The 59,790-nt window shown below is 32.7% G+C and overlaps 3 protein-coding genes and 1 long non-coding RNA gene across 5 annotated transcripts; 2 read left to right on the forward strand and 2 right to left on the reverse strand.

The window, feature by feature from the left end:
• Positions 1-336: 336 nt before the first annotated feature.
• Positions 337-16,134, reverse strand: LOC129224543 (transmembrane protein 248-like). Of its 2 annotated transcripts, none has more exons than XM_054859018.1 (7): positions 15,903-16,134; positions 14,116-14,269; positions 9,818-10,157; positions 6,616-6,757; positions 4,202-4,364; positions 1,116-1,250; positions 337-397 (listed from the first exon to the last, which is right to left on the reverse strand). In XM_054859018.1, exons 2-7 carry the CDS (start codon positions 14,260-14,262, stop codon positions 380-382), a joined length of 945 nt encoding a protein of 314 aa, XP_054714993.1. In that variant the 5' UTR covers positions 14,263-14,269; positions 15,903-16,134; the 3' UTR covers positions 337-379. The 2 variants fall into 2 exon arrangements, with proteins under 2 accessions (XP_054714993.1, XP_054714994.1); XM_054859019.1 differs by having other exon boundaries at positions 16,001-16,117.
• Positions 16,135-16,391: 257 nt separating this feature from the next.
• Positions 16,392-37,325, forward strand: LOC129224597 (p21-activated protein kinase-interacting protein 1-like). Its single transcript, XM_054859082.1, has 10 exons — positions 16,392-16,626; positions 22,141-22,303; positions 24,167-24,284; positions 25,316-25,443; positions 25,782-25,864; positions 27,067-27,129; positions 32,237-32,334; positions 32,502-32,601; positions 34,963-35,086; positions 37,245-37,325. The coding sequence occupies exons 1-9, from the start codon at positions 16,540-16,542 to the stop codon at positions 35,047-35,049; spliced, it is 927 nt and encodes a 308-aa protein (XP_054715057.1). The 5' UTR covers positions 16,392-16,539; the 3' UTR covers positions 35,050-35,086; positions 37,245-37,325.
• Positions 37,326-42,142: 4,817 nt separating this feature from the next.
• On the reverse strand, positions 42,143-46,120 carry LOC129224225 (RNA-binding protein 5-A-like). The gene has a single exon (XM_054858647.1). The coding sequence runs from the start codon at positions 45,684-45,686 to the stop codon at positions 43,092-43,094; it is 2,595 nt and encodes an 864-aa protein (XP_054714622.1). The 5' UTR covers positions 45,687-46,120; the 3' UTR covers positions 42,143-43,091.
• A 2,139-nt stretch (positions 46,121-48,259) lies between these two features.
• Positions 48,260-59,547, forward strand: LOC129224226 (uncharacterized). Its single transcript, XR_008580679.1, has 3 exons — positions 48,260-48,551; positions 56,720-56,772; positions 59,486-59,547. It is a non-coding gene; the product is annotated as an uncharacterized LOC129224226 (long non-coding RNA).
• Positions 59,548-59,790: the final 243 nt, after the last annotated feature.

The following is a 59,790-nucleotide window of genomic DNA, read 5'->3' on the forward strand; positions in this document are numbered from 1 at the left end:
ATTTAAAAGCGAATAATAAAAACCATGGACCAGCTAGGAAAGTACTAGGGACTGAATAAGGTTTAACGTCACCAAAATTCGCTTGAAACCAATTCAAGTCGGTTCTTCACAGGGCCAAAGTTATCGACTCCATTAGGTAGAGTAAGGAAAGAAGTATGGATTCCATCGCTTGCAGTCTATAAAGAAAAATTAAAATGACTACATATGCAATAAGGAGGGCAATTTAAATTTAGGGTCCCACACAATAATCTGGAATGATGATTGATATGTGAAACTTACAACATGTATTTTTTAAAAAATCAGGAATCTTTTTTTCACAAACTTTATTTATACAGATCAAAATAAATAAATATGTATGTACAATGTTTACAGCATTCTGTCATGCATCCAGCGGTAACTGAAATAAAATGAAAAAAGAAATAATGAGTTCAATATCATTCTTTGAAAATAGAACTTTTACAGTTATACATTTGATGCGAAAAAGGAGTATTAATAATCTGCCTTTTAAAAGTAGCCCTTGATTCAAAAAAAAAAAGACATTTCTGAAAAAATTAACTATTTAGCTGTGATTGTTTTTTGTATTGAAAAATGTTTGCGTCTGGAATAATTTGATTTAATTCATAGAATATTCATTTATATTTAATTTTACATGCAAACCACCTTTAAGAAATCAATTTTTTTATAAAAACTCTACTAAAATTTTGGCTCTTTGATAAGACAAATTTGTACCTCAGAGGTCACAAATCACATTATGGTAATTTAATAAGAGAGGAAAAACCTTTTCATTGGGCATGCAAAAGATAGGACACGCGCGCCTTTAATTCTGGTAAAAAATTGAAAAGGATTTTTTAAAAGAATTATGTTCACATGGCTCGATGCGGAATAAGTTTCTACATTAAATGGAAAATTGCAATTTTTGGACTTATGCAGTCTACCTCTGAGGTACAGAAATGGTGATTACTTGTGGAACCTCTGTCAAGGTTCCAGGGAATTCTAGGGTTCTACAAAAACCCAGACTGAATAATGGGGAAAACTCTAAATGAGATGACTCCAGTGTCAAACTAATGAACTATACAAATCATTAATTGAAAAATGTATCGAAAAAGAATACATACTTTTTCATGTGAAAGTGAATGCTTTGGATGTCTATATCTTCCCTTTATAAGTGAGTAACATATCAGGGTCATTACCATCACAAACATGAAGTAGCTCGTATGCATCAAATGCAAGTTGACAATGGATCTATCATGCTGGAAGGAAAATTAATAAGGCTGATATATATATAAATTGTATTTGAAGTGCTTTGGGTTTTACGAATAAAAATTCAAATAATTTCAATTTTTCTTTTTTTGAACAACATGAATGAAAATAAAAGGAAGTCCCACTTTATGCTAGTTTTGTTTATAGTTTAGGGAAAGGTAGCTAGTTGAAAAACTAAACTCCTAAACTTTTACAAATACTGAGGAAACTCCCGGTATCAGGCAATTATTTTACCAACGAAGCTCATTCAGTCAGCGGCAGGCCGCGGAGCACCCTGTTTCTATTTGAAATAATTCTAGTTAGCTTTATTTACCTTTAAGAAGTAAAATAGTAATGATACTAAAAATAATGTTATTTAGTGTGATTAATTTCTAAGTTATCTTTCTTTAGCTTTTATTTGAATAGAAAATTTATTTCTGCAAACAATATGAGTTAAAACTTTATCTACTTGATTCATAAGATGTTTTTATTTTACACCATTAAAATCCACTATTATTCAGGGCAGCAAGATTAAAGGGTTCCCAAACTTCTTAATCTGTTCCTGATCGAAAGTGTGTTTCAACTCTTATCAAATTATCTAAAAATGTCGCAATTTATCAGATCTTGACTTTTGGGAATCTTTCCGTATTTTGAAGAATAGTTAATGATCCTCTAGCTGTTCCATATTTTTCTAAGGTCTAGCTTCCATATTTATATTTTTATCCTTCCCCTATTCCAGTTTAATCTATTTGGCATATTTTTACTCTTTCCATTCATTTTTATCTATCTTGCTTTGTTTATTTTTAACTTGTTTTCGTTTTTGTAATGAGGGCAACATTTTCTTTTTTTCTTCTTTTTTCTTTTTCCGAAAGTTTTGTTGCTGATTTGTTTTATTTCCTCTTGGTTTTTTTCTCTTTCTTTTGATTTTTCTTTTCCCGTGGTTCATGGTTATTGACATTGTCTCTTTTTTACAACAATTTTTTTGCTTTCTTTATTTGTTTGAAAGAATCGAATTCTTTCTTTCTCTTGTGGTGAACCTGTAAGAAAGCTATTGCTCATCATTTGCATTCCTATTGGTTCTTTACTGGTTTACAATTTTCTCATTGGTGTTTAGGTAATCCGCTATTTCTAATTTTTAAGCTGCTTGCTTATCTGGCTCTTGACTTCTGTCAGATGTCTTTTCCCTCATAAGCTCATTTCTTTTGCACTGAAAAAGATATTCCTTGTAACACTGAAACACGTGTCTGCAGTAATCTGCCATTTGTGCTCTTTGAAGTTGTTATTTCTTATTTTACTTGTTATGCACAAAGGCATTTATTTAACTTATAGTAGTCCTTTTTTTTTAGTATTTAAACTTTAAGACATTTCTTTTTTTACCAGACTGTGCGTGTGCGACGCAAAGGAGGGTAATGTTTTATAAGTCTATGTATGTATGTCTGTTCCTATGTGGTGTTCTGCAGACTGAACGCCTTGGTCAATTTTGGTAATTCTTACATCAATCGATTTGTCTTAACCTTGGGAGTGTCACTAAACACATGACAGTAATCAAAGTTCAACATATCAACAACCAGTTGCCATATTTTGTCAGTTTGGGATCGGCGCATGTTGGGTGTTGCACACTGTGTCGCACGCTACCTACGTGCGACAAATGCAGGTAGTTTTCGCTGCCTGAATTTTTTTGCTTACTAAGTCTACTAATTGGGGTCTCATTGACCGAGTGGTCTAAGCGATTGCTTCTCCCACTTGAGGCGGTGGGTCAAGACACCCTCGCTTCGGATGTACTTTCCCCTCTTTCAGATGTAAATTCTTTCATGTGTTCTTTATATGTATTCTGTACTGTAATAAAAATATATTATGCGTAACGAAGGCAAGACACTGAGATTGTAGTCCTCATCAAAATAAACCCGTGCAATAAGAACCAAAAGAGAGTCTACTAATTCGATTTTCATCTCTAACATGTTGCATTTGTTTTTGCCTTGATTCAAGGGACTGAGTTTCGTGACGTGTACTTTCTTGAGAGGCTTTTTTTAGTTTTGCGAGAAAGATTTGACTGACGACGTTTCCGATTTTGCGTCATCGTGAGTTATACAGGCTGTTTATATAGCTGTGCTGTGGTTGACTTAAGTTTGCGCATTTTTGCCGAAGGTGAAACACATATAGCTTTAAGCTGAGTTAGGTCCCTAGAGGGACTAATTATCAGTAGTTTAGACCACCGCAAGTTACTTAATAAACTACATGATACAAAATCTCCCAATGAAATTACAAGGTTGCGAAATGTACCGTCCTATAATCATAATAACTTAGTCAATGAAAATTAACTAAAAAGTGTAAAATAAAAAATTATTGAATAAAAACAAAAACCGACTGCGTAAAAACCAAAAAAACTAAAAAGAAAAATCTATAAGCCCAGTAGTTTAGAATGTTATTAAGTACTACTGAATAACTACGCCGTTGAAATAGTTTTATAACCGTACACAGATAAGACAAATCATGAATTCAAAAGCAGAATAGAAGGATCAACAGTTGGCGGCCCATTCCTTTCTGGTTCAAAGAACCCCATAAAATTTGAATGGGCCCCGACTGTTGATCCTTCTACTCTGCTTTTGAATTTATGATTTGTCTTATCTGTGTACTGTTATAAAACTATTTCAACGGTGTAGTTATTTAGTAATACTTAATAACATTCTAAACTACTGGGCTTATACATTTTTCTTTTTAGTTTTTTTGGTTTTTACACAGTCGGGTTTTTTGTTTTTATTTAATAATTTTTTATTTTAATTGTAATAAAATCTGCCGCTTTGTAGAATCAAATTCTTTCAGAAAGTATGTGATTTTAACAAATGGTGGGAACTGTAATAACATTGGTTTTCTCGTTACAGCAGACATTTTCAATAATTTCTTTTTCTTTCTTGCACAAAAGGAAGGGTATTAAAATAAGAGCTTGATAAAAATATTTGCTTACCACACTTAACATTTCTGTCAATTTAGTATCTGGTGTATAATCCAAATCAATGCACATGTCTGAAGAAATAGCAAAATCTACAGTATGGTTATCAATGCAGTATGATGTTGATGGATGTGTGTCAGGATTGGAATAATGAACAACTTTACATTTTTCCGGGCTTCTGAAATAAACAGTTTTCAGTTAGTACAAAACAACATACACCTTTTTTAAAAAATCGACATCATCTTAACTTAAAATACTTTTGCTTTTATGATAAAGGAATTTCTACAAAACATTGATACAGTCAAACATTTTCATTCAGCCAAAGCAAAGGGAAGAATGTAACGATGAAAAATTAAAAATGCTTCCATCTACTACAACTGACCCTACATCTCTTTGCTTTTTACTGCCTCATGTGTTTTATCAATATCTTGTTAACAGTACATTCTTTTTAATCATCAACACCACCGCAATAACAAGCTTTGGTCATAAAACACTTCTAAAAACATTTAATAATACAATACGTTTTTCCAGTAATACATTTTTCAACATTAATCTAACTTCCGATTGAAGTTGTTGAAGAAACCGGTACACATGAAAAAAAAGGGGATATGTACGAGGGTAAGGTGAAACATTCTCGGCCTGATAACGAAAGACTGCGATTTTCAGTAAAGAAATGATTTTATGTCTCTACATAATCTCCCTTGACTTCAACACACTTGGTTTAGCGTATCTCCAACATTAGTATTCCGCTCTGGAAGTGAGAGTCTGGAAGGCTGTGAAAATATTCATCTCTTGCCTTCAGAAGTGATATTTGTTTCCAGATGCAAATGTCAAGTTTGGGAACAGATAGACGTTTGAGAGTGCCAGGAGAATAGGGGGGTGCCAAGCAAAGCTCACCTCAAATTCTGCAGTTTTCCCCATCACCAATGCACCCTTGTGTGCAGGGGGATTATCCTGGAGAAAAAGCTCCCCCCTCAAACCAGGCCTCTTATCGCAAATTTTGGTCTCCTGCTGATCTAGAAGACTGAATAATATTTTTTCTGTAATTGTTCTTTGCCTTTTTCAGGGAAATCAGTTAACAGGGTTCCTTTTGCACCCCAAAATAAGGTGATGATGACCTTTCCAACTTTGCTTTCTCTCTGGCTTCCACCCACTGCTTTGACTGCTGTTTCGTTTCTGCCATGTGGTGGTGGACTCATGTCTTATGCATGGTGACAACTCGCCACACAAAAAATCTTTTGCCTATTGAATCACTCTAAACAATGCAGAAAAAACTTTTGCGCATTTGCTTTTGATTGGAACTCAACAAATGCGACACCCATCTTGCACAGACCTTTCACATTCTAAATTTTTTGTGTAAGACATTTCGCATCCTTTACTCTGATGTCCCCACAACTTCAGCTATCTATCTTTTTCACTCGTTTATCGTCCAACACAAATTTATGCTGTCATTCAGCAGCCCGCCTTTTAACGGTTGACATGGAAGGGCAGAGTCCTCGAAAAGCTTTTCTCAACTTTGGATGAATAGGGGTTAATCCATCAGAAACAAAGATTTTTATGACCACACAATATTCAAGTTTATCCACTTTAAAAACACGCAAGACATCTACTGCAAAAATTTGTTTGAACAAACTGCTGGAGGAAACGAGCCAAAACTTATCATACGAACTAATGACAAGTGCACCCAAGCATAAAACATACAAAGGTACATAAATACCTTCACGCTTGAAAAATAAACTAAGAAATAACAATGTATAATAGCACAAAATTGCAGACATGTATTTCGGTGTTACAAGCAATACCTTTTTCAGTGCAAAATGAGTGAGCTTACAGATGAAAAGACACCAGACAAAAGCTATGAAGCAGATAAACCTCAAGGGATTAAACATGGTCTGACCTATGAAGGAGTAATTGTCCCTCCTTGCTCCCATTTAGTCACCAATAGGCATAATAGCATACAAATTATAAAATGTAAATCAAGTCCAACTCATCCATAAGCTAACTTATTTTGCATTGAAAAAGGGGTTCCTTCAAAACCCAAAACACGTGTCTGCAGTAATCTGCAATTTTGTGCTATTATAAGCTGTTTTTTTTTATTTTAAGAAACATACATTTTTGATGATTGAAAGGTCATCTCTGAGTTAGGCAGAGAAATTTTAACTTCACCCTAGTAAAGCAAAAAATGTGGTATGATTTTTAACTATCTTCATAAATAATCTTACTACAAGTAAATATAGTGTTTAATTAGTATTAAATTTAAATTGATGCAGATAACTCAGTTAGCACATTTTTATTCGTGAAGGCTGCGAAAAATATTTTATAACATTTATGAAATGATTAAACTATGAAACATGATTATTAAACATTTTGTGTGAATTGTGCTGTTCGGGAAAAACTATTTTAGAACAGAATAACCCATTCAAACATACTTTGTTTCTGGAAGAACTTCAGAAGGCAACCTCATGGTGATGCATACTTCCCACAGGGAATGACATTGGTCGCTACTACAAGATTTGTTTTGCAGTGACTGAAAACTGAGGGATAAATTGAAAATATGAACTGCATATTTACCTGGAAAATATTAAAGAATAATTTGGTTTAAGAATCATAAAAAATATGTTTTGAATAAAAAAATATGTATGCATGGTGTTTAATAAAAGCATTTTTTATAACAATAAGGATATTTGAAAGAACAACAGAATTTTTTTTCCTCCTCACATGAAAGTGAGTTTGAAAAAAAAAGTTGAACTCTTGAATTGAAAGAAAGAGTACAAACAGATACATGTCAGCATTAATTATAATTAAATGCATATGGTAGAATATCATTGCAAATTACGAGAGGGAATCAAAAAGTCTTTGCACCTATTTTTCATTTGCCAAAAACAGGTACATACAGGTGTTTACGAATATACGTAGTGTACTATGTACCAAATTTATGCAGCACTAAATCAGAGATCCTCCTGTGGTAGAATTCTTCTGGCTGCCTGTGGAAACACCGTCGGACCGCATTCTTGGCTTCTTTGTCACATGTGAATTTCTGTCCTGGCAGAAACTTCTTCAGTGGACTGAAAACATGAAAACCACTAGGGGCAAGATCTGGACTGTAAGGTGGGAGTTCCGGATTCTACCAGTGAAATAACATGCAAGTCTTCCCAACCTTTTTGAAACTCATGGCACCACCATTCAACGCTTCTCAAATAGAGACACTTTTCCCCATACGTGGGATGCATTTCCCTATAAACTGCTATGGGTTTTGTTCCTTGCTCCATATACAAAACGAATCACACTTCGTTGCTCATAAGCAGTGATGTCAGAAGAACAACTACCATCTGAAATGACTGATAGCAGCACCGCTCATCAGAGCAAAAGGCATATATGGCTGGTACGGTTCAAGGACATAACATTTTTTAATTAATTTTTTTAACGCTAAATATTTTTAATTGTTATGTCAAAAATATTGCTTATGCCTGACTGATAATTTTATATATCAGCAGTATGCACAACAAAAACTTTGATTTTTAATGACTTAAAACATTTTTTTTTTCTGATTTACTTGTTCAAACTAATGTCAACTAGAATTGGTTTGAATTAGGTAAGAACAAATTAGTTAGAATTAAGTATGTGAAACAAAAGTTTTACAGACCTAATTCTAACAACTTAATACAGTGAAACCTCTCAGGAGTGACCACTCTCCGTCCTTGAAAAAAGTGGTCTTTAATGGAGGTTGGTCGCTCTTAGAGGTCATTTTTTAACATGCAAAGGTAATATAGCACCTATGGAAATTATTCATATTCTTCCTGCAGGGTAATCAAAAGCAATAGAATAAGAACATTTAAACAAAGAAACTTCTTTTTTTTTTGAAATTTTTAATGTAAAATATAATTTTTACATGATTTTTACATTTAAACACTATTTAGTAGCGTTAAAAATATGTAAAGAGATTTGCCTGCTTCAGGCTTTTAGTTTCGTCTGAAACAACTTTAGATTCTAACTCAGCTTTTAGCTGTAAAAATAAATTATTAATGTCCTCATCATTAGTGCAATCTGAGTGCAACATAAGATTATCTATCTCTGTTAGAGTTTGTTTAGCTGACAGCCTTGGTCGTACAGCATCCGTCAACCCCGCGTTTTCATCACCTTCATTAAATGTATAACATCAATACGTTTCTCGAGCTTGAGATCAACTCGCTTTTTCGACATTTTTACTGCGATGTTGATCAAATGCAGATCCAATGCATCACTGAAACCAATACTTTAGCTATTCGAATGAGCTGTAGATTTTGTTCACTCTAATGACCTAGGATTGGACCGTTCCAACACCCCTCTCCCGTAGTAACCAAGAAATTCCTAGAAGCAATCCTTTAGAGAACTTCTATTCTTATCACCCTTCCTCAATGATAGGGGACGCACGCCTGACTTGACTGGTGATATACCTGTGCAACCTTTTAACTTCCCAAGGGTCCGAAAAACTACGCCCTCCTTTTTGTGACATTTTTGAGGTTTAGAACAGGAGAAGATAAGAAAGGAACGTGTTTGAAACCACAGGGACAATAGATTTTATTCTGGTTTCTTTCCACTTCTGTTAACAAGAGAAGACTGATATGTGCGTAAACTAAATGTTCTATTGCTTTTCATTTATTGTCTCTCTTTTTTGGTTTCTAACGAAAAATTCCTAGCATTTGTTACAGCTGAAGTTTTCGATATGCCGGTCGTTGTGAGAGGTTTCGATAGTCTTTCCCAGAGGTATTTTAACATTAGGTATATACGGGGGAAAATCGGTGCCATGGAAAATTGGTCGTTAATAGAGGTAGTCGCTGTATAGAGGTGGTCGCTGTATAGAGGTGGTCGCTGTATAGAGGTGGTCGTTCATAGAGGTTTCACTGTACTTGTTTTTTCTAAACTGTAATGAATTCAAAGCAATTGACAATACTGCCATGCTAAGCACAAAAGTCGTATCTACACTTTTCATCAAAATTAAGTTATTGTCATGAGGTGGTTCTTTATAACATGTTTTACCTACACACAATGTTTTTTGTCACTTTCGAATGGGAAATATTTTTTAAAAAATCTAAAATAGTGGAATTTGAATCAAATATATGGAGGCATAAAACTTTAAACAGCAGTTTCTTAGTTTGAGCTCAGCTGCAGATACAACTTTTGCGCTCAGCACAGAAGAATAGTCAAAAATCATGTGTTTTTTTTAATTAGAAGCAATAAACTTGATGTAGAACATAGTATTTTTTTTTAATTTTATGGACCGTAAATAGTTTAATCTAATTGTCTTCTGTTTTATTAAAAGTTATATTTAAGAACTTAACTGAAAAAATGTTTCATTCAACTTTTTAAGAAATTATCTTTAAATTAAATAGTGTAAGTTCATATAAGGAACTTAATTTCAAGAAACTTTCTTCTTGAACACTTTTTATTTTTATTTTTTAGAATTAATATAGTAAGAGCAAAACAAACTGAAAAGTTTAAGATTCTCTTAAAATACAAAATATAATTCAAAGCATGGATACTGCATTTCATGGAAGAATTAAGCATATTTTACGTAGGAATCTTAGTCAAAATTTCATACAAGAAATAAAATTTAGTCTTTGCTTTTTAATTAAATATCATAAAAGTAATTACCAGTAAAACCCAACAGCTTTCCTTGAACTTGACCTTTTGATTGGAAAAACGAATCTGGAGAAACTTTACCATGTAAACCAAACTTCACTGAAACAGATATATCTTGAAATGTTGAGTCATCTATTTTATTACTCTTTCCTTTTTCAACGACTTTTGAAAGTACAGCTTCCCAAATTTTCTCATCTGCATTATGAGCTGAAGAAATATTGGCCAAAAACTCTGAGTTGTGATTACCATGCTTTCCTCTGTGAGAAAAAAACTTTCCACTCATACATTGTGTATCATTCTGCATAGGGCATATCTTGAGTTCTGAAAGCTTTTTGAATAATTTATTCCAATCCTGAAACAAACATTTTACTGTGAGATGTAATAATTTAAAACAAAAATCTATACTTAGGCTAATGCAAAATCAAGATTAAAAAATAATTTTTCTATATACAGTTGGATGATATGAAATTACAGTAAACTCTCGATTATACGTGGGATAGGGTGGCATGGTAACCACGGATGAGTAAAACCCACTGATAATCTAAATAATAGGTAAAAAATGATACTACTGTATACAATAGCTAAAAATATGACTAACACTGACACATACATTTAAATTATAGCTAAAAACATTGCAACATTCCATCAACTAATATTGAATGTAAATGAGCTGATGTGTGCATCACATCACTTCCTTTTACACCAACTTAATGTTATTTCCCCATTATAGGCAATTTTAATGTGATTCAATAGTCAACTTTCTAAATATCTCCAACAGTGCCTAAATTGAAACCAGATTTTTAAAAAAATAATAATTAAAATTAAAAAAAAAATCACCAAATTTGTCACCACGTTGGCGAAAAAACTTGGCAACCAAAAACACTGTCGATATATAGCCAAGTGTCCGCCAAATTATAACACCACTTGAGTTTGCATCGAAATTAACAATGATTTCCCCCCCCCCCAAAAAAAGGGGCAAAACACCCCTTTAGAAACACCCGATTGCAACCAAAAGGGGAGGTGCACAGCTACACCCCACTAGGAGTATACGTACCAAATTTCAACTTTCTAGGACATACCGTTCTTGAGTTATGCGACATACATACGCGCACCCTCACATCCGCACATTCATACGTACATACGGATGTCACGAGAAAACTCGTTGTAATTAATTCCCGGATTGTCAAAATGGATATTTCAGGGGTCTATACCTTCTTAGGCACTTATCCACGTGTGGTCGGGTTGAAAAAAAAAACTGAACATTTATTCACAGGGGTGAGCAAAATTGAAATTAAGGCCGATTTTTGAGTGAAATTTTTTTGGTGAATACAATACTTCCTTTTTTGTAAAAGGAAGTAAAAATATACATATGTAAAAACTAAAAACGAACATTTAATTCAAAGGTTAAAAAACACATAATTTAAAAACATTTAATGACCATTTAAAAAAATAGTGAAAAGACCCGCAGATAATCCAAAACATAGAAAAACCGCCCATCAATCGGGAGTTTACTGTATATGACAAATCATACATGAGCATTTATTGCAGACAACAGAACATTAAACAAAGCATAGCGGCAATCAGGAGAATAACACAACAGCAAAATCTGGCATGCAGAAAAATATTTTTTCACTAAATTAATTTCAGGATATCTGTGGATGACTTGAGATGGAGAGGCTTCAGACGCTCTCCCCCATTAATGCTTTGTAGTTGTAGCTGTAAAAATGCAGTTTTAGTCTAGTTTTTTCAATGACTTGAGAATGGGGAGCTGTTTCAAGGGCTTTCCCTCAGTAGTTCTTTGAAGCTAAAAAAAATCCGTGTTTGGCTGTCTTAGGTGATGTTCAAAAATTAAAAGTTGGGAAGAAGTCTTTGAAGTTAGGAGAAGTATGGAGTGTGATCAGAGGTTCTATCCTAGAAGTTTTTTAAAATTAAAGCCTTAAAATTACAACTTAGCTAGCTTTGGTGACTTTGGGGCTTGGCAATCTCACTGTAAATTTTGAAATTAAACTCACAAGAAATCTTGAGATGAGCTATGGGGGGGGGGGGGGGGGGGATAAAATTTGTTGCAAAAAAGTATGACATCATTTATTGACAGCCCCTAACCAAGAAACCACACGATAGTATAATAATGAAAAAAAAAATTAAATAAGTAACAATTGAAAGAACATTTTAAATGGAACTATAAATTATTTGCCCTTGTGTCCCCGTCACTGAAATATAATGTCTCAAAGTTTAAGAAAAGTTTCAAAGTTTTTCTAATTTCAGTAAGTAATGGTAAACTTCTTTTACATGATTTGTAGATGGATGCAGACGGTGAAATAGCGTCATTAATTTTTTGCCAAGTCTTTAAATTTGGCGCTTCTTTTTTAAAAAATTCTCTAAATTTTCCGAATTTGTTGGTTTTAACAGGGGTGTCCCTCCCCCAAGTGCAATGGAACAAATCCCCCCTCCCCCCTCCAAAAAAAAATCTCAACCCTCTTTCCCTTTTTTATTTTTAGATCTCTTTTTTTTATTATTTTATTTATTTTCTGAAATAATAATTATTATTTTATTCGCAACTCCAGCGCTCGAATACGCTACCTTGCGGTGATTTACAAAACTGCCGGAAAAACTAAAACATTGCCACATTGCGTTCCACGTACGTCTGTTGACTTAAACATAGGCAGTTTGTTCTGAGTATTTATTAACGCAATCGATGTGTCTTGCATTGCTTTCAGCAACAGAAAGTGTTCGAGCTCCTCAAAATAATGTTAGTTTTCATTATTTCCCTCTAAAAAGTGATTTGATTGAGAAATGGTGAAAGCACCTTAACACCAGAAAACTCTGGATTAACAAACTTGGATAACGTTAAACCAGGTAAAAATTTTATTGTTTTGTGTGAATTTGTAAGAATATGGGTTTTTTTTTAATCTTAAATTAATTTAACAAACCATATTTTACAGCAGCATTTAGTTGGAATAGACAGTATGCAAAATTTTTTCGTGAATATATTATCGTAGAACGAAATGAAAAATGTTTAACCGAGAAAGAATTAATTTTGTTGCTTTTATTCTCAGCTGAAAGGTTTCGCCAAATTTGTTTAGGGTTTTAGTTTTAGTATTGTGCAAGCTAAGTATCCTTGGCGAGATTTCGCGTTTTTAGTTAAACTATTTTTAATTTTTATCATGAGTGGAAAAAAATGGTAGTAAGATTACAGAATTTGATAAGTAAAAAGAAATAATGGTCAATCAAACTGAAAAGAAAACTACCACCATATATCCGTGAGAATTTTGTTGATGATTCGCATAACATGACACAATTAAATCGTAGCTCAGAAATTAGAAAAATCGAAACTGAAAAATTTTGAATTAACCGATTCGGGAATTCGAGAGAAATAACTCAGCTGCAAATGCAAAACAATAAGCGCTAGCCAAGCAAGGCAAAAAAGTATCATCTTCTTTCGATAATAATTTGTAATGTTATATTGAATTTTCTAGCATTAATTGTTATTCTTGTCAGGCCACAATTATTATTTAGTTTTATCAAGAATTGATAAATATCGAATTCAACATTGCGGAAATAGCTTCTTAGAACTACGAACTACGTAGTTTGCATTAATCTTTGACGTTTAGTAATGCTTCTTGAATTCTCATTTCTTTCTACGTGGGCCAGAATATCCACAAGACTTTGAAAATTAATTTAAAAAGAATAATGCGAAAAAATCATGCATACGAACAAAATTTACTAGACTTATTACCATTTTCTTCGTTACCACATGCGTTTGTTTTAGTTTTTTCGTTCGCCATTAGTCAGTGACTGCAGTGCCCCCTATAGTTCGTTGGAGTTGCGAATTAGAAAAGTTCTGTGTTACGCTAATGACATATAAACACATGCACACACTTTCTAAATAAAGTAATGAAATAAAATGTAAACAGAAAAAAATAAAATAAATAAGTTACATTACAAATAAATCAACAAATACATTTGAATATATAAATTTAAAAAAATCCCCCCTCCCCCAATTTTGATGGTGCAACTTGTGCCAAAATCCCCCCCTGTGTGTGCCCCTGGATTTTAACATAGATATTAAAATATAATTTTATTATTTTACAATGCAATTAAAAATTGCTATGTTTAATATAAGATAAAAATGTAATAATAATAAAAGAAAAGATTTTTCCATTAGGAATTGTGATAAAATTTAATGAAATTACTATTTTCAAGGTATACAACATAGTACTGAAACTAAACTAAACTATTTGTATGAAATAGTGAAATAAGATAAATTTTGTTGAAAAAAAGAACTTGCAAAAGTAATCAATCAAACTTACCATTTGAACATCAGGGTTAGGTACATCTTTTTCTCCAATAACATATGCTAACACAACCATGGTCAAGCCAAAAGCAGTAAGGCAAATAGTGAACACAAGTAATGGAGGATGCCCTGAAATCAAACTCTGGCTGGCATTGTATCCCATATTAAATCTGAAAAAGTAAATTCGAAAGATAAAGGTGAAAGAGTATATTCAAACTCCAAACAAAACACAGATAGAAATACAAATGTGGCAACCAGCAACAGGCTCTGGGCCATTCTACACCGGTCCTAGTCGATTTATTAGTCCCTCAACGAAGATCAACGGCCCTTTTAAAGCTATCTACCCCCTTACACATTACAGCCTGTCCCGGTAAGCAGTTCCAAGTGCCCACAACTCTACAAAAGTAATAACTTTTTTCTAATTTCAGGCTAGCCTGAGACTTGAATAGCTTAAAACAATAACCTCTCGTCCTGCTTTCTGTACAAAGATCTAACCTATTAACATCTTGCATTTTGATGAATTTAAGTAACTGAATGATGTCCCCTCCAACTCTCCTTTGCTTCAGGCTATACCTATTAAGCCGTTTAAGTCTGCCATCATAATCTAAATCCGAAAGTCCCTTTATTAGTCTAGTAGTTCTTTGAATCCTTTTCAATAGAGACACATCATTTTTTAGCAGGTCCGGATCTAAAGGGTGTCCCAAAATTAACGCAAGATTTGAATTTGCTGCCATTTTTGCAATAAATGGTTGGCAACCCTGAAAAAAGAACAATTTGACAGCTGAGAGTTTAGGGTAATCAAAAATGGAGTGTCATACGATACAATAACGCGCTTTCATTATTGAACAATTGTTTCAAAAATAATGAAAGTTGAGGCTGGTCAAGCAGTTACTGTTATTGGCGCTCGGTATCGCAACACGGTAATGCACGTGTGGTTGTGGGCTTGTTGACATAGACCTTTGAATTCAAATAACCCCATAAGAAGAAATTTAAAAGTGTTGAATCACACGATCTAGGGTGCCACTTCTGATCACCGAAATGAGAGAGTACGCGACCAGGATATGCCTTATGCAGTAATTGAAATGTTTCACTCTCTCTAGCTGTATGGTACAATAACACACCATTTTTACTAACCCTAAACTCTCAACTGTCAAATTGTTCTTTTTTCATGGCTGCCAACAATTTATGGAAAAAATGGTGGCAAATTCAAATCTTGCGTTAATTTTGGGACACCCTTTATAAATTTTGGGCTCCCTGCTAAAATTCTGTAGGGCCCCTGCCCAGAGGCCAGCAATGTATATTTGTAAGGTCAATAAATCTTGGTATTAGTTTTTTTTTTTTTTTTTCAATTTCTTGGGCCCCTTTAGGACTTGCACTGTGGGGTCTGCGGGTGCGCAGATTTAGGCCTGTTCTTTAGATAAGGAGACCAAAACTACACAGCATACTCCAAATGAGGTCTTATCAAACTTCATATAACGGCAGAAGAACCTTTTTGTATTTGAACAAAATAATCTCAATAAGGAAAGCAACTCTCAATGTTTGGCCCTTCCACTAATGAGTACAGGGTTCGGTAAAACACCTGAATGGGTATTCTGATATACAAGGGCTGTTTTTTGTTCCCTTGCAACCTCCCCCCCCCCCCTTCCCCCTAAAAAAAGAAGCTCATAATAACAATTAAACAACAGAGTGATAATGCCGCTGTTTAGGATTAACACCCAAAAATTTGCATTAATCGATAAAAAGTATTTTTTAGAACTTTCTAAAAGATATCATTAAATTGTGTTAAGAATCAAATGTAAGTACCCTTAATTTATTTTGCGAAAGTGAAGTCTGCTAGTGAATTCTGAACGTAACGTGGACAAATGATAAATAATTTAAAACCAATAAGAAAAATATCGAACCATAATGAATAACATATGATATCATTCGTTTGAGAGATTATGGTACAACAGAGTTGAACATTATTTCACTGTTACGTTCATGTGTACGAAAACCAATTTTTGCAGTGTAGTCTGTTTATTTGTTTTTGTACAGTTTCGTATCCTTTGCGGAGTTTAGGGCTATGAACTTTTGCTGGGGTTTATAGTTTTTTTTTAAATTTATTCATTTTATACAAACAGTATCAGACGAAATACAGGGTAATTAATGTGATCAGAAAACATTACAATTTAAAATTCATTTTACTCACTTCGTAATCTGAGATTTATGAGGGCAAGGCAGAGCCGATTAATACAGCTACAATAAACTCAACTGATGTAATAACTACAACCGTATTGAAGAATTCACGTTTTTCATTTTTTCTGTAAACAAATGGGAAAAATCGCATATTTATCTTAGTAATTAGCAGTACTGTGTTGTTTTAGTTTTCGAGGAAAACATAAACTGATTGTAGATGAAGGATTTATAATTTTTTTTATTTTACTATTTCATTTCTTTAAATATGACTTCTGAAAACGTTCTTTTTGAAATTGTCATAGGAACGTACGAGAAATTTCTTCTTGGTTACGGTGTTGAAATACAATCTGATGTAAGTTTTAAAAATCGAAGTTTGTATTTTAAATTATGTGATAGAAACCCGTTTGCTTTTCAATACGAAAATTTTAAATGTTTGCAATCTTGCACGCCTATTAGATATTTTTTCTTTAAAAAAGGCTGTTTATTACCTTTCTTTTGTATGTAAACAAGTTATTTTAACAACTTCGGGTATTTTTTTCGCATTAATCGACTGATTTCTTTCCAGTTGTGTTTCAGCTTCTGTCTAATAATATGCATTATAGATGCATTTATAGTTATGAGCAAGAAAATCAGAAGATTGTTCATTCTTTTGATCTTTTCACTGAAATCGTTCATTTAAAAATGCCGCTGGTGATCTCTCTGCAAGGCATACCCGCTTACATTCAAAATGTTTCATTCAATCAGTAATATTCTTTTAAGGAAAACAACTAAAATTACCTTAAAGTAGGAAAATGTGCCAAGTGCCAAAATTAATCAAAAAATATTTTATTTTGGTTCAGATGTAGAAAGTTTAGCCGGGGTAGCAAATAATTTAATTTCAAAAACAGAACTCGCCTGCATATTAGGGAGTTTCAAAATTATCCCACAGTAGGGATAACAACAACAACAAAAAAGCATGAAGTTTTGAATTCAGGTAAAAAATAGACCATAATAATTCAATCAAAATTCTTCGGATACTGAATGTAAAATTGTGAGACTTATAAGTCTCCAAGCTAGTTAAAAAGAAAACCAAATTAATTTTGATGATAGTCCAAAAAAGAGATGAAGAAATTTTTAGAATTAGTCTAGGCAACAAAAAGCATCAGAAGAATTTTAACAGACCTGTTAAAATTCCACATCCTACCCCACGCACCTGTGCGTGGGGTAGGATGTGGAAAGTTCAAACATTTTGTCAGTAGCCTAAACAAGTTACAAAATATTACTAATGGATACATTGAAAAAATGCTAATGAAGTACAAAACAGGTAAAAAAAATGATTAAAGCAAAAAATAAAAAATTTTCTACATGAACATATTGAGGAAAGGGAGATTTGAGATTGATTGAAAGTTTTAAAAGTTTGAAGATGATTTTTATTGTAATTTGAAGGAAAAGAAAAAAAGGTTTTATCACCAAGTGCACCAATACAATGTTCTAAACTGTTCACTGTTCAGAAGAAAAGACATATATTTTTTTGGAGATCGTTCTGACCCATTCATTTTAAGGATTCGTTCATTTATGAACGAGACATCCCCAGTTCTAAAAGTATTTTTTCAGGATAGATATCACGGAACTATTTGATCATATGGAAGTAGCTGTCTAAAATAGTTTTATTCTTTATTTGTTTTTAAAGGAAAGAAGGTAGAGTAGCATAGCTGCTAATCTGTTAAAAGCAACTTTTCATAGGAAAAAACATTTCTCTTTAAACTTGATGAAAATTTATAAATATTTTGAAATCTAAGAAGTATTAAGCCTCATTTCAGCTGTTTTTCAATGATGTGTTTTAAATGGAAAAATGCATGACTATCCTGGAGAAAGAGTAACCAAGAATCACATTGTTTTCCATGTGTAATGTAAAAATAAGAAATAATAATGCATAATTGCTCAAAAATTGCAGAGTCATGCATACATTCCAACCGTGTTGAGCAATACTGGATTTATTCAGCTGTTGTTTTCTCATATGGCTTTGATGTTCTTTCAAGCGAAATTTCGAAGAACGACAGGTCTACATGAAATGCACCGCCAACTCAGTCCTCGGCTGGAATGACTGAGTTGGCGGTGCATTTCATATATTTCTGCTATAACCGTGGCTATAGGGCAGTAACTTACTGAAAAAAAACGACAGGTGTGTCCGATGTATCCGAGTCTGCAATTCCAATCAATTTTATAAATCCCACAACAATTAAGAGGGTGAATAGAATTTTTAAGAGATGATTCTTCTCTTCGCCTAATAGAACATCAAAGCTGTGTGAGAAAACAACAGCTAAATAAATCCAGTATTGCTCAACCAGGGCCATAACCAGAAAATAATTTCAGGGAGGGTTAAAAACTTTCATGAGGAGCTTCGCGCTATTTGTGCTAATGTTCAAGTCAACAGGTTATCTATTATGAAAGCGTTTTATGCAATTAATATACATATGAAGGACATTTGAGTTTTGGAACAATTTTTTGGAAATTTTTAAATACAAACGAACATTTAATTGTCAAACCGAACTTTGTGGGGGGGGGGGGTGAACCCCCCTTGTATACGGCCCTGTGCTCATCACTGTTGGGAGTCGAATCACTCTTTTGATTTTAACTCTTATCAAATTATCCAAAAATGCCTCAATTATGGATCTTTATTTTTGGAAATCTTTCCACATCCTGAGGAACCGGTCTAATTTAGTTGAAGATCTCACTTCACTTCCATATTTTTCTTCTATGTGGACTCCATTTTTATAATTGGTTTTGCTTTTCTATTATTTTTATGTAAATGTGTGTACATTTCTTCCTTTTATTTTTTAATTTTTCGCTTCCTTATTTCGTTTTGTGATCAACTAATTCCAATTTGTTTATCCTTCACTCTTTTTGGAACAAATCTGATATACCCCCCTCTTGGTGACTTTTTCCTGTTGGCGCCAAAAAAGCGTCGCCAAGAAAACTATGTATGACGTCATATGTCATACATCGTTCTTAGCGATGCTTTTTTAGCGCCAACAGGAAAAATTCAAATTATGTCATTAATTATTTAATGAAATTAATGCATTAATTTTTTTCCGTTGTTTCTCCGGGATACGAGCCCTCGGTCTCATAGTACTTTCGTAATGAGACCCCTGCCTCGGTCTCATTACGAAAGTACTATGAGACCTCGGGCTCGCCAGTTATCCCTCCGACTTTTAATATACATCACAGTCGGATATAAGTCACAGATCTCCTCCGTTCAGTATACAATAAAGTCACAGATTTTATGTGAAATTAACACCATTTTTGTGCTACAAAAATGCCAACCAGACCAAAATACAAACTACCAGAAACACACTAAAAACACAATAATTCAAAATATGTTCACTTACCTTTTTTACTTTTCTTTTACTTCCTCACGTGAGGCAGTGCACATATGTTCCGCTCTTAGGGAAATTATCCCATTTTTTATTATCATTACTTTACAAAAATATTTAAATTATGTTTGTTTTGACAAAAAAATTCCAAAAAAAACAACCTTATTTTACTTGTATTTTGTACTCCACCCAATTAATTTCGCGAATTATTTCCAAAAACTTTACAAACATATCCTCATTTTTGTATTCACAATTTTTTTTGTATAAATAATAAGCTAAATAAAATTTAAAATCCCCTAATCTATTATATGTTGGTAGAGTACTTTTAACGTGTCTCCATGTGGATTCAGTTGTGTTAGTGTGACATTTAGTTTCTGGATCTACAAAATTAAGTTTATGGTTGACTGTTAAATGCTCATACCCCTCCTCCCCCAATGTATCATATGCCCTCCAACAATCGGAGTGCACCGTCGTGCCTGGTAGTATCCACTGCTTAATTGCCAAAAATAGAGTTTCCCTACCCCTATCCCCAACAGCAACCAAAAAAGTTTTCCCCGAACCCCGTTCAACCCCCCCAAAAACCCATTGTCCCTCAACTGCATGTCCCTGATTATATTTTCTTTTCCCAAATTTAGATTCATCAACTTCAATAACTTTCCCAACCCCCCCTATTTGTTCGGATTTTAATTCAATGTAATTTAATATTTCTTCATTAATACAATTTCGCCAATCGGCTAAAGTTTGTGATGAAAAAAAATATTGACTTTCAATATCAGCAGTTTTGGTCCCAATTAAAATCTCATATGTTATCAAAAAAATCTCCTCTATTTTCAACTTGCTAGAACTAAACCATGACCCACTCCTGATCGTTGCTTCTTTTCCACAAACAACACCCCCAATAACCTTTCTACAAAAAAAAATTAACCCATCTGAACATTTTTTAGTTTTTTTAATTTTCATAACAGAATTACATCTAGAACATAACATTTCATTCTTAAGTAAACCAATTTCCCTTAAAAATTCTAAAAAAACCTCTTTATTTTCAATTAGTTTAAATATAAAAAATCTATTTAGGACTCCGGTACGTCCAAACGTTGGACGACCTGACGAAAAAGAAAAAGAAGATTCATTCAAAAATTTCAATTGATACTTTTGGACAACATCACAAACCGAACTCATAATTAAAATAGAAAATTCAACTAAATTAACATTAAAAAACAACAAGAAAAAGAATACTCTAAAAGCGGAACATATGAGCACCTACCTCCTACCACACAGACACGTGCAAAAAGACAGACTTCGAGAAACTACTTTCCAGCGTTCAAGTTGCAAAACGAGGGTTGCCAAGTTATCGCCTTATTGGCGATTTTCGTATCGAGCGAAAAATTAAAATCTCGCCAAGAGGGGGGCATATCAGAGGAGAGCCCTCTTTTTTTTTCTGCATTTCTCCATTTGTTACATTGCTTCGGTACATAATTTTTCTTTGGGTAAATGTATTGCTAATTTATTTGGAGTGGTTTCATTTTTAGACAATTTGCATTGTTTGTGGGATTTCTCGGAAATTTATTACTTAAGGGTTTTTTCCTGATGGAATTGCAAAATAAATATCAACTCCAGGTGTCATTTTGTCTTTTTTGTTTTGTTAAATTCCATTTTTTGGTATTTATACTGTCTCCTGTTTCACTGTGTTGCTTTCCTCGGATGGCTTTTCATCCAGAAGCTTGCACTTTGCATTAAAAAAGGGGTTCCTGTAACACCAAAACGCGTGTCTGAAGTAATTTGCAATTTTTGTGCTTCAAAACGTTGATTAATTCATTCATTTAATTTTCAGCACAATGGTATTTATCAGCTATAGGTTGTTATTATCTAAATTAGTCAAATCATTAATCAGTCATTAATGTTTCGTAAAATGTTATTTTTGTAAATTGTTAAATCAAATTTTTAGACAGAAACTTGCTTTATTATTATTATCATTTTAATTGTGAGATTTTAAACTGAAAGTTTTCTTTCGTTTTTTTTTTTTTTTTTTCAATTTTTCACGCATACATTAAAGGAAAAAATATTAAAATTTTTACCCTAAACATTTCTGCTAACTGGGATTAATAATGTACTTTAATTCTATTTTGTGTATACATTTGATCAGAAAATTTGCAACTAGTGCATTGGTGTACATGGAAATTAAGTTATCTTAGAGCTTGTGTTAACAAAGTTTAGTTAATGTTTTCAAATGGAGTACTGAGCAAAAAAGAAATATTTTAAAAAATAATAATATTCAAGTGTTAATATCATACATTTCTGAATACATAAAACTTTGTACTAGGAATTTCAAATTTTTCCTGAATAGAAATAAACTGTTTCAAAAGAAAGCAAGGGAAAAAGAAGGTGTTTTACACAAAATTTCTCTTTTCTTTTCCAGACCATTCCCAACTCTAATTCAGACATAATCTTGTTGTTTATTGTGTTTTCATAAAACTTTTTATCTCTAGTTAACTTTGACTTTTATTTTTCTCAAGGCATTCATCATGAAGCCGAGCTTTTCAGTTGAAGCTCATCATCAAACAGTGAAATGTATCGCTTCTTCAGCAAAATATCTTGCATCTGGAAGTACTGATGAGACCATACAGCTGTTTAATATGAATACTAGGAAGGAAATGGGAGCTCTTTTGCACCATAACGGTAATGAAATTCCAATGCTTTCCTCATTTTCAACCAATTGTAAATTTTATTGATAAACTAGAAAACTGCCCGTCAAGGTATGACGGGTTAAAATTGCTTCTTCATTTGAACGAAGCAATTGCCGTTTTGGTGATATTTTGTTAGTTGACATTTTAACTTGAACTCCAGTGGATTAACCTTAAACTCCAGTAGGTAGCATTGATTGTTGACCACTTTTTCGTTTCTTCATTCTCCTTAAATGACAGTCTTACCAGTAAAACAGTTAAGTTACTGGACCCAGTTCAGTCTTAATAAATAAAGCATTTCCCTGCATGTCAAACATTACCAAAACATATTATCAAATTATCATGCCTTGTTGATGATGTCAGGAGCGTTACTCGATCAGTGAATTCGCTATTATATATATATCGGGATTTTATTTGAGACTTATTGACAAGGAATTCTATGAGAAAAGAGCTTAAATTCCTTGGCTTTTTTCATGTAGAATTGTGGATTGAGAGTACTGCCTGACAGACCTAGGTAATAGAGATGAACACACTAACACTGTGCGCAGAAAATTTTTTAAAGTTGCTGACAGTTTTTACTTTTTTTTATAAAGTTATTTTTTTACTCTAGTTTTCTTTTGGTAACATTTCTTAATTTCGCTGATTGTGTGCAATAGCTTCTGTTACATGTGAATGAACTTTTAATTAATCATGACGTTTCCGTGCTAATCTTATAGTGGCACTTCATTTGCATAGAACTTAAAATTTTTGCTGTTGGGTTATATAGGACATCAAATGCAGACAGTTTTAGGGAATTCATTTGAATTTGCAGACAGTTTTGTCAAGGCCTGCTGCCTGAGTAAAAACTCCTAATAAATATTTGACTGAAGATTATGGTTGGAGCTTTTGCTGTGTAATCAGGGGCGACTCCATGGCCACACAATTCGGGCAAAAATTTTGTAAGTGGGCACAACGGGCAAAAAATTTTGCGGCCATCAGTGCCGCTGAGTTTCTAAGTACCAAGGGGGGGGGGGGGGGTTTAGTAGTTCCATAAAAAAAATAATCAATCAATAAATAAATAGAACTTTGTCCATTCTAAAAGAGGATTATTTAATTCTTATTTATTTTTTAAAAAATATGCAATTTGGAAAATGTAAGTTTAAATAAAATTTTCATTTTTATATTTTTTTCAAAAAAAAAAGTAAATAAGTGCAAAGTTGGCAAAAAACTGCATTTTAGATAAAATAGCTTTAGTACAGCCTCCAAAGCAATGGGGATAAGATAGAATTTTGCAGGTAAATTTTTACTTTTCAAGAAAGCAATTTAAGAAACCAAAAACCGTCTGATTTTTGGAACATTTTATGTTTTTTTCAACAATTTGCATTGCAATAAACATCCAATTTTGTTTTTGGTAATTTGGGCAAATAAGAGTCTTGTCTACTTTTAATTTGGTAATAAATATGAGTTATTTATTTATTTATTTATTTATTTATTTTTTGCATTACATTGGACTCTCTCTATCTTAATACTGTGAACACCCAAATATGCTAAGCATGTTTTAATGGTCCAGGCGAATTCGTATGCATTATCCAGTCTCCCGCTATAATAAACACCCCCATTGTCTGAACACTTCTGTTCGGTTCCATGAGCCTTCAGAATAGAGAGAATTTCCATAATCAAAAAATATATATTTATTTGTAATTAATGTAGTTAATACTAATGTATTACTATTTTACTTTTCACAAAGTGGGGGCCCTTCGAAAATAAATCAACCAAGGGCCCTGCAAATGCAAGGACTGCCACTGTGCATGATGTATCAAGTACCCTGTGTGCCAGCAATACAATTCTCGCCATAAAACTCAACATGTACTTATTTCAGGTTCTGTAACAAGTTTAACATTTCATGGTTCTTATCTAATAAGTTGCAGTGAAGACAACACAATATGTTTGTGGTCTACAAATAATTGGGAATGTCTAAAGACCTTACAAGGACACAAGTAAGTTTTTTGGATACTACTTTATTTAATATTAGTAGTACCCGTATGGCTTTGCCCATAGTAGAAAAATTAAAAGGTCTTTTGGTTTACCTGTATATTTACAAATAATGTATGGTGAATTTCTCACCAATTTGCTCGGTTCCACAATATGATAACTTAGTAATTTACTCGGTCATCTTATGCTCGGGAAAATGTTTTTAAAATTGGAATAGAAAAAGAACAAAATCGAATTTTCAAAAAATCGCTTCGAGTCGCAAACCCCTATGCTACAAACTAACTTTGTGCCAAATTTCATGAAAATTGGCCGAACTGTCTTGGCGCTTTGCGCATCACAGAGATCCAGACATCCTCCAGACATTCAGAGAGACTTTCAGCTTTATTGTTAGTAAAGACTACTAGTACACGCATGGCTTCGCCCGTAGTAGAAAATTAAAAGGTTTTTTGGTTTGCCTGTCTATTTACAAATAATGGGTGATGAATTGCTCGCCAATTTGTAATGTTCATTTGCTTGCGTATGTAATGGTTCCACGTTATGATAATTTGGTAATTTACTTTTCCACATTGTGATAATTTGCTCTGAAATTTATTCATAAAATTGGAACAGAAAAAGAACAAAATTGAATTTTTGAAAAAAAAATTCGAGGTGCACACCCCCATGCTACAAACTAACTTTACCAAATTTCATGAAAATCGGCCAAACGGTCTAGGCACTATGTGCGTCACAGAGATCCAGACATCCAGACAGATTTTCAGCTTTGTTATTAGTAAAGAAAATTAGAACTTTAGAAAATATGGGTCATAAAATTCCAGATGGATCTCTATGTTATCATACTTAGATTAGCTACATAATATAATGGAGGGGGGGGTGGAGCTTGGTGATCACCCTCTAATTGTATCTTTGAACCCTTGTATATGCACCGTTTTTCATTTTTTCTGCCTGTGTTAAGAGTGCATTAACTGTCAATTAATTTTTATTCGTTGTGTTCGACATTTATTTTTGATGAAGCTAATCTATGAATTTTTTTTTACAGAAGTGGTGTAAATTGCATTTCAGTTCATCCTAGTGGAAAAATGGCCCTGTCAGTTTCAAAAGATAAAACACTTAGAACATGGAATCTTATTAAAGGACGATCTGCATATGTTACTAATATTAAAAAAGGTAATGCTTTGAACTTGAGATTTTAAGCAGAATTATTATTATTATATTTATTTATTTATTTATTTATTTGTTTTTATTATTTATTTTTACTTTATTTTTGTACTTTTAGTTTTTATTTTTTTAGCTTTCAAATTTGCATTAAACCTCTGAATGTTTTTCTTAATTGATTAAAAAAATAATAAAACCCTTTCTCAGTTTGTCGTCTGTATTTTTTAAAGCATGTATGTTCTTGTTAAATTTTCTTAAAACGAAAGTACAAAAAAAAAAAAAAAAAAAGAAAGAAAAGTTTTTTTCATGTTGCTGTCTTACATTATATTGTGGTTCATTGGTATTTTTAGATGCTGAATTGGTTCAGTGGTCTCCTGATGGTTCTTTTTTTCTAATAAGCCATCGTAATATTGTTGAAATATTTTCAGTCGAAGTATGTTATTTTGCATATTAAAATATTATCTGTTATTTCTTGTCTTGTGTATATCTCAATACTTTATTCATAATTCTGGAAAATATGTACTGGCTCTAAAAAATTTGTAGTTTTTTTTTTTTTTTTGATATTTCATTAAAAAAATGTAAATGCATTTTACTCATGCTCTGAAAGACTTTTTTAAATTGTACTGAATTATTAATATATATTGCAATGAAAAACTGAGTTAAAAATGTTGTTACATTGAAATAAATGCAAACATGAAATTATTTTCTTAGTATTGTGCTAAAATATACTTTAGTTGCCATACAGAATCATTTAATCCTTGTGTCTTAGATCAATTTAAACTTCATGATCTACATGGTGAGCATTATAGAATGTTATTTTTATCATTTCAATTTATTCACTTATTTATTTATTGTGTAATTAATGTTTAATTCATTTTTTTCTTAATGATTAACAAATAGAAAAGACTAATAATGTGTAAAAAAAAAAAAAAAACTCTTAAAATTTGAATTCTTGAGTTTTTTATTTTTTTTCTAAGCTTACATAAAGTAATCAAGATGTGTGACTATTATTTCAACATACATTCAAAAGTTTCATGGTAAGATTTGTTATATTTTTAATTAAATTATTTTACGTATCTTGTTATCTATATAAACAGAGACACTAATAACTTATTATGTAATTATTTACTAATGTGTTCAAAATCAAGTTTTATTCATTCTTGGTTTAATTTTTTTTCCAGAAATGAGCACAAAATCTTTTATTTAAAAAAATAATAAATAAATAAATAAATAAATAAACCCTCTTTCCGGCAACAATGAGGAAAAAAAACTCTTATTTTTTATCACAGAAAATTAGTGTTTTAAATATTTCATAATCTATATTTGTTGCCTATACCAATATGCCTCATAGTTATAGCTTTATAATATGAAGTCTGTAATATCTCTCTCCATCCCTCAGAAAATGCAACATAATGTTTCTATATAGCAATGAAACAAAAAAAAAAAAAAAAACTTAAAAATGCCGTATGAATTTGCGCAGCCACTAAATAACTACGATGTTGAGTCTCTAGTTCCTGAAATATACTGTCTATCATTGGTTATGTTTGGTTTTATTTATAACAGTATTTAACTTGATGTACATGTATATTTTTAGTTATTTGTTTCAGTATATTAATTCTGTTCTTTCCCCTACAGAATGCTGCAGTTCTTCATACAATCGATTTTCAGCACAAGATCTGTGATATTACATTTTTAAATGTAAGTTTTTTTTTTTTTTAACACGTTAAAATGCTGTTATTCTTTAAATCAACACTTGTGCTAACAATTTGGAAGACTAATTCTTCTCAAATAAAAATTCTGCAATACAGTTCTCAGTCAAAAAGTAATAAAATGAGATTGAATATTTATATCAATGGAATCAATGTTTTTTTTTAGCTCTGATTTCTCAGATTACCACGATGGCAGTTGCTTTTAATGTTTATTTAGAGAGCGAAGTTTTTGTTGTCACAGTTAAAAATAGTCTGTCATTTGATTTTATTCATATTTTTTTAGGGCTTAACCGCTTAACTCAAGTATACTCTACATTTAAAAAAAAGAGTTTTTTGTTAAAATTACTTTTTTTCAGGAAAATGCTTTAATATAGATGAGCTTAAACAGCAAAACTTCATTCAAACACAAAATTTCCAGAATACTAATTCCCATCATTTAAGATTGATAAGAAATAAAAGTACATTATATCATAGCAGTGGCGACTCGTGGCTTAATTTGGTTGATGGGCCCGCTGATATCAGGGGCGCCCTGATGGAGGTCATTGTGGCCTCCAAAAAGTTTCTTTATTTGGCAAATTTGGCATCCATATAGCTTTTCAGGTCTAATGTATCTTCTAATTATGTTTTAGTATGTATGCATGCTTTATTTATATCATTCGGTAAAGTTCGGAGTTTCATTTTGTAAATTGAGAACTCAACCACTCTCCTCCCAAAAGGTCGGGTTGCCTCTGACGATTGTATAAAGTTTTCACAAGTAAAAGGAAAACAGATAAAATGAAGAGAACCAAGGTGTGCGTGCCAAATAATAAGGCAATGAAGACCAATAAGACCAACCCCCCTTTTCCTATACAGAATAGCAAAAATAAGATTGTGACTGGGATCATGCAGCAGCATTAACTTTCACTTTAACATGCTTCGTTATTATATGAGATAGTGAGAAGCAAAAGGATGTAAGTGGACATTTTCAAGTTTTGAGTGAAACGCGTTTAAAGATCAGATCCTAGGTGGGCTTTCATAGATTTTTTTTTTCTAAATCATGCTGTAGAGCAGCACTTACCAGGGCTACTAGTGCTATCTCTTGCCCTAAGACAGAAGAGAGGTTCACCTACCATTTGTACTGGTTATCTCCAAATTTTTAATTTTGCCACTTACATCCCTTTGCTTCTCACTGCCTCATATATATCAAATTACGAAACTAGTAAAAAAAAATTCTAGAAACACAGTTTACTTAATTACCAATATATTCTTTTTATACGAAATTTAAATTACTTTAAATTTTTATTGTGTAATAATGAGGAACGCATGCATTTTTTATATTTTTTTTAATGAAAATTTAGGCCATTTTATAACGATAGACACCAATTTCAATTCATTCAGGCGGCTAGTTATTTTTTAATTAATTCTTAAAGTCTCCCGATTAGCCCCGCCCCCTTAGTTTCCCCCATCTCTGCTGATGACGTCAAGATTCATTCCCGCTCCCCACTCCTTCTGGCACTGGACGCACGTGCGTGTATCAAGATGGCTCACGCACAAACTGCCGAACTACAAGTGCTCTACTGTATCTCATTGCAAATATTCAGCATCGTACACAACATGTTAAATATTTTTTTTTGTACCAAGAAAAGATAAAAATAGTGCAGTGCCATCAGCACTATTAAAAAAGAGAGAGAGAGAAAATTAAATTGTATTTTTCATTGTTCTGTAGCAAAAATTTTATAGAAACTAACAGAATTGTATATTAATTACAAAAAATTGTTTTGCTTTAGAAAAGCTATCCCTGATCTCTCACTCTTTTTTTTTTTTTTTTAATTCTTCGAATTGAAATTAGTTTATTTTCTTTGAGCATAGAATGTTACTTTTCATGTATTGATTTATTTCATTTTGCTCTGCTTCAAATATTGCATTTAAAACAGTTATTGAAATCAAAAGTCTCGATTTGAATTTTGAGTAATTTTTAAGATTAAAAAAAAATGAAGGGACTTTTTAAATGATTTGCATCTCTAATCTGCAAAATTCTTGAATAAGAATAATAATAAATAAATAAAAGACTTGAAGAGCAAACAATAAAAATGAGGAAAAAAACGTATTGAAAAAATATTAAATTCTCAAAAAATTTTAAATTTTAAATCATATTCCTAATATTAAAATCATACTTCAAAACATATTTTTAAAAATTACAAAATTTAAAAGTGGTTACAATAAAGATTAATATAGTTTTCATTTCTTAATTTGTATTATTTTGCTCTGCTGTAACTTCTGCGTCTAAAACCCGGGTCGTGCGAAGACGTGACGTTAATTCCCCCCCCCCCCCCACACGAACAGAGGAATGAAGGTGGTTCGTTGTAACTTCAATGAACAATAGACGAATGTCTTTGTAATTTAATTTTTAATGAACGAAACAATCTGAATTATATAGGTAGTAAATATTTAAAAACTAGTAAATGAAACTTTATTAAGTGTTCGCTTTTCACAAACAATTTTCGAAAAGAGGAATACTGTTGAAAAAACTAAATTATATTTATCTGTAACATGTCACTATACAAGATAAAAAACAAGCAATCAAAAATTAATTCAGTACACATTTAAATCAATCTGAAAAATGTCTAAGAATTTAAAAGCACAAAAATAATGAATATTAATTAACCTAACACATTACATCTTATTTTTCAGATATATAATATAAATTTTAACTGGCTAAAAGTAAAAAAAAAAGATTTTAAGAGAATAGGGTTGTGTTTCCGAAATTTAGAAACATTTTCCTGAAAGAGCCTGCGTAAAAACATAGGATTTGACCATTTTTTAATTTTTTGACAAAGTTTAATATTTTTAAAAATTATTTTAATCAATGCACAGATTCAATTTTCCTTTCTACGCTTCTGCACATGACATCACAAGTGATAAAATGCCATTCACTGATGCCATTAGCGCAGAGCGCAATATTTAATTAGCTTCTGAATTATCATAACTTGGAAACGCGCTAGACAGCAAGGATAAACATTCAGAGCGCCAGTGGCGTGCGTGCCAAAGTTCATCACTTGTGACGTCATAAAGACCACACCTTATTTGAGAAATCGGACATTTTGAAAAATTAAAAATTAAACGTTTTGAAAATAAAAGATTTTCCTGGCTCCGTGTTATTTCTTTTTCATTCTATAAGCTTCAGTGAATAAAAGTAGTACTTTTGACTGAAGGAAACAACCCCATTAGGAAAAAAAAGCACGTAAATATGATGAACAAAGGTAGAGAACGGTAAAGTTGATATCTGTTTAATGTTTTAAAGTATTAAATTAAGAAGGTTTATTCCCCCATATTCCATGCGGAGGGAGGTATCTTCCTAACTTTGGCACTAGCAATTTCTTTGATAACTTCTTAATTTATTTTTTGAGAGTTATTATTTTTCATGGCTAAAATGGAAAGTAGTCTTCATTTGCTCTGCCTCATTAATGAACACAAATACTGTTTTATGAATGTCAGCATCTTTTGCAAGCTGTGACAGTCACTCAGGCCTGATTAAGGCACAGGCCTACTAGGCCTGGGCCTGGGATCCATCTTCCTAAGGCCCCCCGAATTTTTAAAAAGCCTATGCACAGCATTAAACAATCCTGTATTTTTGTGAAAATGAAAAAAAAAAAAGAAACATGTTTTAAGTAAATAATAAACATTATTTTGCGTTGACTTAAAGTGATAGAATGGGGGGGGGGGCTTCCAAAGCATTGTAGGCCTTCGGCCTCACTTTTAGTTAGTCAGACCCTGCAGTCACTGGCACTGGTCTAGTTTGTAAAATTCTGAGTGGTATCTATAAATATAGAAATAAATCTTTCATTTTTGTTTTATTTATAAATTTTAAAATTTTACTTTAAAGTGACTTTATTTTAAACTAGTTAATGATGTACAGCTCAAAATGAATTTTTCTTGTGACGGGTTTTCAAAGGGGGGGGGGGGGTTCTCAATAAACCCTACGCCCATGAATATAGAGGCATCAATAAATGCTTTGTATTTAATTTATTGTGTAAACAATTGTACTTTAAAGTAATTTATTTGTGAATAAAATACTGATGTCCAGTTCAAAGTCAATTTTCTTGTCAGAAATTCGGGGGTTCAGGGTGGGTAATTCAGCGAGGATATACATCTCTTTCTCTTTTGAAGATCAAAATACGAGCACCTTTCATTTACAATAAACAACGGCAAACCACGTTGCACCCCTATCCCCTTCTCGGAACCGGTCCTATTGTAACCTGGAGACTGAATCTTGACGTTGAGCATGCTCCTCCTCTTTTTGTGTCACGTGAGCTTCGTTCCGTTTTTAGCTAGTTTTAAGTTGTAATTTTGAAGAATCCAGGTCATTTTTTTAAAAACTGAGTTGATTTTTGGGAGTTTTAAGTAGAAGACTATTCAAATCAATCAACATTTCGTAATTACCCGACCCATGCAGGTTCCTCATTTAGGTTTGCTCCGCGTTAGAATACTCTAGCGTAAAAAAGGCGTGACAATAAGGCCAACACGATTAAGACTTATTACTTTAACCAAATATCATAGCTTATAAGAAAATTGAAAAAAATCTCACAAAATGAAGATTATTTTAGGTGCAGCTTTTAATTTAAAAATATAAAGCTTAACTCTTATTATATTAGCATGACTCCCGCCTCCCTCTGCACCACCACCGTCGGCCGGCCGCCTCACGATGCTTCTCCTCTAGTGAAAACAGTCTCCTGGTCGCTTCCATATCCTACATACACACGCATACACACACATATATAAATACACACACCTACAGACACTCACGCCTGCACACTGACACAAACACATGCCTACACACACACACACCTGTACACAGACACAAACACACACGCCTACACACACACACACACACTCCTGATTGCAGAAAACATAATTTGAATTCAAGATGTACAAATTCAATTTTTTGTTTTTGTTTGTTTACTTACGATATAATGGTAATTTTCATTTAAAGACAAACTAATTGAGAGGGCAGAAACTCATTCTGAGTTGTTTGGCTATCATTGATGCCTTGATTCATACCTCTTTCTCTCATCGGAGTTCAATCTAATCAAGTTTTAAAACTTTTCTTTTTACATCAGGATGATGTGTTTGCAGTTGCAGGAGAACAGGACGAAGTGCATTTGTTTAGTGTGAAATCTGGGAGTTTATGTAATACCATCAAGGCAAAAACAAATAGGTTTGAAGTTTTTTTTGTATATGTTATTCATTTAAAATCAAATCAATTCTAACTGCTAAAAGTGTTATGATATTCTGCTAGAATTTATGTGTGACCATAAGCTCTTTTTTTCCCTTTCATTTTTCTTGATATTTATTAGTTTAACACTCGATCATAAATTATTCTAGAATAAAGGCTGTTAAAGCAGTGAAAGTCAATGAAGAAAGTTTTTTGGTTACTGCTTCAAGTGAAGGACACATTAAAGTCTGGCATATTGATGATTCAAAGGTTGGTTGTAATTAGTTTTCTGTTTTTTGAGCAGCCACAAATCGCTCATTATCCTCACTTGACCAAAGTTGATGTTGCTCTGATTTTTCAAATTACTATGACAACAGTTGTTTTTAATATCTATTTAGGAAGCGAAAATTTTCTTTTCATAGTTACAAATCATCTGTTTGATTTAATTCATATTTTTTTCAGGGCTTAACTCAAGCACTGTACATTTGAAAAAAAAGGTTTTTGTGTAAAATTACGTTTTATCAGGAAAAAACATGTATATAGATGAACCGAAACAGCAAAACTTCATTTAAAAACAAAATTTCCAGATTACTTATTCCCATCATTTAAGATTAATAAGAAATAAAAATACATAACGTTATAAAATGTGAATAATCTTTTCGATAAGTGTACTGGTCGATATTGGCCTTGTTTATTTTTGCTGGCGTATCCTAATCACCATTTCTTTTTTTTTATATGGATATATCTTGTATTACCACTACTAGAAAATCAAGTCATAATAAGACGGGTACAAATTTCTTGGCCATTTCCGTTCCATTCCATTTTTAGAAACAAGAAACCCAATGAGTAGTTTCCTATCTATATTCGTGATTGCGAAAAATATAATTTGAGAATTCAAGACCTCAAAATTCAAATGAATGCTGGATGCTGAATGGTTTTTTTTTTCAATTTGATTTATGTTGCTAATAATTTTTTTTTAAACAAATTGTTTATTATTAAAACACTTTAAAGACTTATTTATTCATCCATTCTTAATGGAAAACTGAAATCATTCTTTGCCACTGCTTAAGGTGATTTTCATTTTTAATATGTCAACAAATCCAGAAATTGGCTATTTTTCCCAAAAAACAAAAAAGTCTATACATTACTTAGTATCCCTCATTCTGCAATCATAAAAAATAAATAAATAAATAAATAAAATTTAAAAAAAAAAAACAGAAAAACTCAATTTCTGTTATGTTTTTAAAATATAATAAGAACATGTAAAAACAGGCAAAAACTTTGTTTTGAAGTAAGAGCTGCAAAATGAGACTATGTAGGTACATTCAATAAAGTGATAAAATAGGGAAAAAAATTCGAGTGTAACAGTCATATTGAACTGATAAAACTAATATTGACAGTTCTTTGTGATCTTTATATAACATGTGCTACGAAATCCATAGCTTTTGTGTTTAATATGGTGACTTTTTTTCTTTCTTCTAATGTTGTAGTTTTTTTTTTTTTTTTTTTGTTAATGAGAGGTTATTCAAATACAGTAAATTCCAGATTATTGGTGTTTTATCCATCGCTCAGATTATCTATGGGTCTTTTCTATTTTTTTTAACGGTCATTAAATGTTTTTTAAACTTATGATTGTGTTATTGTTCATTTTTAGTTTTTACATATGTATATTTTTTACATTCAATGTTAGTAAATGGAATATGGCAATGTTTTTAGCTATAATTTAAATGTATGTGTGAGTGTTATTCATATTTTTTAGCTATTGTGTACAGTAGTATCGTTTTTTAACTATTATTCGGATCATCCGCGTCTTTCGCGTATCCACGGTTACCATGTCACCCTCTTCTGCGCATAATCGAGAGTCTACTGTATATGTTACCTCCAGTTTTGTATAGTTGATGCTCTAATTATACATATGTGTGTGCAGGGTCGGATTTGGAAGTGTGGAGGCCCCTAATCAGGGTTCGAAAAGATCATCATATTTTCGAAAATATCCGATACTTTGATATATATCCGAATATTTTGATATATATATGTATATATCGGATATTTTTGACCCGTGAAAGTTGGATATTTTCTAAAAATTTTACGGTGGGGGCCCCTTTGTTGTGGAGGCCCCGGGGCAGTAGCCCCGCCTGCTCTCCCCTAAATCCGGCCCTGTGTGTGTGTGTAATGATTCCGCCCATCCCCTTAGAGCATGGAAAATACTTCCAAATTCTGCTTTGATTTACAAATACACTAATAATGTTCTGTATTTAATGTTCAATTATTCTTTTGAAAAGTTTTGCTTATCCGAAATTTCAATACGCAGTTATTTTCTCATTTGTTACATACATAATTTGAAAAAAATATATATTTATTTCTTAGTTTAATCTTTGATTGTACATTTATTTTCTGTTATCATTCTGTAAATATTTAACCACAATAAATGAATTGCTAAAAAATCTTTTTTTTGCATTTCTGTCTCTAAATACATTTTCATTTTCTGTATCTTCATTTTATGTTTGAGAAATAAATAGAAAATTGTTCAATAATTATATTGTTTCATTTATTACTGAAAAATAATGCTTGAATCCACATGCCTGATCACACTGAATAATTATTTTGTCAAACATTTTTAATGTCTTGTAGCCGGAATGGAAGATTCATAAAGTAGGAAAAGTGAGCACTGGTTGCAGACCTACTTGTATGACAATTATTGTAAAGACTTCAGAATAAATGCTCTTTTTGCTAAAGTCTCTGATAAAACTTGGAGGTATGCTTAATTTGGCTTGTGCATATTCTCTACTCAACGTTTATTTAATTAATTTTTTTTTTTCAGGTATGTGGTGATGGTAGGTATGATTGCTTTAAGAGTAATAAAGGATTTCACTCGAACGACACATATAGGGTGATTATAATTAAAGTTGCCACTCTAATGTTAAATCTACTGGTGAGAACAACTCTTAGGCCATGGTATTTTGTTTGACCAAGGAAAAAGACGAGTTCCAAAATGTGACATTGTCAGGGCCAACTATTGTGGAAGTATGCTACACAGATAACCTCTAAACTGCAATGGAACATCACAGGGGCATATATAAGGGGTGGACTGAGGGGGCCCGCCCCCCCCCCCCCCCAAAAAAAAAAATAAAATCATGAAAAATTTTTAAATAAAACATAATTTAGTTAACGTTTGCTGAAATAATTTCCGAGCATTTAATTCCAAAAAAAAAGGAAGGAAAAAGGGAAAAAAAAACCTGCAAGAGTAGAGAGTAGCCGAGCTAAAGGCGGCATGCAACTTTTAATCTCTTCATTAGTGGCAAAATGAAAAGAAATAGATGCTTTGTACTTCGGTTTTCTGACAGTAATTTGGGACAAGTGTCTCGGGTGGAAATATTGGAGAGCTACAAATTTAAATGCGGCTCGAAGCAAATGGATCATTGACCCTCTTGAAGAGACCGAAGAGATCGATCTGAAAATTCCACTTTTAGATCTTCAGTCATGGAAAACTCCCAAGTGAGAGCACCTGATCCCCACTCTCCTCCCCAATGTCACAAAAGATTACTAGAAATTGCATTTTTACAATTTCAATTTCCGAAAAATTCAAGAGGAGAGCTCCTTCTTCAATAATTTAGTCAATAGCCTAAAATGGCACTTAAGGATTAAAAATTCAAACAATTTCCTGCAGAAATCTCTCCCCTGCCGTCACTTGTTTCTAACGCCGTCAAAATAATTTCCAAATGTGTTTTTGGAAAGGAGAGGTCCGGAATTTCTCACCCTTTTCCCTAACATCATGTAAGATAATTTAAAATTATTTTTGAGCCTCAACACTAAAAAATTATATTTTCGGGAGCGGTCTCAAAATTTTTACCTTCCCCTAACTACCAAACATAGAGCAAAAATTCATTTTTATGCCTTTAACTTTGAAATAATTCCGTGAGAGAGAGAGAGAGAGAATGCGCACTCTCCTTTCAACAAGTCATAACATTTGCATTTTTACATTTTCAATACTATTAAATTTCTGGGGGGCAGCTCTTTAGGATTTCTTTACTTAATATCATTAAAGAGAGCCTGATATGCATTTTTAGGACATTAATTCCAAAAGAATTCCTGAGAGGGTTTCTGAACTACTACCATTTCTCTAACTTAACTACCAAAGATAGTCTGAAAGCCCCTCATATGTTTCCAGTAATGAAAATTTTAACCTGAACTAACGTTTTAAAACTGAAAAATCGTAAACCTCTCAGGGGTGGGCCGCCTGTGTCTCCGAGTCCTTCCTTTTCAGAGATGGCAAAAAATTGACTTCAATAGAAATTTAGGAAGATAACTTCAATTTTTAAAAAAGCTTCAGAGGAAGTTAAAACCTCTCCTTTCTCTCTTTTTTTTTATAACCTCGCAAAAATTGATCCACCTCCAAAAATTGTAAATCTGACACTTGAGCCTTCCAATAGTTTTAAATCATAAAAAAGTTTTAAAAAAAAAGGACTTCGAAGATTTCTAGAGAAAAAGTGTAGAAATTTTGCCAATAAATATGTTTTCTAAGCTTAGTCCAGTTACTTTTTATACAAACCCTGTAGAAATAATTTTTCATATAATACGAGTATCTTTAAAAAGTTAATACATATCTTTAAAAAGTATGGTCACTATCTTCTATTTCAAACACATGTGATGTTTGAATGATTGAATTGGAGTGGTTGAATGAATGCTTTATTACTAATATATCAAAGTAAAGAGCAAAGCTTTGGTGTACTTGTAGTTACAGTTTTGTTAATTTAAATTTATGTATGTGAATATGAAATTTTGAAAAAGGCTATAAATTTGATCCCAATTAACGAGTGTATGATAAACTAAGTTCTACTGTATATGCCTTAATAACATTGATTTTATCATTTAATGCTTTCCTAAAAGATAAATCTTTTATTTTTATGTTTCAGATTGATGGAAGGACTTCAATTACTTACCTGTAAATGACATGAAACATTTATTTGTAAATAAAGAAAAAAAAATGCTTCATATTCTTGATTCTCTTGTATTTGGTTTTTTTATGACTTAGCGCACAGATATTGTAAAAGAGAGGAATTATTCTTTCCCGACATAGTTTTTATATATAACATTTTAAAAAATACAAAATGAAATCAAATGAAACCAGAATGTACTTATTAGTTAACTAGTGGTACCCGCACAGCTTTGCCTGTAATAGAAAATTAAAAGGCCTTTTGGTTTGCCTGTATATTTACGAATAAGGTATGGTGAATTTTCTCACCAATTGGCTTGTGCCCATGTTACGGTTCCACGTTATGATAATTTCGTAATTTACTAGTCCATCTTATGATGTTTGTTCTTAAAATTGGAATAGAAAAAGAACCACGAATTTTCGAAAAATCGCTTCAAGGTGCACACCCTCATGCTACAAACTAACTTTGTCCCAAATTTCTTGAAAATCAGCCGAACGGTCTAGGCGCGTCACAGAGATCCTGACAGCCACAGAGATTTTCAGCTTTATTATTAGTAAAGACAATCAAGAAAAATGGTGGGGTACATGATGACCACATATTTTCATCATAATAAGTTCATGACTACTGAATTATTAAAGAGACTTTTATTAATGAACAGAAAACTGTGCACCTGGAAAGTCTTGAAAAATCATGAATTTCGACCATGGCCGAAATTTGTCATGCAAAGTCATGATTTCAGTACTCAAAAATCAAGGAAACTGACAATTTGTCATGGATTTTAAATTCTAAAACACATATAAGTACCAAATTTTACTGATTAGACATGAGTGTAAGTTCAGATTTTTTACGTATTTCGAAACCCCGATAGCATCCCCTTCTATAAAACTCGCTCACTTTTGTTTGCTATGTGATTCTGCCGCATAGACATTAATATTTTTTGCTCACCATTATTTTAAAATCTTATTGTATTTCATACTGTGTAATGTAAGCAGGGCCGGATTTAGGGGAGGGCAGGCGGGGCTACTGCCCCGGGGCCTCCACAATAAATTTTTTACAAAATATCCTAACTTTCACTTTTAAAATGAAATGTATGTTTAGATATAAATAAGTAACAGTAATTTTAAGTCTATAAATTATAATAATCTTTACTAATATTATAAAGAGAGAGGGTGGATTTTTGTGTGTTTATATGTTCGAGGTAATCTCCGGAACCACTGCACCTATTTGAAAAATTCTTTCACTATATGAAAGGTGCTTTTTTACTGAGTAACATAGGCTATAATTCTAAAAAATCCGATAAATAGTTCTTTTTTAAATTCAAATTTAGGCCCAAATTTCACGTAATTTGCCTATTATTGGCTATTAAAGGGGTGAAAAATTACTTGCACATATTAATATTATGTATCTTTAAAAAGGGTAGAATTTTCTGCGTTCTAAACAATTTATTTCAATGCTCTAACTTAATTACGGCGGGAGTAATTTGCGTTTTTAGCTCGAACTTTTTTAGGCTTAGCTGAAATTTAGGCACTACTTTCTTCATTAAATCTATCAATAAAAAGTGAAGGAATTGTCCCAGTTTTCTTTTTGACAGCATTGGAAAAAGCAAGATTTTTTACTCCAGATCTCTCTCGACCTTTGGTCGAAAAAATTAGCTTCTATCTTCAAAGGAAAAAAAGTTACAAGCGTTTTTAAATCATATTCGAAATATGTCATTTTGATTCAGGTTGTCAACCATTTTATTTTCGCGTTTCCATGGTTACGCTTTTTGAATCAATTGTTTCATCTGATTTTCTTATTTTATTTCATGTTTCCATGGTTACGCTTTTAACATCCATTTTTCGCATTTTAATATCTTAAAAGTATTTTAATATCTGTCGTCATTGTTTGGAAGGGTAATTTTGGAAGGGTGTTTTTTTCTTTTATTTAAGTTATTCTTCAAGTTATTAAGTTATTCTTTTAATTGTTGAATATAAGTCACTTGACACAATTTTTGTTCTCAAGGTAGACCGGGCAACGCAGCTCTTAATATATAAAGATTACCGTTAATGTGATTTTATATCTTTTTGTTTGTTTGGGGAAACATTTATTGCCAAAGAAAAAACATCCGCTTCACTCGCAAAAGGTCTGGGTTCCGGTAGCGTGGTCGCTTGACACGTTAGGCGCTGAACAGGGGGTTCAGTCTAGGATTATTGTTTTAAGGCAACCGTTAATGTAATTCATTGTTTTGGTGATTTGTTTTGAAAGTAAAGAAACTTTTGATCTGTTTTTATCCAAGTGAAATGTACGACATTTTTTTTTCTGACGATGATTTTTGAATGCTCCACGGTATGTTTTTTTTTTCCGTTAGACGGATGGATTATGATAGCGTGGTTGCTGGGCAAGTTTGGCGATAAACAATAGAGCTGCGGAATTATTTTTACATTTGAAAGATATTATTTGATATCTTTTTTTGTTTAGTTGGCAAAATATTTTTAAATTGCAGTAAAAACCGCTTCAGTCGCTAAATAGAGTTTTAAAGCAATTGTAAATCTAATTTAATGATTTCACGAAAAGTTTTAAATTCCAAAGAAACTTGAATAGTTTTTTTTTTTTTTGAAAAGGTGTGTGCGCATTTTGTAAAGAAAAACGATCATTTCACATCAGAGGGGGAGGGGGCGTCAATTCCTTTTATTCAACGGATTTCCATTAAATTTTTAGCACGGGCATCGCTCTGCGGGTACTGCTAGTAGTAATATAAAAAAATAAATAGCAGTAACTTCTGGATGTATTTACTAGTAAAGTGCTGATCGAAAATATCGGTTATATACATGTATATCAAAATATTCGGATATATATCAAAGTAATGGATATATTTGAAAATAGGATGATCTTTTCGAACCCTGATTAGGGGCCTCCACACTTCCAAATCCGGCCCTGAATGTAAGACTTGCTCATTGTTCATTTTATCAGGTTCATTTCAAAATTTTTAATCCTACAAGTTAACCCATACACACAAACAAACATTGTGTAAGAGCTAGTCAAAACTCCTTTAGGGATTATTAAAAGGCAGCGCTGTACGTAGCCTTGGTGACTAAATTAAAAATTTCAAAAGATTGATTTTTTTAGTTCGATGAGAAAGTGGACACTAATCTGTTTCCATGGACTTTTATATGTGATGAAGCAATTGGAAGAGACATCAGAATATATACTATATTGTCAAATATAACTATATTGATCAATACCAAGTCTAGAAATTGCCTCTTTTTTTTTCTGGACAATTTATCAAAATCAAAACTGCAAATGTGATTTTTAAAAAAAAATTGACCAAAATAAGCAATAATTATTTTAATAAATTTCTAAGTATTTTTTTTATATTGTTCGGGAAACTGCTTTTTAAAATGTGACAAGAAATATTTTTAACAGCAGCTTAATGCAAGGAGCCAAGAGAAAAAGGCAGATTACAATAACTGCATGAAATTAAGAAAAAAATATCCAACTTGTGTGACAATTGCACCATATTTCTTAAACTGTAACGATACTTGCATATTTATAACATATTCCTGTATGCAAGATTTATTACATGACTTAATAATTACTAGCTGTAATATTGTTCAAATTTATTCCCAAAGTCATTGAATTTTAAAATAGTTGGTATTATTTATGTTTATGGTTTATACTGCCCCCCCCCCCCTCATTTTAAAACTTAGTTATAAGGTTATGAGAAGAAGCTGAAAAAAATATATTAATACATGATGTATTTTTTGGGGGTTTCAAAGAGCACTTTTTTCAAAATCTTACACAATTTATTTTTGAATATAGAGGTAAATGTTTCCTTCTTAAATGGTCATGCTTTAGAAAAAGATTATTTTGATAATATTTTATACAAATATTAAACTTTTCAAATTCTTATTTTTTTCTTTAATTTTAATTTTGACATTTTTTACAATATATTTGAGTAAAATAGTTGCATGATTTGGAATTAAATATAGCGCTATGAAAAGTAAAAGTAGCAAAACATTAGTTTGATACCTAGTTGAAAACCCTGTTGAGCTTTTCAAACCCTGATTCACATGCACACGCTTAAATACAGATGTCACAACAAAGTTGGTCAAAATGGATTCAAAAACAGCGGAAATGATTTTTTTTGCCTACAAGTTAACCCACACGCACAAACAGACATTGTGTAAGAGCTAGTCAAAACTCCTTTACGGATTATTAAAAGGCAAGCGGAGTTTACCTAGCCTTGGTGGCTAAATTAAAATTTTCAAAAGAATTATTTTTTTATTTCAATGAGAAATTGTACACTTTCTCTTTTACTAATCTGTTAACATGGACTTTTATATGTGATTAAAGCAATTGGAAGAGAATTCTCGCGATAAGTGTTCGAAACATGAATACTCAGTTCTGACATTGCATTCTTCATTTTGGAAAATAACTCCTCACAAATGAAAGTGCTGCCAAAATCGGATGTTTTGTCACACAATGTCTAAAGGTTTTTTAATTCTCCTGTAAATCACTGTTACGTTGAGACCCAATTTGTTACATAAATGGTCATTGAAATGCTAGCCAAAAAAAAAAAAAAAGTTGTTAGGCAGGCCTCAAGCAACCCACATGTTTAAGTTTACTGCTCTAAGTGATCATGGAATGACAGATATAATGGAAATAACAATACATTTTCTTTTTTGGCCTTTTAATAAAGTGTAATATCTGAATAATAATGATAATAATAATAATCAGAAAGTAAAATGCTTATCATATAACTACTTTATCATCCATGCTGAAAAACCTTAATATCAATTACGTATTTTTGTGCTTAGATAAGGCAGGGAAAAAAATGCAGTGGTTTACTTAGTAATTCAAAAAATTAAACTGACTTTCAGAACAAATAAAGTGAATAATTTCATTGAAGAGTTGTTTATTATTCAAAGCATTTGTTGCCAATTAAGTGATACATAAACAAAATTAGAGTAAGTTCATCAACATATAAATTAAAATGCGTCAATCATACAGATTTTGTTTTTCTATAAAGCCCAAGTTTATATTCTGAAATAAAAGATATACTATCCATAGCACAAAACATTTTTTAATGTTTTGAAGGATTACATATAAATTCATTCTACTGCCACAAACTAACTGTAGTTATAAAATACAAAAAAATATGTTTCTGAAGTGAAGGTGCACATTTATGATACATAGATTATACAGTATGGAACCCTAAATCCGGAATGCTCAGGAACAGGACCTTTCGGGATTTGGAATTCAAAAAATAGTGAAAACTCCTTTAGTGCGGTATTTGTCATGTTATCCATGGCTTCACTAGTGTTCATGTTAAATTTCTTTTATTTTTTGATCATTCTGAATGAAACTATATTTTATTATGCTAAAACAAAAGTCAGAGACAATTTGCAGCAGCTTATAGCTGGCGAGTGTCGATTTCAATTGTTATACAATGTGCCGATCGTTACGATAAAAAAATCATTTATTACTAAAAATACCTTTGTACTTTTGTTCAACAGGCTTTGTATTGCATACTTATGAGAAGAAAATAAGTATTGTTAACAAAAGTGGATGTTAAAAGATTGCTGCCCAATTGCAGCAAAATGCTTATTTACACATAACATCTGACAGCAAAATAAACATTTAATTGAAAGGCGGAACTGAAATTACTGTGTTTTCAACAACTAATTGCGAAGCGTTTATAATTTTGAACTTTTAAAACTGAAAAAAAAAAGTTAAAAGAAATTATCTTCTGAAATTTTAAGGAAAAACGTTCCGGTTTTCGGGTCTTCCGGATTTTATCACTCCGAATTTGGTGTCCCATACTGCATAGCTAAACAAAATGATACATCAAGCTATTTCATTATATCTGGCCTGCATGGCTTTTCTAACTGCATCTTTATATGATTCACTGGCAGTTGCACCATAAGATGCACCTTTCATTCCCAAGCCTGCAGACTTAACCCTTCTTTGAACTTCGATGATACCCGACATGCCTTGTCCCGATTTCCCTAAACCTTGTCCTTCTGTCCATCCCATGGCTTTCAACATTTTGTTACCAATATTGTCACTGCCAATGGCTTCCACTGGTTCCGAGGGCGGAACATAGGATTCTTTCCTATCTTTCAAATATTTTGTTTTTAAGCGACTGGGAGGAGGCATATCGGGCTGCCCAAACTTCTGGCGCCTCTCTTTTGCACGGTCTCTATACCCAAACTCTTTTTGTTCCAAGTCTTGCAACTGTTTTGGAGTCAATTTTGTTAGTCTTAACATATCCACATTTTGCTTGTGGAGATCTGAGAACTGTGTGTGCTTCGTGAGAACTTCTTTTGAAGGAAATTGCCTTTTGCACAAGAGACAGGCAAGCTTGGTCCAATCGATCAGTTTTGATTCCTCCGCTTTTATCAGATCGAGCGCTCTTGTCCCATCATCCTGCGATTCACTTTCCACTTCCGAATCACTCTCTCCTCCATAAGCAGCCACCAGGCCGGACTTTTCTTTGGCTTGCCCTGAAAAATTAAAAGCATTCTCCTCCTGTAGAGCCTTGACCACTTCAGTTGATGTCATATCAAATTTCTTTTTTTCCAGCATTGTTGCGTTACTTTCGGCATAAGATGTTGCTGGTGCTTCAAAAACAGGTTGCTGCACCTGTTTTTGAAGCACTTGGCTTTGAATTGATGCCTTGGCATTTTCTTTCTTTTGATTCAGTGTTTTAGCCCATTTTTCCATATCTTTTGCAACTCTCTTTGCTATTTTCACCTTATCTTGGGCATTCACTTTTTCTTTGGCCTTCTCCTTTTCAGGATTTTTTTTAACGGTTAATACTGGAGCATGGGCGATGACGGGAGGACTGGATATGACAACTTCTGCGGCTTTTCCAACCTCAGCAGTAGCCTGAGATTCTTCGGAAGTCGTTGAATCCGATGCCGGTACGAACATGTATGTTTGCTTCTCTGCATCCCAATACAGATATTGTCTTGTCGCTGAATTGTAATAATACCGGGAATTTGGATCATAGTAAAACCCAGTGGTGGAATCATAATAATAACCTGAGGTTTCATCATATTGATATGCAGTTACATCTGGCTCTGCATACTTTTGATAGTTATTATTAGAAAAACTGGCATTGAAATCAGGTACAGATTCCATTTGCCTCTCTCTGATGACCGAATTGGAAAACATTTTACCAGAACTGTTAGATGGAGCATCCTGATTTGTCCATTGTGCTGCAGCCAAAGCGGCACTGGCAGCATTTGCACTTGCGGCACTATTCATAGAACTCAATGATCTACGAGAATACGTCACGGTGACACGACGACCATCGACATAAAAATTTCCAGACATAGACACGAGCAAATCATACAATTGCATGGCTTCGGAAACCGAATGTAACTCGACGTACGCAAAGCCTCTTGATGTATTAGTCAGAGAATCTTTAGCAACTTTTAAATTCTTGATGGGTAAAACTGTTATTTGTCCCAGCATAGATAACACTCTTTCTTCAGTTGTGAGGATGTCCAAATTACGAAACAATAAAGTACTGGTTGCAGAATGACTTACTTCATCGCAACCTTCGCCTGCAGCACCAGCAAGCTCTGCTTCTTCTCTAGGTGCATTGCACTTGAAGCACAAATCTCTTTTGCGAAAATTATTCACCCCACATTTTATACAAGTCCAATCGACTTTGATAACCAACGACCTTTCCGGACAGGGTAAATCTTTAGGGACAAAATAATGAAGTGTAGCTTTTAAGCTACCAAAATATAACACACCTTGAGTCAGTTCTTTCCATCTGACTGCATCAGAAAGCATACGAAATTCCACGTATGCAAATCCCCGGGATTCGCCGGTACTTTTCCTCCTCATAACAACGATATCCTTCGGATACAAGGAATAACGCGTAATTTCATTTCGAATATCATCTTCAGTTACATGTGGGTCCATCCCTTTAATTAAAATCGTGCTGTGAGGGATATCATCACGGAAATCAAGTTCTCGGCTTTTTTCTCTGTCCCAATCGCGATCACGAGATCGATCTTTCACACGATCTCTGTCATGATCTCTACTTCGATCTCTATATCCTCGTCGACGTGAATCGTAATCTTTGCTGTGAGAATCATAGTCTTTGCTGCGGTAGTCATAATCCTTGGAGCGATAGTCATGGTCTTTATTTCGAGAGTCGTATTCCTTGCTTCGAATGTGAGACGAATCACTGGGTGAATCTTTTAAATCCCTGTAGCTTTCATGTGAGTTTCGACGGTCTTCATCCCTGTCGTGCTTAGAGCGATCATGCCGTGATCGATCGCGATCACGATCGCTCTCTCTTGACGATCTGGATCGCGAACTATCGTGACGCGAGTCATAGCGGCGATGATCATCATAATCCACACCTGGGGGAGGTGGAATAGAGCAATCGTCCATTTCCTCAACAAATTGAGCATCCATTCTTAAACTGCTTGAAGTTTGTTTTTGTACTGAAAATTGCTATAAAGCACGTCAATATTCGACGATCTTCATGTCAAATGCATTTATTATGAAAATGAGTTTTATAATGGCACATCAATGCTAGTAAATGAATCGCATTCATGCTCATTTCGTACTCCATCTTATAAACAGCAAAAGTTCAACATTTCTTCTTACATAAAAGTACAATATTCAATGTTATTTTGAATGAGACCACAGAGCTTTACGAAAACGAGTTGTAAAAACATAAACCAAATTTTTATTTCTCAGCGAGCAGTCCTTTTAAAGTATACTATGTTACTTTTTTCATGAACAAAACACAAAATTTGAGAATTATTCACATGAATAGGTTAATTAACAACTAGCAAAACAATGTAAATTTTACGAATACAAACTTAGAAATCAGAGACACTTTACAGTTACAGTTAATGTTGCTCAAGTACTATGGAGCTCTTTTGTTTGCACCATGGAGCTTAAAATGAGTCCTAAAGCTCTTAAAAGATTTTTCTACTTCCACAAAAATAGTATTCGGGTACAGAAAAAGTCCCCAAATGAACTCTACTCTATACAGGTGACTTTATTTTGTTTTAATTAATTTAATTAACATTGATTTACATTAAAAAGTTGTGTAGTTGCAGTGTCTCCCCAGCTTCCCGACACGAAATCCCCCCGTGACTTTCGCTCATACCTTTTGATATATTAAAAGGGGGGGGGGGGTAAAATGACGGCAAAACGAGGGATAAACCCCATCTGCGCCAGGATCACAATGTATTCGGTATTACGCAATCTTCTAATTACTTTTTTTTTTATAGGGACTCTTTTTTTTTAAATTCTGAGGGCGATTCGGGGGTTGATGTCTACGGGAGTAATGGAACAAGCTTTGGAAGTTTTATCGGTAAAACTAATTTATTACTGTTAATATAAAAGGGAAGAGGGGGGGGTGCATTCCTTCAATACTTGCTAATACTGGGGAAAAAACTTTTAAAATAACCAAAACAAAAACTAATTTTTTTTGTTAGTCTCTTACGACGCAAAAGAATCTTTCACAAAGGTTTTTCAAAGCAAATCCTCCTGATGGACAAGGATTTATACATCATTAAAATTTCCTCATAAACTCTAACGGATTTGTTGAACGAATAAACGTTGATTGTCAAAAAAACGAAACATAGGAATGAGGAGAAATGAAAAGCAGGGACTTCCTTCAGGTGATCAGGGGGACGGAGGGTCAATTGACCCCTGGATTTCAGAAACATTATGAAATTAGGCATTTTTGCAGGGGTGTTACCCTTAAACATTCCAAAGACCTCCCCACAAAAAGTTAAAAATCTCCTCAAAACACCCCCCCTCCAGGTGGACACCCTTACTTTTTGTTGTTTTTCCCTATAAAATTTATCATTCAAACTTTTTACCGAAAGAAAAATTAGGAAATCATGAGCCGGCAGAGAAGTTTGGGAACAGAAACCATTTGATTCGAATGTGACGCTCCTTCAAAAAACCCTCAAGGCAATGAGGGGAAAAAGTGGAGGAGGCAAAAGTTATTTTTTTTGAGCAATCACGATTGCTTATTGTTCTCATTTGACTGTTTTGATGTCCTACCTTTTTATTTTCCCACCGCCACCCTCCGCACCCTGTCACCGTCGACCGGCTCCTCACGATGCTGCTCCTCTAGCGAAAGCCATCTCCAGGTTGCATCCATGTCCTACACACGCGCATACACGCAGCTACACACGCACGCACGCACACACACATACACACACAACCACCCACACATTCATGCCTGCACACTGACACAAACACATATGCCTACACACACATACACATACCCCCCCCCCCCCCACACACATACACACATTCAAATACACAACCCAGATAGCATGCTCACTTGCGGCAAGTTTGATTTTTTCTTGATATTATCTTGTTGTGTCAAACTTGACGTGACTGGTTAGCGGCAGACTTTCAGCAAGTTAGGCGACACCACCGTAAACTACTCTTACAAACGCTTGTTTGATGGACACTTGTTTCAATCCGGACACCCAGCGCATGCGCGGTAGAACACAGTCTACGGTTCGGCGCCAAACACGGAAAAGCAAAGGAAGCAGGGACAGGGAGCCATGATTGATTGTTGACGAAGTAAGCTGCACGTTGGAACGGCAGAGAAAAGGTATTTATCAGTTTAATCTTTATTCAAATGCAATTTTCTTTAAATTGTAATTCAGAAGAATGCACTGGTGTTTATATTTTTTTACTATTACGATTCGCGTCAAAGCATTTCTTTGTAGCGTAGCACATGTTTCAAGCTCAATGTTCAGCTTTTTAAACTTGATGTTTATGAATAATTTTGAATATATGCATACAGAATGGCTTGAATACAGTTGGTAACAATTTTTATTTGACAGATTCTATCAAACCGTATGTTTTAATTCGATCGACTGTCGATGTCTTAAACGCTTATCACACGATGCAACTTTTCACCCGATTCACTCCAATACCGGACTAGTCCAATATACCTCAGGTGCTTCGGCCAAGAGCGACGTCATCATTTCTATTGTCCGCCTTTAGTCCAAGATTATAGCTTCCGAGCAATAAAGTTGGGTAGAGTTGGTCTTTCGACCAATAGGAAAGCATCTGAGTGCACGGGCAAATCCAACATGGCTGCCTGCTTGAATTCCAAGTAGAAGATTAAGAAATTTATTAAATAATGGACTTTATTAGCGAGAAAAAATGTCTATGGGATGTTAAAAGTCCCTTGTATTGCATGAAGATTTATAGAATTTGGTTAAGGAGGGAGTATTTTCAAGGAATTGATTAATCAGCGATTGCCGAAAGCATGCATACTCCTTGCATACGGTAAAGATATCCTTTTCGATGTTTATTTATTTGTTTGATATAGTGCGTGAAAAAGAAATCTTAAATGCTGTGATACCTTTAGTTTTATTGTTGTTCGTGCTGAAATTTCGCCTGTAAATTTGGCTAATTCTTACATTAATTCGTAGTTTTGGTTAAAGGTACATTGGCGACAGTACCGGTACATATCGACGCCAAATGATTGTTTACATTTTACTGAATCCTTGTCAAATTACTGGAAAAAATAACAATCTTAATTTGATTATTTGCCGTATTATTTCTCATAGTGCGTATGTGCGAAATGTAAAACTGTTTACATAAAACAGTATCATATAAAAAGTAGGCTGATGCTTGATACATAATTTTTATATTAAATGTTTGTAAAATAGTTTTTGAGGTGTTCTAGAATAGTGAGAAATTATTAATTTCATAAGATTCAAAAACAACTTTTCATTTTGCAGTGCTAATAAATCAGTATTAATCCTGCTTGCAAATAATTATCATTTTGTCTTGCTTTTAGTGTTAAAAAAAATTAAAATTAATCTATGTTATTGCTTTATCATGATTTAAAAGTGAGTTTCTGAATCATTTTGTAAGAGAGCTGTACATAATTTTTGCTTCTCAGTTACAAGGATTCCTTTCAGCCATTCATCTGTGCAAATGAATGAAGAAGGATATGAGAAAGACCTTTTAGTGAAATCTTACCATTAAACGCTAGCTGGTTTGTCGATATTGACAGGTTAAATAAATTAAATTATCTGTCATATTGGTTAACTTGCTGGTTAATCTTTTCATCCTTTGAGTTCCGGTGCCAAAGTAATTGAAGAAAACCACAAGTCACTGAGGCATTTACAATTGTAATAGTTCAGTTGGTGATGGCTATGTCAAGAAAAAAAACCCAAGTTTTTCCCATTTGAAGAGAATTCATTGCATTTAGCCAAGAAGAAATGAAGATTTGAACCCAAGCATCATTACTTTGAAAAACCTAGAAACGTATTCCCTCTACCAATTTTTATTACGATTTCATAGTATTTTTTTCTGTTCTTTTATTATAGTTTATGCTATTTTTTTAACGAATAGTTCTTTACTTGAGTAAAGCATGATTGGAACATTTGCTATAGTTTTTATATTCAAAATAAACATTGTTATTCAATTTGGTGTACTTGCTGTTCATGTCATTACTTTGCGAATATGTTAACAATGTTTCACCAATTATTTGGGAAGTATTCGGTTTCCGGCTATTTTTTTTTAACAATCCGGTATCTGATCCAGCCAGCCCACACCGTACGGGATATCTGACAGATTTTTGCAGGATATCCAGTAGTTAATCTGATATTGATATGGGGGTTATCCGGTATATATGTGGGGATTATCCGGTATGAAGTGGGGTTTGATGGAAAATTTTCAATTAAATGGGATGATGTAATAACTTTTCATGTTTCCTTCATCAAGTTTTGCCTTTAGTAGTTAAGATAATAATTTGCATTTTTTAAGACTCTACCTGAATTTTTTGAACACAGTAAGATTTCTTAAAGTTGATTTTTTAATTATGAGTTTATTAATTTCTTTTTTAAAAAATAAACATTTTTAGCACAACTCTTAATGATGTATTTTAGATGTTAATTTGCATTTTTTATGACTATGTAGGGGAAAAAGGGGCACATTTGAACATGGGTCACATGTGTACATGGCATGTTTTACTAAGATAACCTCAAGCAAAAAATATCTAAAATTCTCAAAATATGACAGTACCAGTCCTATCTCTTGGTGACATAATCTTTGTTTTAGCGGGTGTTGTATATAATTTTACCAATATGTCCTTTCCTTGTAAAAACATATTTTAAACTAATTATGGAGCTAAACTTAGCTGTTGCAAACCATTATATGAACATGCAAGTGAATTTATGACATAACTTTTTAAATTGAATCAACTTCTTTTGAAAGTCAGCTGTAAGGTAGATAAGATGGGGTACTTGTGAATATAACATCTTCCTGCATATGTGAACACTTTCCATACCTCTTCCATAATACCTGTACCTCAGAGCCAGACTGATGTAAGTCCAAAAATTGTGATTTTTAACTCGTTCATTATTATATTGTACGTAGAATCCTATTCATTCCGCATCGAGCCATGTGAATGCAATTCTAAAAAAAATTATATTAATTTGAATTTTTGGCATCTTGAATTCAAATTATGTTTTTCGCAATCACGAGCGTGTGTGTGTATGAATGCGCGTGTGTGTTTGTGTAGGCGCATGTATGTGGGTGCGTGTATATTTGTATGTATGCATGTGTGTGCGTGTTGTATATGCAGTGCTGTGTGTGTAGGAGTTCGTGTGTATGTAGGCATTTGTGTCTGTGTTGAGCGCATGTTCAATCTTTTGCATGCGGCAGACAAAAGTTTTTCCTCTCGCCTCTAAAGTTACCATTATATGACTTACGTTGTTCTGACCTGAGGTACAGATATTAATATTAGGGTAGTATTAGAGTTGAAAACACTACGTACTTGTGTCGGAGTACAAATAGTTTTGGGATACAGGAGTCAGAGGACCTAAAATGTTTTCAAAAAATTCTGTGTACAAGCATGGAGAAAGAAAATCATTGAATTAGTACTTTAAACTTTTTCATTTTATAAAATTTTTGACCTGAATAGGGAAAAAATAATCGTTTACTAATAATAAAGATGAAAGTCTGTGTCTGTCTCTGGATCTCTGTATGTCTGTTACGCGCATAGCGCCTAGACCGCTCGGCTGATTTTTATGAAATTTGGAGCAGAATTAGTTTGTAGCATAGGGGTGAGCACCTCGAAGAAATTTTTCGAAAATTCCATTTTGTTCTTTTACTATTCCAATGTTAAGAATATTTTACCAAGGAAATTATCATAACCTGGACAAATAAATTTCCAATTTATCATAACATGGAACCGTAACATTTGAGAGCAAATGAACACAGCAAATTGGCGAGAAATTCATCATCCATTATTTGTAAATATACAGGCAAACCAAACCACCTTTTATTTATCTACTACTGGCAAAGCCGTGCCAGTACCGGTACTCAATAAAGTAAGACAAAAGGGATGAAAATAAGGAATTTCTGCCGAAGCTGCTGAGTGGGAGTACGACTAATTTTGGGGGTGCAGGAGTCGGAGTTGGAGGCCCTAAAATTTTCTCTAGCATTTCTTTGTACATGCATAGAGAAAGAAAATCATAGAACTAAATTATTCAAACAATTTTTCATAATGTACATTTTTAATCTGAATAGGGAAAATATAATAAATTAACTTATGAAGTAAAACAAAAAAAAAGATGGAAGTAATGAATTTCTGCCACAGCTGGAGAGTCGGATTACGACTAATTGTATGGTACAGGAGTCTGAATTGGTAGCTAGGCATTTCCCTTCAATTCCGCAGCATTAGTAAAACCATTTGCATTTCATATTCCTTTCATTTTGGTTCAGTCATGTTTATCTCTTGTGTCAATATTCAGGTCTACGAGATATGGCATTTCAATTTTAGTGATAGCTTTTTTATCTATTCCTTGATACCAAAAATTGCGAATGAATTCAAAATCTGCACAAATCCCCCCCCCCCTAAATTTTTTTTAGGTGATAAAAAATAATGTTTTCTGTCATTCTGAATGTTAAAAAATTTTCAGTTGTTCAAAAAATACTTTTAAAATAGTTAAATTGACAAATACCTTTTCTATATACATGTTCATCACCAAGAGCTTTTTCCAACTGTTTGTTTGAAGCAAATTCACCTTTAAGTTAGGGATTTATCTTTGCCTTAAATTTTCCCTTAGAGGCTAATGTTACATTCCTTTGATGCGTAAAAAATGGAACAAAATATATTTCAAATCAAAAAGTAAAATCTGGAAATGAGGTGTGCTCGCTGAAATTTTTCAAACAGAAAGTTTGTTCAAATCTGACTATTCACTCAAAAGTTATGTGTGTGTGGGGGGGAGGGGGGCAGCAGATTTCTAAATGTATTCTGTGGGGAAAAAAAGCCTTTTGGTTATTATAAAATTGATATAAAATTAATTTACTTCAGCTGTTAGTCATTAGTTAATTAAACCTACATTAATAGCACTTTTTTAGGAAAATTTTAAATTCAATGAATTTCTGCGCACAAACGAGATGAAAAAAAAATCATGGAACTAAATTATAAAAGCCATTTTTCATAAGGCATTATTTTGAGTCTGCATAGGGAAAAATTAATAACCAAACAAATGAAGACAAAAAAGACAATTTTTATGCAGTTAAAATTTAGCACCTTTTTTTACTTGAAAGTGAACAACGACAAGATTTTTATTGAAAAAAGGAAGGAAGTAAAAAAATAGCATACAGAACAAAAAAAATGTATCAAAATAAAGTCCTTTTTTTCAAACAATTTGCTAAAACTATCGGCGATGAAACAAGTAAAAAAAAAGCCCGCATGAAGAGATAAAAACTTATTTTAGCAAACCAAGTATTTGTTTTGAGAGCAGACGATCCGAACTTTTACGGCAACCCACAATAGTAACGATGACGTCATGGTTTAGAAACAAGTCTGAGCTCTGCCAGTGTTGGCTGGTATAGAGGATAGCTCGAACTTCAGCGTTGCTTGGACTTGTCTCATGTTGGATCGTGTGATAAGCGCTTTAAAACGCCAAAATAAAGTTTCAAACTCCATCTCATTTTTTTTTACGTTGTGTTGGCATTGAATCCTTTCTTTAAATTAATAGTTAATTACTTCATGCAAATAAAATGAAAATCATTCCTAAAACAGAAGCAAATTATAAGTATAGATAATGGGAAACTTTGTTTATCGGCAATTTTGCATAACTGATAACACTTAACATATGACCATCTGAGAATGTTCTCTTACATTAAAATTAAGTGGAATGTGATAATATTACCAAGCAACAGTTTGAATTTTTTTGTACTATGGTGATATACTACATAGTCTATTCCAGTCAAGAAAAAAATACCTCTGAAAATCAAAGCATATGATAATACAAGCAGTTTTCCAAAATTGATACTCAAATTGTAATGTTTTGTTGTAAGTCGAAAATTATTTTTGGTGTTATTAAATCATAAAGTTCTTGCAATTAACAATTTAAATATTATATGGGAACTCCGAATATTCTGTGCAGTATTTATTTAATTAATATTCAGCTCATTTGTATTTTTAATATTTTTCACAATTAGTCAAGTGCATGCGGGGCAAAGTGAAATAATTTATTTCGTTTACTTATTCAATCATTAACCAAATCAGTTACGTATTCATTAATTAACTAATATTTCCTTAATTTAATAATTTACTCTCACTTATTTTCTTATGCATTCACTCTCTATTTTATTCATCCATTTATTTTCTTTGTATCAATTAATAAATTAATTTATTTATTGGTTTATAGTTTCATTATCTTTTCATTTAGTGAATTATTATTTATTTGATCATTATTTTGTTCGAAAAAATTTCTCACAATCAAATAGAAAATATTTCATTTTTCACTTTGTCCCATGAAAAAAAAAAGCGGGAAAAACTTCTACTTTTTCTCGAAGTCTAAATTTTACTGTCAATAATAAAAAATAATGTTTTGACGCAAGTTTTATTTTATGTGTAATGTTATTTCTTTACATATTGTAATTTTCAAAACAAATTTCCTCTTTGTTCATTTTGAAAAAGCTCAGTCATCTTAACCATTTTGCTTTGCCCCACATTTCTCTACTTTTTATTTTAACTTTTATTTTATGTTTTATATTGAAACAGTTCTTGAATCAGATGTAATTTTTTGTCTTGATTAATGCTATACGACAAATTCAAATACGTATTTAAATTTGTTAAAATTCTACTTTAACTTTTACTCTTGTTAAACTTATTTAAGGTACCGTAGAGTCTCGAAAATCAGATGTAGTTGGGGCTCATGCCTCCTCTGATTACAACGTAGCAAAATATTTCAATTTTCAGATATTAATGAAAATCATTTCATTCTAACTAGAAATGTAACTAAAAACATTAGGCACCTCAAATAGAGCAGAACCCAGAACTTTTAAGACTCTTTTGTATTATTCGGTTTGTCTGCTCAATAGGCAGTGTACGGAATACCAACTAAATATTCAGTGTATCACTAAAGAGTTAGTTCTGCTTCAATCTATATATTAAATAAAATTCATAATTTTGTTAATTTGTTGCGAGTTGTATTCCTCTTTGGTCTTTTCCTGAATACCTGATAAATTTATCCATTTTACCACTCTGGCAGTGCCGACGAGAGGCCATGTCAGCTTAGTCAGAAACTAGCGACCCGTCCTTTGAAGGGGCCCGACTTGGAATCGCAGTAGACAAATTTAACACGCTGGGGGGGACAGGGTCCGGCGATAAAACCGACAAGTGACTTTTTAGCTCACGGCTGCCTTGCACCCTGGATCAATCGAACCTTTTTTTCTTTTTTTTTTTTTTTTGTAAAAACTTCTAGACAGAATAACTACGAATATACTATTTGTTCTTCTTGTTGAAGGAATATTTTACATCAAATTACAATGCAGTAAATTAAATGTATGATCTTTTGTGAAATATTGATTATAAGCATTTCAAATGAATGTGTTTTCTTTACCAGACTCCTGTCTTCAATCCCAATTTTCAAAATATTGGTGTATATTTCATTCAGTATAAGTTTTGCACGAAGTAAAACACTGCCATTATTTTTATCAGGGACCCGCTCAGTTTTCTGATAGGAACTTCAAATTTTATCGACTGGTGAAATATGGTTATTCACACTTGGGGGGGGGGGGGGGGGGAGAGTCTTGTGAACATGGCATGTTTTACATAACATTAAACTTGAAAAAATCTCAAATAATAGCAGTCCCAGTACTCTATCTCTTGGACAAATATTTGGAACAATGAGATTTATGTTTCTCTGGTCAAAACTTCTTCATTTGAGCACCTGTTTTATGTAATTTCATTGTTTTCTTTTACTTGGGAAAACATATTTTAAATTTTTAGCCAAACTTCATTATTGCAAATCGTTATATTGTTCTTTAAAATATGATGCATGTCCTGCCTTTTTTAATCATGTTCATATGTGTCCCAGGCCTGTTTATATGTTCTCCCCAAAAAGGGCACATATAAGCAATTAAAGACGTTTTTTTAAAAAGTCCATGACACAAAGAAAAAGCTACCTATTTAATCTTGGAGATATTTTGGTGCTGCGAAATTGATAATATTTTTTTGAAAAATAAAGAAATGTAAAAAATTGTTCCCATGTGTCCCTTTCCCCCCTACAACTAATGAAAAGGAATATTTGGGTATTTAAAAACTTGCAATTATATCTCTAGATTTGCCAAATCATCAGCTAAAACTTGCTGAATATGGGATTTTGACTAAATACCTCCCTTCGTGGCATTCTGATTTTTATAAATGTATGTAGTTTTCTCGTGGCAAAACTTCAAGTAAGATGCATTGCACATATAATAACATATTTATGTGTTCACTTTTTAATTATTTTGATTTTGTCCTTGCTTTTGTAATCAAGTATTAATTCGACTTTTTCCTCCTTTTTTTCGAAAATGTCCTACTTTTCGACGCTGAAAATGTTTTATGAGCTCTGTAAATTTCATGCCATCTTTCTACACATGTTTGTTGCACAGCATGATTTACATTTGCACTGAGAATTGTTAACTATTTTGAGAAGCTGTTTTAAAGAAATGGTTTAAAATTTAAAAACATTTCTTTGAGGTCTCTTTACAAAAAAAAAAAGAAAAAACATAACTTTTGTGTTTAACACGAGGCTTGAAATATACCTGTGCAGATTGATTATTTTGATAATTATTGTAGGATTTTTTACCTTTATCGAAACAAAGTCTGCTTGAATAATTTCTTTTTTGCCTGTGGATTCCCAGATGATTTCATATGTTTCATATGGCTTTATTTCAGAATTCACAAATTAAATTGCATATATAGCTTAACTGTAACTTAGTTTAGCTTCTAGCAATAACTTGTTTTCATTATTCAAAATATTAGCTCCATTAATAATATTTGTCTCCAATTTTAAAACTAGTTATATTTCCATAAAATAATTTTAGTCGACAATTTCAAAATAGTATTCTTGTTTGTTGACTTTACTTTTAGCTCTGGTTAAATGTATTAGCAAATATAGCATGTCCTGTTGTTTATTCTTATGTTTTTTTTATAGCTGCTTGTCAAAGGATGTATAAGGATATATGGCAGCTGACATCAAGAAATAATGTGAGTTTTTGAGTACAACATTTTAATTTTTATTAATAAACTTCATAAATAGGATTTTTTAAAGCTGGGTTGTCAGGTTTTTGACTAGTAACAGTCTTTTACAGTGTAAACTCTTGCACCTCTGGTCAAAAATGTTTACCATATCGCAGTAACTGCAACCTATCATATTTCCCAAGTTTTATTGAATGGCTTTATATAAAGTATTCAGCAGCAGAACAATTACTTCCCCTCTTATTTGCTTTCAAGGTAAATATTCATTTTCAATTTACTTTTAGGGGTCAAATAAGTATGCATAGATAATACTTAAATGTATTTAATGTTTGGCAAAAAGCACTTAGAGGTAAAAATGATTGTTTTTTTTTTTTAAAACCAATCATTAATTATAAATACTTTTAAGTTAATTGGACTGACTAGATAGTAAATAATTCTGAAAATAACGTTTAAAAAGAATATCATGCACTTGTATATGAGGTTAGCTCTTTTTGAAAATCTTATATATACATCCCACTTAGCATGTAAGCTAAATTAATGCATTTCGGCTATGTCAAATATATATGCTAGCTTAAATTTTTAAAGAAAAGGGGGAAAACATAAAAATTTTTGAGTATGCATTGAAAAATAGATTTTAAACTTGTCATTTCATTTTACTTTTAATTCTTACCAAGTTTAGACCAACCAATTACTCATTTAAAATTTCAGCAGGATTTATGACAGCTATTGCAAGTTTTTAATTTGCATGTTTTTTCAGTAAGCTTTCGTTCGCAAGCAAATTTGAATGATTGGAGTTTTTTTAGTTTAAACCGGTATTGTATTTCCATCATGTTTACAAATCTAACCTTGTTTGGAAGTAATAAATCCTACAATTTGTGTGGGGAATGCTACAAGTAGGTGTTGACAAGTCAGGATTTTTACTTTGAGGAAAACTCACCAAATTAATTTTTTTTCACTATTTATGGGGAATGTGAAGGCTGGATTATGCTATTAAACTATCATTTCTAAATTTTACTTAAAACAAAGTATGTCTTCTTTCAATCAAAGATTTTCAACAAACGTGAAATATTCAGTACTAGTGGTACCCGCACGGCTTTGCCCGTAATAGAAAAATTAAAAGATCTTTTGGTTCGCCTGTATATTTACAAAAACTGTATGGTGAATTTTCTCGCCAGTTGACTTGTACCCATGTTACGGTTCCACGCTATGATAATTTTGTATCTCGCCAATTGGCTTGTGTCCATGTTACGGTTTCACGTTATGATAATTTCGTTATTTACTCGTTCATCTTACAAAAATTTTGTTCTGAAAATTGGAATAGAAAAAGAACCACGTCGAATTTTCGAAAAATCGCTTTGAGGTGCACACCCCCGTGCTACAAACTAACTTTGCCAAATTTCATGAAAATCGGCCGAACGGTCTAGGCGCTATGCGTGTCACAGAGATTCTGACAGACAGAGGGACTTTCAGCTTTATTATAAGTTTGCTGATACTACCTACTTTTAGTTATTCTCTTAGGTGTTTTGTTTGGTACTTGGTGTTTAGTTAGGTTCTTTCATACATAATTTTCATCATGTTCACCAACAATTCCATCAATGTTAAACTTAATTTTTATTATTATTTTCATACTTTAGCTGAAATAAATTTTGAACTTCCATATGAGGCAGTGAGATTGCAAAACTCCGTAGCTCTGCAAAAAAAAAGTTATTTTGCTCTAAATTTCACAGTCGAGCGTTCAAAAGCATGAGGCATGACATAGTGCTTAAAACTGTCTTATTAAGTAAAAAATAATTATTTTTATGCTAGCGTTTAAAATGATTATTATAGCTAAAAAATAATTTTAGATACGTGTTTTTGAGATTTAAAGTTAGTATTTTTGTTGAATTTTATGTAAAATACCGAGCTGCTCCTCAAATTCACCATAGATCAGGGTTGAGTTTTAGATTGTCTAAAACTGGTTTCAGACATATCATGCTGTACAGCATGACTTTAAAAAAAATCAATGTTAGTCCACTTAGGACGTTATCTTTAAAGTCATTTTATTCAAAACTTGCATATGTCCACTTACATCCCTTCGCTTCTCGCTGCTTCATATGATGTACTTCTAAAAGAAGCTTCGCTCTGTTTATATTTGCTATCATCTGAAAAATTATATTTTGGTACTGGGATTTTAAACTATTTATATTAGCTGAGACTTGTTGATTCTGTTTGAAGGCTTAATATGCTTTGCACTCAGAGTTTTGGGATCTGTAAATCAGTTCCTGATCTTGTAAAAATGATTGCTTATGTTAATGCGACAGGACCATAATGTTTAACGGGTCTAGTTTGCATTTCAGTACTAGCGATTATTTTTGCATTAAATATTTTTGAGAATACAAGGCTAATTTTTCTTTTAAAACATGTTTCAAAAGTGAAAACGTCTCCAAAAGTAATAAAACTTACCAGCAAAGATTCTTCTTCATTTTTAATGGAAGTAAAAAACAGAAATTGTGTGGTAACAAAAGCTCTCCATTGAAAAAAGATTTGAAAATAAATGCAAATATAACACTAAAAATATATTTCTCTTTAAGTTAACATTAGCAATTGGTGGTTTTCAAGTAGCCCCTTTAATGCGAGTAGGGTTCATAACTGGAGAACTATAGTTTATGCCTGTCTTTAAGACTACTGTTAGCAGAATTCTTTAATGCATAATTTTTCTACAATACTTTTTTTTTTATTTTAGGACACAAAGACATGAAGAAAAGTGTGAAGAATCGATGCATTATAATATTCTGTAAATACTGTTGGACAATTTGTTTGTAAATAGTTAATAAACAGTCTGTATTGATTTATTATAACTGTCTTTTTAAATTTATTTTGTGTTTGCTGAGAATAGGTTTACCACAAAACTGAAAAGTCTCCGTAGAGTAAAAGTTTATTTAATTGATGCTTGTGCCATATTTGTATATCATAGAAAAAAAACGTCCAAAAAAAATTTACTAGTAATTTATTCTCCATGTCATTTAGTTTGAATTGTACATTTTAACA

The sequence above is a fragment of the Uloborus diversus genome, chromosome 6 (genome assembly GCF_026930045.1).
Source record: "Uloborus diversus isolate 005 chromosome 6, Udiv.v.3.1, whole genome shotgun sequence".
Lineage (NCBI taxonomy): Eukaryota > Metazoa > Arthropoda > Arachnida > Araneae > Uloboridae > Uloborus > Uloborus diversus.

Bases quoted from the DNA above. Each gene is read 5' to 3' on its own strand.
- LOC129224543 (XM_054859018.1), bottom strand. From the start codon at position 14,262: ATGGGATACAATGCCAGCCAGAGTTTGATTTCAGGGCATCCTCCATTA. The intron at 10,158-14,115 runs GTAAGTTTGATT...TGTTTGTTTCAG, and splicing joins CTAACCCTGATGTTCAAATG to GATTGGAATAAATTATTCAA. The intron at 6,758-9,817 runs GTAATTACTTTT...AATATTTTCCAG, and splicing joins AAAGCTGTTGGGTTTTACTG to GTAAATATGCAGTTCATATT.
- LOC129224225 (XM_054858647.1), bottom strand. From the start codon at position 45,686: ATGGATGCTCAATTTGTTGAGGAAATGGACGATTGCTCTATTCCACCT.
- LOC129224597 (XM_054859082.1), top strand. From the start codon at position 16,540: ATGACTTCTGAAAACGTTCTTTTTGAAATTGTCATAGGAACGTACGAG. The intron at 16,627-22,140 runs GTAAGTTTTAAA...ATTTTTCTCAAG, and splicing joins GTGTTGAAATACAATCTGAT to GCATTCATCATGAAGCCGAG. The intron at 25,444-25,781 runs GTAATGCTTTGA...TGGTATTTTTAG, and splicing joins TGTTACTAATATTAAAAAAG to ATGCTGAATTGGTTCAGTGG.